At 49.4% G+C, this 70,662-nt stretch overlaps 2 protein-coding genes across 2 annotated transcripts in view; both read right to left on the bottom strand.

The window, feature by feature from the left end:
- FAM107A (family with sequence similarity 107 member A) overlaps window positions 1–6,262 on the bottom strand; it is a 64,838-nt gene extending 58,576 nt beyond the window's left edge. Inside the window, exon 1 of the mRNA XM_023200658.3 lies at window positions 5,630–6,262. Coding sequence (XP_023056426.1) covers window positions 5,630–5,653 — 24 coding nt within the window. The 5' untranslated portion in view covers window positions 5,654–6,262. The remainder of the gene's footprint in view (window positions 1–5,629) is intronic.
- A 6,327-nt stretch (window positions 6,263–12,589) lies between these two features.
- FAM3D (FAM3 metabolism regulating signaling molecule D) lies at window positions 12,590–46,873 on the bottom strand. The gene is made up of 10 exons (XM_023199748.3): window positions 46,601–46,873; window positions 35,238–35,288; window positions 33,356–33,463; window positions 29,450–29,473; window positions 25,655–25,772; window positions 23,816–23,874; window positions 20,259–20,309; window positions 15,773–15,857; window positions 14,928–15,054; window positions 12,590–13,012 (listed from the first exon to the last, which is right to left on the bottom strand). The coding sequence occupies exons 2-10, from the start codon at window positions 35,248–35,250 to the stop codon at window positions 12,923–12,925; spliced, it is 675 nt and encodes a 224-aa protein (XP_023055516.1). The 5' UTR covers window positions 35,251–35,288; window positions 46,601–46,873; the 3' UTR covers window positions 12,590–12,922.
- Window positions 46,874–70,662: the final 23,789 nt, after the last annotated feature.

Here is a 70,662-nt window from a genome sequence, read left to right as displayed (position 1 = left end):
TCTGAGCTCAGAAGGGCCCTGTGTTTGGTTTAATGCTCTGCTATTGCTGTCTTGAGATTCTTAATGATTTTTGAGCAAGGGATCCCACATTTTCATTTTGCACTGAGACTTGCTATGGACAAAGTGACAAGCTCATTTTTACCATGGTTGGGGAGGGCACTGGGAATAATTTAATGCAAACATCTCCATTCCCAGATGGGGACACTGAGACCCAAGGGCAAGAATGCATCCAGGCACTTCGAGAACTTTCTCGTTTAGTTCTCACACTAATAATACTAAAGTGGGTACTATTTTAATCCCCATTTTACAGATGAGGAAAGCAAAGCTTAAACATCACCCAGAGAGTGAGTGCCAGAGGCTTCACTTGACCCCAGACCTCTTCTCCCTGAGTCTGGATGCTTTCCAAACATCTGCATAACGGGGGTTGCAGGGTGGTGGGGAGAACTTGAGCTCAGGATGCAATGTGCCTGGCCTGCCCAGGAGAGTGCTGCCTGGCCAAGCACAGCTCAGTGCAACACTACCCTGCCACTTCTTACTGGTGACCTCTGAGCCTCAGTGTCTTAACCTGCAAAATGGGCGTGAGAATGTTAGCCCTTTCCTGGGGCATTTGTGAAGATTAAATGCCTAGCTCAGTGTCAGGTGGGGCAGAGGTCTTGGGAATTGCACTGAGGCCCAGGCAAGTAATGACTGGAATTGGCATGAAGGGCAGAGCAGCTTTGAGTGGTGCCCATCCATGAAGTGGGTACAGCAACCTCTACTTTGCTAGGCTGTGGACGTGTTGGCCGGACAGCATGCAAAAGCATTTAGGGCTGGGCTCACGCCTGTAATCCCAGCACTTTGGGAGGCCAAGGTGGGTGGATCACTTGAGGTCAGGAGTTCGAGACCAGCCTGGCCAACATGACAAAACCCCATCTCTCCTAAAAATACAAAAAATTAGCTGGGCGTGGTGATGCACACCTGTAATCTCAGTTACTCAAGAGACTGAGGCAGGAGAATCGCTTGAATCCGGGAGGTGGAGGTTGCAGTGAGCTGAGATTGTGCCACTGCACTCCAACCTGGGTGACAGGGTGAGACTCTGTACCCCTCCACCCCCCCCCAAAAAAAAGCATTTAGCATAGTGGCTGCTGTTGGGGTTGGCGCTTTGACAATTGACATTCCTCTTCTTCCTTTCTGTCATCTTCCCTCACACCTTGGGATGGAATATCTGTCAGTGCAATTGGAATTCAATTCACATGCTGTCAGAGACTTAGAAGAGCAGGTGGGGCAAGCCCTGGGGCTGGAATGCACAGAAGTGTTGGCTGTAGATAGAAATCAGGAGGGAGTTCCAGGCAGGCAAATGGAGTGAGCAAAGGTGGAGAGGCTGGAATGATCCCGGAGACCAGGGCCCAGAGGGGAGGCTGCTGGGCAGCACGGGGGCTCTGCCTTTGCTGGGGGGGTACTTTTTCCTCACCCCCATGAGCTCCTGACACATTTCTCCTCTCGTCCTCGAGCCTCCCATTGTGGACCCAGAAGTCCTATGAGAACCCAGCTGTGGAGTCCCCATAGCACCCAGGAGTGAGGTGCGAGGCCCCATTCCCCTCAGAGAAGCTGTCTGAGGCAGTGGGTAGAGTCGGGGTGATAGGATGGCATGGGCTGTGAGGGCCTCCTGATGAGGTCCTCATGCGTCACTGAGCTGGGCGCAACGAGCTGGAATCCTCTTCTGGGCTGGGCAGCCCTGAGACCAGGCAGGCCCATCCATCATCGGTGGGGAAAATTGTTCAGGGAGCCAGCAGGGCCCAGCCAGATGTATGCCGTCTGGGCTCCGTCAGAATGAACACGCCCTTTCAGGCCATTCATCAAATTTAGCCGTAGTGCTTCTATTTTTTTCCCCTTTTGTTTCAGTCAAGACAACTTTCTCTTAATGAAGACGAATGCAAAGCAATGAGTGACTTGGTAAACAACAGGGTCAGAGAACAGGACTCTTTCAGGGCCAAAAAAACCTGGGTGGTGTTGGGTTTGGAGAATGTTTTAGAGAATGAAAGCCAAATGTACGAACCTCTAGGGGCCTATGCTGCTGCCTCCCGCCCTGCAGAAGCTCCACCTGCCACCTCTAGAGCAGCAGCAACAGGACCATGTGCCATTCCCTGAGCACCCACTGAGTGCCGGGCACCTCGCCCAAGCCTACTGTGGAAGGTAAATCATCATGCTGCTTGACAGCTGAGGAAACTGAGGCTCAGAGGGGTTAAATGAGATACCCCAAGAGGGCCTGGAGGTGGGATGTGAGTACTGTTGCGTTTCTACCTTCAGAAGTGCCAGCAGTGGGGTTTGCTGTTTGAGAGGCCAGGCTCTTAGGGCGGCCTGGGTCAAATGTTAACTCCACCCTTACTAGCTGGGTGACCCTGAGCCTCTTGCTTAATCTCTCCATGTCTCTGGATTTCTGAGGGATAAAACTCTCCATGTCCAAGAGCTGTTTGAAGATTGAATGAGCGAATTGGTGCAGAAGTGGCAGTGCATGGGAGCTGTGCTAGGAACATTTTCCTTTTAGTAGCCCCTTTAAGGGTGGCATTACGGTCGCAGCCTGGGGCGCTGGACTTGTGCAGGGGCAGCCTCTGGAAGCTTGTAGTTGTGTCCTCTATCCTGGGCGAGGGCACTGCCCACTGCTGATTGGGGTGGAGGACGGCATGCCCACATTCTGTTGGTGTCTGTGAACTGGCTGGTGTCTGAGGCCCATGGAGGGTGCTTTTTTTGAACCCATTGCTGCCCCAGGACCTGTAGCCTTGCTGTGCAATGCAAGGGCTTAAAATGTGGCTCCCGTCCAGACATCTGGGTTGCACTCACCTCTCTAGTATCAATGCATGCCCAACGGGTCAAATGTTGAAGCTTCTGGAATGTTCCAAACAGTGTTAGAGGGATTGCTTCTGTGTGTTAAAATACCTTCTTGAAAAACCCTGATAGAGGACAGGGAACCCACCTTGGTGCCCTTGATGGGGCAGATTTAAAAAAATGCCAAGTGCAAGGGAAGTTCAGGCCCTGCCTAAGAAGAACAGAAGCAACAATGTCTGTGTTTTGATTCCTGGCCCAGTGGTCTATCTGCCACACCCTCGACCCTTTCAGTGTTCTTCCGCTCTCTCTGCCCACCCCACAGCTGGAGAGAGCACTGTCTCTCCTCCTGGGGGTCCATTACAATGAAATGTCCAGCACCCACTCTCCTGTCCATTGAGTAGCAGTCATGCCATTGGGAGACAGATCTCCAGCTCCAAGGGTGGGCTCTGGTTGGCCTTAACCAACCACGTGATCCCTTCCATCGCCTGCCAGTGTGGATTTAGGATTCTAGGCAAAGCCTATGCCCCTGACATTCCCCAAGGGACAAAGGTGACTTCACCTAAAAGTGAAGTCCAGACCTTGCCTAAGAGGAATAGAAGCAATGAAGTTGTGTTTTGACTCCTGGCCCAGGGGTCATGTGCCCAGTCACCTCTGCTTCAACTGTCACACACACTCCCAACTATTTTTTACCTGCCTGTCAGTCTCCACAACTGACAGGGATGGCCTCAAGGGCAGGGGCTGTGTCTCCTCACCCTTGGCTCCAGCTCCATACAGGCCCTGGCACAGGGCAGCAGGTGCCTGATCAACAGCCTTCTGTGGGAGGTTGGGGTGGGGCTGAGGAAGATGCCATGGACAGAGCTATGGACCAGGAAGGGTGGGATGGGGTGGGTTGTTTGGAGTCAAGCAGAATGGGGTCAAAATCCTACCCAATAAAACTGAGAAATAAAAATAAAACTTTAAACACCCCCCCTACCCGGCAAGTGACTGAACGGACCCCCTCTTGGCCAAGGAGACCCCAGAGAAATCTTGAAAACCGAGTTTCTGGCCATGACGGGATGGGAGGTTGCACGTGCCCCGTAGTGCCCCATCCCTTGATAACCTCCATTAGACTTTCTTCCCTAAGAGCTAAACAGAAACCGGCCTTTTCAAAAGACTCCATACTGATTTCAATCAACTGCGCCTCCCTTTCGTGGTTTTAACACAAAAACCAACCAGCATTTTTTCTTGACAAGAGACCACCGATCACGGAGCGGTTCTAACCAGTCTGCAGAGGATGCACAGTGAGGGTTTTTGTGCCCCCTGCTTCACCTTTGACATCAGAGGGCTGAAAACTCCACCCTCTGATCACACTAAGGCCAACACTTTTTTTGTAGCTGGGGCCCATAAGAGGCATGAAGCTCAACTGTGCATGCAGATGTTTCTCCTTTCATAAATATGCATGACTCCTCCTACAGCTTATTGCATATGTATATTTGGCCATGCGGCTCAGCATAAATTTCTATTCCCTTTGCCTCTTCCTCAAAGTATCAGTTTCTGGATTCTGGCCAGAGGCCATGCTTCCCAGCCTGTCGGAATGGCCACCCTGCAGGCTGCAACCCTTTATGAGAAATAAAGCTCCTCTTTCCCAATTAACAACAGCAACAACAACAGCACCCTGCTCTTTCCCCCACTAGCTGCATGACCCTGGCTAAGAAATTACTTCTTCCTTGAGTTTCTCAACCTTGATGGCACAGGTCATCACTGGTTGTCTGAGGATCAGAGTCCCCCGCTTATTGGGGAGCCTCTGGGCGTGGGGTAGCGCACAAAGCACTTCAAAGGCATCATCTTGTTGAACCTCCCACGAAGCAGGTACCAGCCCCCTTTTATACACAAGAAGCTGAGGTCCAGAGGGGTTCAGGTCATCGCCACAGTAGGTGGGCGGTGGAGCTGGGACCCGGCAGCCTGGCTATGCCACTGGGATGGCAGTGCTGGGTCGCTGTGGGCGGAGAGCAGTGAGCATGTAGGATAATCCCGAGAGCTGGTGAGTAAATGCAGGCCCCTCCCCTCTTTGCTCCTAAAAGGCTGACCCAGGAGGTCTGACCGGCCCTGAGAAAGTGACTGTTTCACAAGCTCCCTCCTACTCCCCACACCACAACGCTGATGCAGGGGGTCCACAGAGCACATTTCCAGAAACACCGCTCAGGCAGTGCTGTCTACGAACCTCTAGCTGAGAGCTCAGGCTTAGAAGGCGAGGGATAATAACATGAACAGAATTCTAATAATAACAGAGCAAAGCCTCTACACAGTGCCAGGCAGTGTTCTAAACACTTTCACTCACTTAATTTTCACAATGATTTTCCAAGGTAGTGATTATTAGTGGCCCTATTTTACAGGTGAGGAAATAAGGTACAGAAAGCTTAAATAACTTGCCCATTGCCCTACAACTGGTAACAGCTGGTTAGTCAACTTTATAATAATAACAATAACAACAATAATTTTAAGATCTTTCCCCTGTATCCACCTGTGTCAGACACTCTCCTGAGGTATGGGGAAGGGGTACCCAGGGAGCTTTTACTCAGGGAAGTAGAGATGTGTGTGGTCAAGACCAGGGAGCCAGAGCGATGTGGCTGTCCCCAAGTCTGTCCTAGAGATGGAGAGATAGGACACTGGTTTTTCCCTGAGCCCCAGCCTGCTTTCTAGATGCAAGTCTTGGCTGTGAGTTCCAGGAGGAGGGCTGGTGGGCAGTGCCAAATGAAGCTTCAGGGTAGGTGGGTTGGGACTCCCACTTGCTAGGTCTAGTCTCCCTTCCCATGTCCAGGGCCCCAACAGGACACTTGGGGGTTCCTACCTTCTTCCCCTGGGCTGCTCCCATGGCACGAAGTGGGCACCAGGCCTGGGTGGGCTTCAGGGGCCAGGCTGGGGTCTTCCCTGATGGCGTTGATCTCAGGAGCCAGGACCCAAGGGGCTCCCGGGGCCAGGGCCCCCTGTCCTCTTGCGGCTCATTCTCCCAGGCACAAAGGCGGCTTTCACAGCTGCTCCTAAGCCTGGAGCGCCTCAGACAGGCTTAGGGCGATTGATCCTGACAGAGGGGCCAGTGTCCCCAGGCGGCTTCCATGCCCTTCTTGGGTCCCTGCAGCTCCTCACCTCCCAGAACCCCGCCTTTCTCAGGAAGGGAAACTGAGGCAGCTGGGAACCGAGGGAAGACGCAGGGCACTTCACACACCGGTGGCTCAGGCGCGGCGGGTGACCTCTGGCTGGCCCAGCGGGCAGGACTTGGTCTTCTCGTCTTGCTGGGCGCCTCTCAGCAGACAGGGCCAGAGAGTGGAGGCCATGGGCTGGCTGAGGTGCAGAGCTCTGGGAGGGCTGCGTGGGGATGTCAGCTTCAGCTGGATGGCCCCATTAATAACAGACCTTTGAAGACGCTTGGGGTCTGGGGCTCTCCCACAGCAGAAACTCTGAGAGCAGACTCCTTCATTCAACTGGGCAGCAGGCTGCCTGGGAGGGCTGGAGGGCGGCTGGTCTGGGCTCAGGCCAAGAAAATATCTGGAGGCCGGATTTCAGGCCTGGGGCCAAGTTCTCAAAGTGCCCTCGGCAGTCACCCTCCTCCTCATTTGCCAGCCTCTTCCTTCTCCGTGATGCCAGCTTGTGGCAGAGGTTAAGGCTGAAGAGACCTTGGGCTTGAACTGTAGCTCTGTCCCTGATAGTTGTGTGGCCTTGGTGGCATGATGTGGTGCGTGCGTGTGTGTGTGTGTGTGTGTGTGTGTGTGTGTGAAGCTCTCACACTGCACAGAGCTATATGGGGTAAGGTGTGTGTGTACAGCTCAAGCCATCGTTTTGTGAAAGCATAAATCAGAGCGTGTCGCTCCGTCTTATCTGTCACTTCACCAAAGGTGGGGTAACAGTTGCCCCCACTGCATGGGGCTGTGGGGATGCACAGAGCATCTGGCAAACAACAGTTCCTCGGAGAAGTTAGGCGCTGCTGCTATCACGCTGCTAAGAACACAAATGATAAGTCCACTGCCCACTGGTAAGTCCCAAATAACCAGTTCACTAAGCACAACACCCTTTCCCAAGAGGCGGGTGGGTCGGGGAGAACTTGCCACCCTTTCCTTCCTCTAGCACGGTGTCTGGCACACAGTAGGTGCCTGCAGCACATACACAGATGACTCACAGAATGGCAGCTGGGGGAGGGTCAAGAATTAGGCATTCTAGATCCAGCCTTGCCCACAGAACAAAATCCCCCATGGTCCACAAGGTCTTGTCAACGGTCTTGCTAGGACCTCGTTTCCCTCTCCTCCCTCTCCCTGGCCGTTTCTGGGTCACAGCACCTCTCCCCTCTTCTCAGGGCCTTTGCACTTGCTATTCTTTCTGCGTGGAATGTTCCCTTCCCTACTTTCCCTCCACTCCCCATATTTTGAGCTTTGCATGATTCTATCCTTTTTGTCCTTCAGGCTCCTTAGAGAAGCTTTCTCCGATGCCTTTTGCAAAGCAGGTCCCAGGCTCTCTGTTTATTACTTTGTCGTAGCACTCATCAGCACCTGAAATGATATGACTTCTGTGTTTATTGTCTGTCTCCTCTGCCTGGAATGGCAGTTCCACAAAGGCCAGGGCTTGGTCTATCCTGCTCCTCAGTTTACCCCAAGTCTAGAGCAATATTAGTAGAAGAATCCATGATGGATTAAATGAAATACTCTAAGTAGGTCGAGTGCTTAATGCAGTCCTGGCTCATCGAAAGTGCTCACTGCATGGCACTGCTTAATACTGTTGTTGTTGTTATTACTGTATTTCCTCCAATATCCATGACCCCTCCAGCCAAGCAAGCATGTGGCTTCTTCCTTCTGCCCCTTCCCTTGGGGTTCAGCCCCTGCCTTCCTCGGCTGCTCCCCACTCCTTTTCTCCCTGTTCCAGTCATGGCCTGATTACAGTTTCGGGTTTCCTGCAGAAAGGAGAGAGTCCACAGAATTGTAAAGGGAAATGACTAAATTGGCTGTCAGACGGAGCAGTAAAAATGCTGTAAGCCAATGCTGAAGATCAAACTCCTTTGGCAGCCATCCCATAATTATCCACCAGTTTGACTCTTGGTGGGGTGGGAGGAGAGAAAACGAATTTTATGCATTTATTAATTTTTTCCATCTGCTTCGAGCCCTTCTGAAATGTAGCTTAGTGCTGCAGTGAAAGCCTGGTTGACGGAGCCTGTGATTGTGCTCTGAAGTCCAGCCCCTGGCAGGATAACGGCCCAAAATGCAACATTCAGGCCACATGGCATGGGCAGGAGGAATGGGGGTGGAGGCCCCAGAGCCCAGGCACAGAGGATATACTTGGAATACATGAACAGATAATTTATGAAGTGACAGCTGGTGGTGGAGGACCAAGGAGCAGGTGTTCTAGATCCATCTTTGCCCTATCTCAATGCGTGTGCTGGGCACATCCCTTAGACTCTCTTTCTCCATCTAAAAAATGAGAGTAAACATCTGCTTCTTCTGGACCCACAACCTTATAGAAGGAAGTAAGGCTTACAAAGTGTGAGGGGGGCTTTGGGCTTTAAAAAGAGGAGCTCTAAATCCCTTGAACCCACTTGCTCTCCATCTCTTCCAAAACAGTGAAGGCAGAGGTTGAGAATTCTAACTCCGAGGTTCTGTGCAATCTTCAAAAGTCTTCAGAGGCATTCAGGAGCAGGGGAAGAGGGGGAGGAGAAAAAGGGGAAGGGAGGAAGAGAGGAGGAGAAGGAGGATGGGAGAAACACTGTTTACCTGAGAGTAAACAGTATGTTTAGGGCAAACATATCTGTTTCATGTAATGTTGGAGACAGACTGGCATTCCAGCCCTTATTCTGAGATTTCTTATCTACGTGACTTTGGACAAGTCACTTGACCTCTCTGAGCCTCATCTTCCTCCTGTGTAAAACAGGATAACAACGGTTCCCACCCCGTGGACAAGGGGGCTATGAGGATGAAATGAGGTAATTCATGTGAAGCTCTGAGCAGAACATCTGGAAAACTGCAATTCTCTGTAGAAGTGAGGAGCTGCAGTTGTTACACTATCAGCAAGGCTGAAGATAAGTTCACTGCCCCTTGGGAAGTCCCAGATAACGAGTTCATTAGCCACAACAGCCTTTCCCAAGGGTTGGGTGTGTGGGGAGAACGTGCCAACCTTCCCTTTCTAGCTTGTGCTGCCACCTACTGGTGAGGACCAGAATTACAGCTTCTGGAAAGCTCTCCCCATGACCCCACCCCTCACAGCTCCATCCTCACTCCTGGGGTGGGTGGGAGGCACATTGGCAGGGAGTGGGGAGGCAAATCCAAGCCCCCGGTTCTGAGGTCATGATTAGCTTGCAGAGATTCCTTAAGGCTTGTCGACCCCAGTGAGAAAATGTGTCCGAAGTCTTATCCATTTCACTTTCTGATGATCCCTGGGACAGGCCCCTGGTCCAGGCCACCACCCTCTCTCCCTGGATGACACGACAGCCTCCTCACCGGCCTCCCTTCCTCCACCCTTCTCACAGCAGCAAGGAATTTTCAAAATATGCAGATCCGGTCACCTTGCCCCCAGCTTAAATCTCCCAGTGTGTCCCCTGCCCTGGGACAAAGTCCAAGCCCTCTGCCCAGCTCACAAGTCCCCTTGGGCTCTTACCTCCCACTCAGCCCTGTCACCCACCCTCTGGCCCTTCCAGGCCTTGTTTGTGCTGTTCCCTGGCCTGACATGCTCTTCCCTCCCTTCTTTGCCTGGCGAGCTCCTACACACTCCTGAGGGCTCAGCGTGGGTGCTGCTTCCTCCAGGATGCCTTCCTGGATCCCCCAAGGCTGGGGCAGGGGTCCTGTAGTCTTTCCCCTTACCAAGCCATGTCGTCTCTGGATTTGTATCCCCTGCTAGACTGAGTGGGAATGGTGCTGGGTTTTCTTCACTGCAGCAGCCCCAAGCTTACTGGATTCTTGATACATAGCAGGTGAGTCTTAACTGCTTGCTGAGTGATGAAAGTGACTCTTTATGGCGATAAAGATCTAACTGTCTACAGCTCAAGCTGACCTGGGGGGTCCCTGTTGTGGCCACAATGTCCTGAAAATGACGTTGAGAGTCTGATGGGTGTTTGCCACTTTTGTGACACCCAGCCCAGGGGGGCCTAGTGTGACTGGCTCAAGAATGCAGTCTCCTTGGTGAGTTATGGGGGTACAACGATGGCCACTTGGGCTTATCTTCTGGCTTATTCTGGGCATCTGAGGATGTGTCCCCTGAGGCCTGCACCTTGTCAAGGAGTGGGAGGCTGGAGGAGGGCATGATCCCTAATCTCTGCCTTGTATTTCCTGGTGTGGAACAGCATGTTGCCTCTTCCATGGGCTCCACATGGCAGTGGCAAGTGCAGCTCCCCCACTCTGAGCTCTTTCTCCTTGAAAACTGACCCCTTTTATGACAACAATTCCTGCAGACCTGGAGGTCTTATCTCCCAGGCCAGGCTGGGGCTCAGTCCCATCCAGCTGGCCATGCCCACTGCCCCTCTTAGGATGGGTCCCCCAGGATCCCACTTGGGATAGGTGATTGATTTGTTGAGGACTGGCCCCTGGGGGCACTGGTAAGGGAGTGGAGGAGCAGGATGGGAAAGGGGAAGGAGGTAAGCTAAGGGACACTTTCAGGCAAAGTCCCAGTTCCCGCCTGATCCCTCTGGGAATCCCGGAGTGTAAATCGCACCTTGTGGTCATCATGCCCCAGGATTAGGAGCTGGCCTTTCACATTTCCACACCCGCCAGTCATTAGCTAAGGAGCTTCCTGGTCTGTCTTCTTTGCACTTGTGCTCAAAGAAGGTATGAATAGCCAAAGGCAGTTCTTCAAAGAAGAGTTCAGACTAACCATTAACAATAAAATCTGGGAAAGGGGAACTGGGACTCTTCCTTGCATTCTCTGATTGAGCCAGTTGACATATTCTCTGTCTTCTTTGAAGTGCGGTGCACTTTCTGGAAAAGTCCATGGGTCTTCTCTTCAACCAGGCAGCTACCCCATGTCTTAAAATGGTGGCCACTGCCAAGAACCCTCTGCCTAGCCCTGTCCCTGCTCATAAGCTCACTTTAGAGGTCTTTATACATTCTTCAAAAATTTTATAAGGTACTCTTGCTTATTGTAAAGCGAAATTTCCAAGCTCTCAAAGGTGTTTATGGTCATGATGAAAATTTCCTGCCACCTTCATTCCCAGAGCAGGTTTCTGGGAAGATGTTTTTCCAGGTAGTCTACTGATGTGGTTGGAAGTGGTTATTCAGGTCTGCCAGCATGCTCCCCCTTTCATCCCTGAGGGTGAGCTGAGGTGGGTTGGGCAGGGAGTGATGGAATTGACAGGATGTCTGGATGGGCACCTTCTGGCTTCCTCAGCCAACCCTGAGCATGGCTCTCCCCAGGGCTCTTTGAATTTTTTTTTGATGGAGTCTCACTCTGTCACCCAGGCTGGAGTGCAGTGGTGCAATCTCAGCTCACTGCAGCCCCCGCCTCCCAGGTTCAAATGATTCTCCTGCCTCAGCCTCCCAAGTAGCTGGGATTACAGGTGAGTGCCATCATGCCTGGCTAACTTATGTTGGCCAGGCTGGTCTTAAACTCTTGGCCTCAGGTGATCTGCCCATCTTGGCCTCCCAAAGTGCTGGGATTATAGGCATGAGCCACTGCACCTGGCCTGGACCTTGATTTTGATATCACTGCAACAGTAGCCCATGTCCCACCTGCTGTGGCCCCTGGTGGAAGGTTCACACACACTATTGCCTCTACCCTAGGCTATCTTGGCACATTTGATGTGCTCCCAGGCCCCAGGTCTTGGGAGCTGTGAGTCCCAGGCCACTGGTGGGCATCTGTGCTTGGGCAGAGGGCTTCTTCTTCATGAAGGGTGGTGTCCCAAGCATATACTCTGGGAGGCTGAGTAGCAATGCTTTCTGCCCCCACGACCCCCTTTCAAGACTTAGTCTAGAGCCTGGGAACTGGGCCCTTCTCAGAAACCTCAGGCAGGTCTTGGCACCGTATCCTTTGGGCCTTCCCATTTCAATGTTCTCCTGTGGTCTGCCAGCAGCTGGCATTGCCCTCTCTTGGCTGGGGGCTTGCTGTGAAGCCACAGAGGGCCACTCTTCCCTGGGCAGGGCAGACAAGAAGCACCTAGGAATTCATATCATCCCCAACACCAGAAGCCCTCAACAAACCACTGATGGAAGTCGGTGTGTAAATACCCCAGCTCCCTCACTGCCGGGTGGAGTATCTCCAAGGTGCGTGTTTTACCCTGATTCCTAGAGCTTTGGGTGGGAATCAGCTCCAGTCCCCACAGGGGAAGCTGGGTTGAAACCACACCCTTTACTGGCTGCCTTCCCCTCCTTCCCCTCGCCATCTCACTTCCCTACTTCTCTACTGGTGTTTCCCACAATCACCTCCCAAATATACTGCCTGCCCTTGTGTCCTTGTTGCAGGGTCCACTCCTGGGGCAGAGACAGCCCGGCTGCCTTCCCTGAAGCCAGCAGCACAGCCTGGCTGCTCCTTCCAGCCGGGTTCAGATCCACCCCTCCTCACCCTCTCCTGCTCTGGACTTGCTCCAGTTCTCCTTCAGACAGCGGGTGATGACAGTATTCCTTGCGTCCTGTCCCCGGCTCCCTCTGTTCCTGTCCATCCCACACTTTACGCAGGAACCGAGGATTCTTTCAGGCCCTTGGGAAATCCCAGAAACACAGCTCCCTCACAGCCGCCTAAGGGGGAGCCTGAAGCTGTCACCAACCTGTCTGAACCCGTGGCCCACGCTGAGTCTGGAGCAGTTCAATCCCAGCGAGAAACGTGGCCGCTGGAGTGGTCAGAAAGTCCATTCAAAACCAGCAAAAATAAAATTTAATTGGACTCAAGTCAGGACAGTCGGTCCTTCCTCAGGACTGGCTGCCAGCAGTCCCTGACGAAAGCACCCTGTTCTCTCCACAGACAGCTGGGTTCAGAAGGACCCCCTGAGGCTGGTCTCCCGGGTAGGATGCACTGTGGGAGCGTTCTGTTTCCGAGGAGGGGAAGCGCAACACAGCATGCAAGGACCGGCAGTGACTTCCACGCGGCACCTCCTGCTCTTCCTCCTCAGTCCCTGCTGGGCTCCGACTCCTGAGTCAGGCAGGAGCTTCTTCAGGCCCCTGGCTCAGGAAGAGCCACAGCCACCCTAAAATGGCTTCCGGGGCAAGCAGCCCTCCATCTCCAGCAGCTCTGGCCATCCCTCATATTTGTTTGTGTCTGGGTTGTTCTTTAAGAACTAGAGAGAGAGAAGACAGAGAAATATAGGCATGGAGTGAGGACGTTTAGAACTCATGCCCGCATGGGCACTGTGCTCTAAACCTAAATGGGGGTGCGGGATGTTATTAACCCACTTCACAGATGGGGAAACTGAGGCTCAGAGAGGGGATGCAACTTGCTCAAGGTCTCAGAGATGGGATCAGAGCCCAGTTACTGCTCTCACACCCTGAAGGGTAACCAGTTGTTGGCGAGATCTAGCCCCTCCCCTCAAATTCTCTATGTCCGTCTAGGATACGTCAAATAACAATAATGATAGCAACAATAAAAAGAAGACTCCTAGCTCATCTTGAGCGCTTGCTGTATGCCAGGTGCTGTTCTGCAGTGCCTTATGTATTTAATGTGCACAGTGGCCCTAGGGAGTGTGCGCTGTTTACATCCCATTCCACAGATGGGGAAGCTGAGGCACAGAGGGTCACTGCCCATAGTCACTCTCTGGTAAGTGGCAGAACCACCACATAATATTAATTAATACTAATAATAAGGGGTGGGGCGCAGTGGCTCACACCTATCATCCCAGTACTTTGGGAGGGTAAGGAAGGAGGGTCACTTGAGGCTAGGAGTTCAAGACCAGCCTGGGCAACATGGGAAACCCTGTCTCCAGAAAACATAAAAAAATTAGCTGGGTGTGGTGGCACATGCCTGTGGTCCCAGCTACTCGGGAGGCGGAGGTGGGAGGATCGCTTCAGCCCAGGAGGTCGAGGCTGCAGTGAGCCGAGATTGTGCCAGTGTACTCCAGCCTGAGTGACAGAGTGAGACCCTGTCTCAAAAAATATACATATACTAGTAATAAGTATGTAAGAAGAATAAAATCACTTAGGATTGTGTCTAAAATGCTCAGGTTTAGTTTATGAAAGAAAAAAATGTAAATGGCAAAATCTGCTGTTGGAATCATTGTGGCTGACTCTCAGGAATCAAAAAAGAGATTCTAGATGCTACCTGTCTAAAACCCAGTTTCCCAAGCGTGGGAACAAAGAACAGACTGGCTTAGTCCCATCAGGGTGCTTGGTTCATTTTTGGGTGTCAGGTCCCAGCCAGCTGGTTGCAGGTGGGTGAAGCTGGTGCTGGGCTTCCTGTACTCCCATGCTTCCTCTGTCTTGCCGATTCCTCTGGGTCTGGAGCCCATGCTTCAGGGCAGAACAGCGCCACCTGCCCATGCAGCCTCAGGCCTCTTGCTAGGGCCCTGCTGCAGCACCCCCACAGGACATTCGGGAACCACACCACCCCCTGCCCCTGCCCACTGGCCTCCTGAGTTCTTCACTGTGTTCAGGCAATTTCTAGTTACCCGAATACATCCTCTTAGAAACACATGCATACAGACCAAGGCCACATTTTCAAGCTTAAGAAAAAAATCACAATCGTGGTGCCCTTCCTAGAGCTCAGCACACGGTTCCCTGCACCTGCCCGCTCTGGCGTCTCTCGTCTGATGATGGCATTGGCCTCTTCCCTGCCTTCTGACTTCCCTCTCCGTATTCTCCATGCCCAGCCAGGGAGGCTGAAGGGATGAGGACAGGCATCCTGCTCCTTTCCCCAGGCTCCCCTTCCCTGTCACACAGCTTCATATTTCCATTTCTTTCTCCTTCTTTCATGTCTCACTTCCCCATCATCCTTCTTTTCTCCTTTTCCCTCTTCCTTTTCTGGTACTTACCTGTATACTTGCGTATTTATATATGACCCAGCTTTTGCGAAATGGCCAAGGCGGCTTCCTGGCCAATCAGACCACCCTGCCCTTTGGAGTGAATGACAACCAAGGGCCTCTCCCCACACAATCCTCCCAATTTTAAGGCCCTTGGGAGGTGACTGGGTGACTGTCCTTCCTACCACCACCCAGCTCCTCGTCCATCCTTCGTAGGGCCGGGTTGTGGCCCAGAACCCACCTGCTCAAAGGGGCTTTTACCCCTGAAGTCTTTGGTTCCTATGAAGACCCAGCTGTCCCGGAAGCCCAGTTGTTTTGCGTAGGAACTCCCCAAGTCAGAGAAGAGTTTCCTGCTTTCATCCTCCATTCTGCAGAGGACCAGAGAGGATGGTCAGGATGCAGGGGTGGGTCAAAGGGGCATCAGATGGTGGGATTCCCATGGGGCAAGGTTCCTACCCTTCTCCCCATTCAGCATCTGCCCTGGGGGTGCCCAGAGAACGTGGCTGCACTCAGGAAGGACAGGGTAAAGGGCTTCAAGACTTCCTCTCTAGAAGGGCCTCAGATGGGGCTGGAGATGTGTTAAAACAGTACTGCTCTGTTTACAAACACAATACACATTCATTTGGAAAATATGGACGATCACAAAGAAGTAACTAAGAAATACAGTCTCACCCGTCCTCCCCTTGGTGTGATCAGTGTATATATTTCCACATAGTGTTTTCTGCCCCTTACTTAGCACTGGAGGGTGGGCAATTTTCCATGTCCTTAAATACTTTCTGCAGCATCATTTTTGATGCAGTCTATCTTCATTTGTGCATATATCATATCCTATGTCACCGTATGTCACAGTTTCTGTGGCCGGTCAGCTGTTACTATTGGACAGGGAGAGGGTTTCCAGTTTTCCACTGTGGTAATGAAGGCTGTGATCAACCTCCTAGAACATCGCTTTGCATACTTGTCTGATAATTTCCTCAAGATAAGTTGCCAGAAAATGGAGCTGGCAAAACAGCAGAAAAGGGTGTGCGGTGTTTGAAGGTATTCAGCTGGCATCACTGGGTGGCCTGGCAGGTAGAGTTTTCTACTTACTTGGTCCCTGGGTCGTCGTAGGAGGCCACCAGCACAAGTGCACCCTCCGGAATTTCTTTAAGGAATTTCACTAGGCGCTTAACATCTGGGGGAGGAAGGAAAAGGTGCTGGTGATTTAGGGGAAATGAGCCCTGGTCATTCTCATGTTTCTCTGCTGCCCTATGATGCAGGAGCCAGCTAGGCCCGGTGGACACTGGGCTGAGCTCAGAAGCCAGGAGGAGGAGCGTCCCAGGTGGAGCTCCCTGTAGCCCTTGTCCTAGGGGAGGGCAGAGTGAGCAGAGTGAGGGGGACTCATCCAGGTGATGTGGGGTGGCTTCTGGACACTGGAGTTTAGAAATTCCCCATGTGACTCTGACTTGCAGCTGAGGATGAGCACCACTGGTAGAAGGGCCCTTATGTGCCTACCCCTCAGGGGACCAAGTGTCATCATCTCTCAGATGCTCCAGGCCCTTTGCATACCCCAGACCCCATTCTATACTGGACAATGCCCAGATTATCTGTGCTGACTTTAGATGGTATAGCACGTGGCCTCAGACAGCTGAGACCCCTGGGAGAGAACTTGAGTCTACTATTAATACAACTCTCCTGCTGTGTCAAGGAGCAAGTCTCTGCGTGTGTCTTTAATGCCTTCCTAACTTGCCAAGCTCTCTAACAGAGAGCAGCTCTAGGCTTAGCACCTGGGGGAGGCATCAGCATCCAGCTCACTGTGAAGAGGCTGATTTGTTTCCATTGTGATTATTACCATTATTATTATTATTTTGACACAGAATTTCTCTCTTGTTGCCCAGGCTGGAGTGCAAAGGCGTGCTCTCTGCTCACCGCAACCTCTGCCTCCTGGGTTCAAGTGATTCTCCTGCCTCAGCCTGCCGAGTAGCTGGAATTACAGGTATGTGCCACCATGCCCAGCTAATTATGTGTTTTTAGTAGAACTGGAGTTTCTCCATGTTGGTCAGGCTGGTCTCGAACTCCCAACCTCAGGTGATCTGCCCGTCTCAGCCTCCCAAAGTGCTGGGATTACAGGCGTGAGCCACCGTCGCAGGGCCCTCCACTGTGATTATTTTTATGGTCACCTTTCCTGCATAACAAGTAATAATAGCTTTCTACTTCAGGCAGTAATATAGTTTCCTTTTAAGATATATTTACTTAGGTAAAAAAAAAGTGATCCAATTTAAAGGAAAGTACTAATAATGCAGATGTTATTCTAGATATGGTGCAACTCGAGGGGGCTCAAGTTTGGCAACAAGCAGCCTAGTGGTTAAAGCAGAGACTATATCTGTCAAATGAGGATGTGTAATAGCCCTGCTCATAGCATCTTTATAAAGTGCAAATGTGACAATAACTTTGGGCATACAGTAAGCGTACTCTAATGGAACCAGAAATTATTAGCAGGATTGGCTGCATAATTTGCAGGATCCAGTGCAGAATGAAAATGCAGGGCCTTTTAATAAAAAATTATTCAGTATTTCAAGACCACGATGGCAGGCATCAAGCCAAGTGTGAGATTCTTCCAAGCACGGGCCCCGTGTGACTGCCCTGTCCCCAGGTCACAGGCCCACAAAGCTGGCCTTGATTGTTAGTATTCCAGTGCAGACCCCTAGGACCTTGGGGAAGAAGCCATTCTCCCAACTAAGGCCAGCTGCCAGCCAGCTCAGTGACAGGTTTCCGGTCAACCACCACAGTCGTTCTTCTAAAGAAATGGCCCTTGAGCTTTTATGGCAAAAGGAGGGAACTCTTAAAGCACCATTAATCTGTGTTGTTGCAGATGTATGGTCTGGTGCTTGTCGGGATGGAGGTGGGTATTTGGAAAACATAAAGCATGCCTTCTGCTAATGATCACCTCACTTTAAAAAGCCTTCATCCCCTTTTGTTTCCTGAAGGGAAGGGCTACTTGCTCACAATGCCTCTGTTTCTGGGTCCCCATCAGTCATGGCTACATTCAAGTTTATAATAAGGCATTTTAAAGCTTAGTTTCGTCTTTAAACTTTTTTTCCTTTTCATTCTGACAGATGATCTCCTTGCTTCTGAGTCATCTGGATGGAATGAGGGAAGAGGGGAGGGAAGGGGAAGAGGAGGGAAGGGAGAAGACTAAACCAGCTTGCCTGGACCCCTCCACCAGTCAGGCTGGACACCCTTCCACCAATTATTTCAGGTTATCATCTAATCCTCACCTCAGTTTTATGGAGTGGGAACTATAGCTGCCTCTCTGTTACAGATGAAGAAACTGGGGCTCAAGAGGCGCCACTTGCTTCAGGTCATGCCTCCGGAAGTCTCTGACTCCGGAGACTGGACCTTTTCCATAAACCTGGCCCCAGGCCATGCTGAACATCAGTAGGACTCCAGGCAGGATGTCTGGTCCTCAGCCCCTGGCCTGTCCCCATCTCCTGTTGCCCCTGTCCTCAGCTCTATCCTGTACCGGGAGGGACCTTGCACACTGCATGTGGGCACTTTAGTGTGGCCATCCAAGCTCCATCCACACCACCCTCCCGTCAAGCAACAGCCAGCCCCTGGTCACCCCTCCATCCTGGGGGAGTGTCTGAAGCCTGGGGGTGGGGCACACCTGGTAAGAGACCTGCGTGGGCCCTGATGCAGACTCCAGGAGGCCTGTGTGGGCCCTGATGCAGACTCCAGGTCAGCACACCCCTAGCTCTGCAGACTCCTCACCCATGAGTTGGGACGGAGATGGAGGAGGGCGGGGTGGGGTCTTACGAAGCCCTGGGCCCAGGACAGGGTCCCAGCTGCCCATCTCTAAGAGTTGTCCTGCACATCACATCCCCAGCATTCCCCACCTCCCAAATTTCAGCCTCTTCCTTTGTTTGCGAAGCTAAGAGGGCTCCCTGCCTTCTGCTGCCTGGTAACTTTCTCCCCTCCTGGGCTCACATGTGTGGGTGGGTGTAGACAAAGTGGGCTTTCCCTAGAGGTTGAGACAAAGACAGGGGAATTCAGGAGAGGGGAATCCCAGCTGTTTGGCAGCAGCTTGGCTCCTTCTGCTCTGTGATGGGCTTTCCCGGGCCCATGGTCACACATGCTGTATACCCCAGGATGGCCGAGCACAGAGATGCCCTGGGGTCTCAGGGATACAGAAGGGAAATTGCATTCACCTGGGCTCTGACACCCCCTCTGATGAAAACCAGTCCCTGCAGGGCACAGGTCTCTGCTGCCTGCTGCTTTCTCACTCCTCATTGAGCCTCCTGTGTTGGAGCAAGGCTGGGTTAGCAGCTGGGCGGCACGGGTGGCAGACGGCCTGAAACTGATTCTGCCGCGTTTTGAAAGCTTTTGAGAATGTGGGGTCAGGGTTCCACCCCTGCCCATTGGTGGCTGGTTGGCGAGGAGGCTGCTGGTGGGGACTTAGATGCCTGGGATTTCAGCACAGCTAGGTCAGTACCCTGTCTCGCCCGGCCATGCTAAGAGCAAGGAGGGCAGTGAGTTCCTATAAGGGGCAGCCAGGTACACAGAAAAACCTGCAAAGCACGTGGGTGCAGAGAGAAGACAAGCATCTGCTGAAAGATGTGTAGAGCTCGGAGCCTCAGGTCCAGAAAGGAGCCCTGTCCTGTCCTTGGGTCCCCAAGAGATCCCTGTAACCTTGAAATAAAATACATTTACCCAGCAGAGCTTTAGTGGATGTGGCCGACGGGTCACACGGCCTTGTCCATAGCACTTCAGTGACATCAACATTGACATTGCTGCCGGGCGCGGTGGCTCAAGCCTGTAATCCCGGCACTTTGGGAGGCCGAGGCGGGCGGATCACAAGGTCAGGAGATCGAGACCACGGTGAAACCCCGTCTCTACTAAAAATACAAAAAAAAAATTAGCTGGGCGCGGTTGCGGGCGCCTGTAGTCCCAGCTACTCGGGAGGCTGAGGCAGGAGAATGGCGGGAACCCGGGAGGCGGAGCTTGTAGTGAGCCAAGATCGCGCCACTGCACTCCAGCCAGGGAGACAGAGACAGACTCCGTCTCAAAAAAAAAAAAAAAAAAAAAACATTGACATTGCTTTGCCTTAAGGTCTTCTCTGGCCTCCAGAGTTCACTTTGCCCCAAGGGCAGGCCAGAATTGCATGCCAAGGAATTAGAGGCATGGGCACCTCAGTCCCCTCGATTCTCTGGGAGATCTCTGGGGCATGTATTCCACACTGGCTCCAGGGTTCCAACTTTGGTTAAAGGCTCAGTGACACATTCTTCACAGGCTTCCTTCCTGTCGCTGTCTGCTCCCTACTCCCCTACTGACGTTTCCTGAGCTCACTTCTTCAATAAAGCATTGCAACTGAATCCCTGTCTCAGGATCTGAGTCTGGGACATCTCAACTGAGATGGCCAGAAGGAGTTTCAAAAGCAGCAGGACACCCTCAACCTCCCACCGCACCTCTTCCTGGGTGCCTCCTGTGGAAAGAAGCACCAGGTACCTCGAGCCACCAGGTCCCTTGCCACACGAAGAGGCTCAGCCGTCTGCACCACATCCCCCACTGTGACTTCAGTGTCAGCAGAGGCACCTACCTCCAGAGTACATGTCAAATGCCCTCTGTCCCAGCACAGCTCCCGTGGTTCCTAGGGGTTAAGAGGAGAACAATTATCCCCTGTAACGCGTGTCGTTCTGCCTGTCGTTCTGCTGAAAATGGCTAATCTGTAGTCTAAGATCTAAAAACAGAATAAGAATATAATGAAATCAGGTCCTATAAAGAGCATGTAGGACTAAAGTAGGTGTCCAGGGATGGCTGGGCTCATCTGAGAGGTTCAAGAATGTAATGGCTGAGGGTGTCTCTGGAATTGAACTGAGTCTACTCAGTCTGAGGCTGTGTTCTGTCCTACCACTTTCTAACTCAGGACTTAGCATGTTGACCTCAATTTTTGCATCTGTACAGTGGGTTGTGGGAACTACAGGAGATACATTTAAAATATTAATAGTAGTCATACAAGATGAATTTTAGCTGCAAAATCAAAATCAAAATGATAATCGTCATCATTATTTCCACCTATATAGAAAACCTACAACTGGAGTCCTCCACCTCTCGAAGGCAAAGAGATTTGTGTTGGGCTAAGCGGTACTCAGTTTCCCAGGGTCCAGTAACCTGGATTGCGTTAGTGGGTTCTGTGGCAGGAGGCGGCCGAAGGCCAAACCCTCCAGGGAACCGGGTCTTCGGGAGGAACGTTACAGTTCGCACTCTCTGCCACTAGATGGAGGTGTTGCAGAGGGGATGGCAGCTCCAAGGCTTACGGAGGAGGGTGGGGACCGGGTCTAGGGAGAGGCGCAGTCCAGGCGGCGCGAGCAGGCTCGCTTAGCAGCCCCTCCAGGATTCTCCAGGAGCCACGTAGGGTCCATGGAATGATTTACCTGGGGCCCTTAGAAGGAGTCTATGAACCCATGGAGCTGCTTTTGTGATCGCGTGCGCTCGTGAATGTTTCTGCAATGGCAGAGTGGTGGGGGTGGAGGCTGAGGCTGGCCAGCATAGCTTGAAGATCCTGAGGAATCTCTGCGCCACTGAAAGTTAAAGACTACTGGATCTTCAGCAATCCTTGTGTTGTTCTTGGTCATATAGATGAGGATGATCTGTTGGGCTTCCCCACATGTGGCATACACAGCGTGCACGTATACAGTAGGTGCTGTATACATGGTTGACACATGTATAGGGAGGGTTAGTCTAGGGAGGTCGTTCAGGTGAATAATTAAGACCTGGAATTAACTCGATCCAGGTTCAAATGTAGGTGGTTTTATAGGCTGTGTGACCTTGGACAAGTTGCTTAACCTCTTTTTTTTTTTTGACAGGCTCTCTCTCTGTTGCCCAGGCTGGAGTGCAGTGGTGTGAGCTTGGCTGACTGCAGCCTCTACCTCCCAGGCTCAAGCAATCCTCCCACCTCAGCCTCCTGAGTAGCTGGGACTACAGGTGTGTGCCACCACACCCAGCTAATTTTTTACTTTTTGTAGAGATGGGGCGGATTGGTGGGGAGGGGGGGTTCGCTGTTACTCAGACTGGTCTTGAACTCCTGAGCTCGAGAGATCCACCCACCTCAGCCTCTCAAAGTACTGGGATTATAGGCATGAGCCACTGCACCCAGCCTACTTAACCTCTTTGAGCCTCGGTTTCTTACCTGGGAAATGGGGATATTGAGCATAGCTCCAGCCTAGCACAGTGATGGGGTTAAATGAAAAAGCACAGTGAGTGCCCAATAAATGCTGGTTCTTATTGCCATCGATGGTTATTTTCATCCTTTCGGCTTTGTGAGACGCAGGGAAAGAGGCCTAGTCTGGGGCTATCTCATTGGAGAATATTCAAAAGGCTTTTCTCAGGTGGGACCCATTTAGGGGAGAAAGTCAGCAGGTTTCAGCCAGGTCAGCTGCAGCCTGCGCCATTTCCTGCCCGCCCCCACTGTGGGGTGAGGGCAGATGGATGGGAGTGTTGATGTAAGCTGAGGCTCCTACAGCCTTCTGGGGTCTGGCGTGCACGAAAGAGGGCTCTGAGACCAGCCTGGGCACACCCTTCCTGCAGGAGGGAGCCACCGTCCCTGCAGCCGCTTCACTGAGGCTGGAGTGGAACAGGCCTGGGCCCTCCTCAAACCTGCAGAGGAACCGCTCCACTCAGCCTCCTGCCTCTCCCTGCCCTGGCCCTTCCCGGGCTCCTAGGAAGTTGGCCAGGGCTGTCCTCTGACTCCCGTCTGTCCAGGAACAGCCCCGTCACTGCTCCAGGCCTCGACTTCTCCCCTGACGCAGCAGGGTTTCTTGGCAGAGTGAGAAAAAGCTTTCTCTGGAGTAAAGTGCAGGGACTTGGAGCTGGCAAGGCTGGGGCTCCCATCTTACCCTGTTCATTCCTAAGTGTGCTCATGTGATCCTGCCACCCACAAGCTCGACAAGTTCCTTCCTCAGCATCCCTTACAGCTTTTCCCCATCCTGCTCTGACCTTTGTCCCAGAAGTGGCCCTTACAGCCAGGGAATGGCCCTCGTTTTATAAGAACAGAGGCAGAGAGGAGGTCTTGGCTGGGGCCAGACCACCTGGTCCTTACCTGACCCTGTAAGTCCAATCCCTCCTGAAACGTGTCCCTACTTCAGGCTTGGTGGCCCTCTGGCCTCCTGTTTAAGTGTGTGTCCTGCAGGAGGTGCAGGGTTATCAAGGCCATGGATTCCCTTGTGGTCTCCCTGCCTCCAGCCCCCCAACTCCAAGCTGGAGGGAGGTTTCTGGAATGCAGGCCCGGCCCCTCCCACCCTGCTCAAAGCCTTTCTGTGGCTCCCTACTGCTCTCGGCTTCCAATCACACTTCTTAGCAGGCTTGCTAGCTCTTCATCCTCTGGCCTTGCTTCACTCCCCAGCCTTGCCCCTCCATGTTGCCCTGCAAACCTCTCTCCTTCCCTTTCCCTCCGCCTCCCTGGACTGTGTTGCCCCTGCGTGGAAGGAGCCTTCCCCAATTTTCTCCTGGCCAGTGCCCACAATCCTTCAGACCTCAGCTGGCTCTCACCTCCAGCTGGAAGGCTCCCCTGAACCACCCTGGGTCTGTCCCCTGCTCTGCATCCTAGCTCCCATAGCTGTGCTTCCTGCCCCTCCAGAGAGGCTCACCACATTGAGATTGTTTGTGAGCTTCACAGATATCTATGGAGGCTGTGAAGCCAGGGCCTTTCTAGTTCTTGGCTGACTCCCAGTGTCCTGTACAGGGCCTGGCCCACGGTAGCTACTGCCTGTGTTTGTTGAAAGAATGAATGAATGAAGGTGTATACTCAGCACGTGATCTTGCACTGTCATTGGTTGTCCCCACATCCTCATTTGTGTTGGTTTAAGCAGAGTGGCTTTGAGGATGGGGTCGTGTTTCACCTATGTTCCATAGGAGAAGTGTGTCCTCCTAAGATAGGAGCATGTGGCAGGGGCCTGACTAGCTCTGTGGTTCTACGGCTCTGTGGGTCTTTGAGAACTTCTGTTCCCCCAGGCCAGCCACGCTTCCCCTCCTGAGCTCTACGGGTGTTCCTGCTATGAGGTAGGAGCTGAGCCAATGTTGGTTGAATGAATATGCCGCTACCCACTACCCGCCCTGGTGCTGGGTGAGAACTGTCTGGGGGATGGATCTGCAACTCACCATTCACCAGGGCGATGTTTAGGCCTCTGCCCACGTTGTTTTTCACAGGACTCATGATCCTGAAGACAATGAAGAAGAAATATGACAGTCGGTCCCGAGTGTGGAATGAATACTCTGCTCTCCCAGCTGGGGAACTCTGCAAGGACCCACATAAGCAATGCGGAAGTGTTGGGAAACACATGGAATAACTGGGACCATCTGTTTTCTCCTGAAAACTAGTGGTAGGCTGGATTCTCTAAAGAGTTTCTCAAGGCATGTTGGACCAGAACAACCCGCTCAGAGAAGAGGCAAGTTCCCTGCCTGGGTCTCTGAGGTGTTGGAGGCGGGGCCAGCCCACCTGTAGGCTGTGAGGCCAGGCTGCTGGGAGGAGGCAGACACCAGAAGGCTGCCACCATCCTGGGGTGTCTGAGTCCCCACGTGGCCCAGCTGTGTTCCTGCTGGCCGAGCATCCACACCCTTGTCTCCAGATGTGTGGTGGGAGAACTGTCTTTCTCCACGCACAGGCCAGGTGGTTCCGGGGATTGACCTCTCTCTCCCAGGCTTGGACAAGCAGAGCATCCTACATCCCCAGCTACAGTTACTGGCTGATACAGTTTGGCTGTGTCCCCACCCAAATCTCATCTTGAATTCCCATGTGTTGTGGGAGGGACCCAGTGGGAGGTTACTGAATCATGAGGGCAGGTCTTTCCCATGCTGTTCTTGCGATAGTGAGTAAGTCTCACGAGATCTGATGGTTTTATAGAAAGGAGTTCCCCTGCACAAGCTCTTTCTCTTGCGTGCTGCCATCCTTGTAAGATGTCATTGCTCCTCCTTTGCCTTCTACCCTGATTGTAGGGCTTCTCCTGCCACATGGAACTGTGAGTCCATTAAACTCTTTTTCCTGTATAAATTACTGAGTCTCGGGTATACCTTTATCAGCAGCCTGAAAACGGACAAATACACTGGGCTAGGCTTGGTCATGTGACCCAGGCCAGTCAATGAAACACAGGCTTGGGACTTTTGCAGGGATAATTTAGACAGGAAGGCTCTTTTCCCATTAGGGTGCCAAGTTGGGCTAATATGTCAAACCAGCTGGCAGTCTCTCTCTTTAACCACATGGAGGAATCCCTTGTAAGTAGAAAAAAAGAAAAGCAAAGCTATTAGACAGAGGAGGGTAGAGCTGAAGATGGGATGAGAGACAGTGCTGATGGCATTGTTTGAATCCCTGGATCCAGCTGGTCCTGAAGCTTGCCTACCACCCCTGGTCTTTTAGGTATTTGAACCCATCAGTTCCTTGTTTTGCCTAAACAGACTGTGGTTAGGTTCAGAATACTGGTTTAAACACCCATCCCTGAGTTCTTTCGTAGGATGCACTTGCCGTCCCAGGGCCTTTACTGTCTAAGTTGGATGATGGGTAAACAGCCTTTCTCCTGTACTTGGGCGGAAGCCCTGGTGCCTGCTGTATCTGGGCTTTGATGCCTGAGTCAGGATCTTGAACCTTCTCTGCAGGCATCTCCTTTCACGGGAAGCCCAGCAACTTGGCTGTTAGACTTGAGGTCAAATCCTGACCCTCCCACCGGGCAGGTGACCCTGTCTGCACCCTACTGTCCTCATCTTTACAACAGGGGTAATAGCTCCACCTCCCAGGATGTCGGGGGAATGAATGAGAGATGCTCTGAAGCACCAGGCAAGGTGCTGGCAGATGTGGGAACTGTTTCAATTATTGTATTTGTGCCTCACACACCCAGAGTGAAAGGGAAGCTGGGGGTGGTCTCACAGGCCAGCCCCTGCAGCCTCTGCAGTTTTTAATCAATGAATGAAATAAAATAAAAGAAACATAGTTGCCCCTTAGGTACTTACACGTGGTCTTCAAAGCACATAGAAGGGCCCACGACGTTGGCGGCCCCGCTGCAGATTTTAAACGCAAAGTAGTTGGCTGGGCAGGGCTTGGTGAGGCCACACTTGAACTTTACAACCTCTGGGGAGAAAAGAGACCAGTTTTGGTGGACAGCAGCTCGGGAGGTGCTTGGGGAGGGGAGGGCCAGGGCTAGGGCCAGGGTGCAGCTTGGGACGAAGCTCAGAGCCTCTTTCTGGGGGAGCCTTCGCTGACAGCAAGTCTGGGAGATACGCCCTTCTGTGCTCCATGGTGCCTCCAACGTGGCCCCCACCAGAGCACACAGGACCAGCCCAGAATTAATTTTTGGGCTTTCCATCACAGCTCCAGCCCTAGCAGGACACCCTCAGTAAACATAACTAGAGTAAACCTGAGTCACCATGATGAAGGGACTCTCCTGAGAACCTCTCATCTGGGCCACGGCAGCCTTCTGAGTTCCCAGAGGCCCCTGCTGAGAACTCCCAGGGACTCTGGTGGGATGCGTGCGAGCACCTCTCTCCAGCCAGGTTCCCTTGGGCAAGTCCTCAGCCTCCTCACACCCCACTTTATCTGCAAAATGGGATATCTGTGGTGCCTCCTCACTGGGTTCCTGTGAGGAATACATGAGTGTGGTTTAATGCTCAGTACACACTGGCTATTCTTCTTCTCATCATTCATTCATTTATCACTCATTTCCTGAGCATCTACTAAGTGCCTGACTCTGGGATACAACAGAGAACAGGCAGAGGGTTCCAATTCTCCCACTGGGAGCTCAACACGGTGTTGGGAGCCCACTGGGTACTCACTAAGTGGCACCTCTGGTGATGTTGGCTGTTCCTAAGACCTGCATCTTCTCCATGCAGCCTTCACAGGGTAAACTGGGGAGGTCCATGCCTGAGGAGAGATGCTGGTGGTACCTAGAGATGTGGCTGAGTGGCTGAGCCCTCAATGTGCTCTTTGAGAGCTGGGATGACATCCGCCCTTGCAGCCTGGCATGTTCTAATTCATTCTAATGTGTGCTTTTTAGCACCAGCTGACAGTTTGGAAGGCAGCATTAGGGAGGATTAGGTAAACATGGATTTGGAGAATGCTGACCTGCTAAGGGAAAGAGAGGGTTGGGCAGCCTTTCCCTCCCCAGCCCCTGTGCCAGGCGTCTGGCCAAGGTCTGCCAGTGTGTGTTTTGGAGCAAAGCTGCAGGCTCCTTAAGGAAGCTTGCAGATGCCAAGACCTTGCTACACGCAAGGCACTGGGGCTAGGACTTTATGTTTATGATCTTATTGACTCACCCTGAAAACTCCTGTGCCTGGCACATAGTAGGCACTGGATAGTCTTCATTGCATAACACATACAACATTTGGGTCAGGCTGCACCTGAGGCTGGAAGGGACCATGTGGTTTCCAGGGCTTTCCCTGGTCTGTAAGGAGCTTTTAGGTAAATCAGGAAAATGCACCCCTCTGGAGGGGCACAACCCACTGGTGCCAGGCTTGTAGGTAAAGGTGCCCCTTCTAGGAGCAAATGCAGCCCACACCAGGGAACCCTGCTGGCTTGGTTTCCCTCCACTGAGCAGGCAACCCTGAGAATCTGCGAGGAAATGCTTGTTTGGGGTTTCCCCTCTCCTGGTTTCAGCACACACACCTGATGGGTGGGACTGAACTCAAACCATGACATTGTCACCCAGAGAGTGGGTAGGGGGCAGAGGCATCTGTGAAGGGCTATTCAAGAAAGAGTGGGCATCCAAGCCTGTGGCTTAGGGGAGAGAGGGCCGGACTGGGGGTGGACCAACTCCCCTTCTCCTCCTTCTTCGCAGGATCCCTATGAAAGGGGCCCAGCCCCCACCTTTGGGATTGGCCGAGGAGCGATGCTGGGGAGGGAAGCCAGGGCATGGCTCCTGGTCTCCTACAGCCTTGGGGTCCCACCTCCAGCCACGTTCACCCCTCACCCAGAGAGTCTCACCTATGCAGGGAGATCATTCCCAGCCCTGGGGACCACTTCTGGAGTTTGCCCAGAGCCTAATCAATTGCAGCTAAGTCTGATAAACCTGATGTCAACAGGCTGGCTTAAGCAGGCTTTTCCAGCATTGATTTTCTGACCATCCAGCCTTCACGGTCATGCTGCTGGATGAAGGGAGATGAGGCCAAGGGGGCCTCAGCCTCTGGGAGGCAGGAGATTTGCTCTCTGGGTTCTGGCATAGAAGGCCGCTCCCATCAGCTGCCTCAATCCCTGAGACCCCTGGGAACCCTTGTGCTGTTGCTCAGGGCATGGAGCTGGTGTGCTACCAAGAGCACCAGGGCAGGGGTGCATTCAGGAAATAGGCTGTTCTTTCATTAATCTGCTCTGTGGCTTGCCAGAAATTGCTCCCTTTGTCTTTGCCAACTGTGAAATCAGGGAGTTGGTTTAGATCAGGGTTGTCAAACAGGTTTCCTCTTAAATGTCAATGTGGACCTCCTGTTAAAGGCTTAATGGTAAAGTTCTCAAGTCTGCCTATGGACTTGGAGGGAAAGAATGCTGGGATCGACTGGAGATGTCTGCTATGGGAACAGGCAGGGTGGAAAGCAGCATGTGTGCTTGAATTTGCCACCCCCCCAGCAGGTGATGTCTAAGCATTTGATAGCAACAAGATGCTGTGACACTCTGTTCACTTCAGAATATGACTGAGGAGGCTTCAGGGAGCTAGGGTTAAGGGTGTAGGGTGAATGATTTGTGTTGCTTCATATTGTCTTTGCCTTCTGTAACCTTGCAGTGTACTGGGGCATCCATGTCCTTCTTAGTCAGGTAAAAATCCTATTTTAGGAGCCACAGCCCTCTTCAGAGTCACCACCATGTTGAGAAGGAAATGGAGAGGGCCTGGAGGTATTGCCTCTTGCAAAGAGGGGTTGAGGGGTGGACTTGGGACCAGATGGTGGAGGGGGTTTGACTCTTGCCTCACCACTTACAGCTATGTGACCTTGGCCAAGAGATTTCACTTCTCAGTGTCTTAGTTTCCTTACCTACAAAAGGGGCTAATTATAGCACCAGCATAGGTTGTATGTAGGATTGCATGAGATGCCTGTGAAGTTCTGAATCCAGTGTCTGGCACATAATAGGCACTCAATCAACGTTACTACTGCCATAATCACCGCTCTCCCTTCCCTTCCTTCTCCTGACTCTCTAGCCAAGGCCTCCACTGGAGCATTCTTGCCTCTAGGCCTTTGCAGAGAGGACACCTCCTCCCAGAAGCCTTCCCTGATCCTCCCATTGGAAGGGGGTGCCCCTCCTGGAACCTAGAGCACTTTCTCCACTTCTCTTGGCAGGTCTAACATTTCCACCCCAACAGACAATCAGTGCCCCTTCTGTTTGTCTCTGGGGCCCCTGTAGTGCCTGACATGGTCTCTGGCACTTTGCAGCAGGAACCCTGAGCCAAGCCTGGGGTCACTGCAATAGGTTTAAGGAGCTCATCCCTGGCCCTTGGGCTCCCAGCTGTGTGGGGTTGTTGGGGCGGGGGATGGGCAGGGGCAGGCTGCGGTCCAGACTGCAGCAGGGGAACTGGAGAAGGGGCAGAGTTGAACTGTGTCCCTACCGTCTGAATGGCTGAGAGGAGGCCACCCGTACCACAGGGCTTAGGGACTTTAGAAGGCACCACTGGGCCATGGGAGGAGAGGACCGGGAAGAATCTGGAAGCCCAGGTTTCTTGGGAACCTGCAGGGTTAGTAGCAGGGGCCCTGGGCCTTCTTGCCCTAGGGCAAATGGGAGCAGGGGGTGAGTGGATGAGGTTGGGGGAGGTGTGGAACTGCACAGATACTCACGGGTCTCCTTGGTGGATGATGCTGCTGGAGAGAAGACAGAATCTGGTTAGAGGAAAAGCACTTCGGACCCTCCTGCAGGAGGAAGGTTGGGGGCTGGGGGCTGGGGAGTGGGAAGAAGGGGCTTTAAATTGGCACTATTGAAATGAACTAAAAATCCCTTGCCAGTGTCACCCCTTCACACACATACATACACACACAGCACACATATACACAGATACACATGTGTACACACATGCGCACATGCACACACATGCATGCAGATATATGTGACACTCATGTATGCATACAGACACAGACATACACACATATACAGACACACATGTGTGCACACACATGCAGACATACATACGCATGTGTGTGCATATACACATGTACAAGATACACACACGACTCTCCCTTGGTTCAAAAGAAGCTGGGCTGTTTGAGACCCACTGGAATTTGTGCCCTAGTTCCTAGTATATGACTGCATGAGATATTTAACCTCCCTGGGCCTCAGTTTCCTTGACAGCACATGAAGATGGCACATGTGATGACAGCCACCCTCAAGGGGCTGTGGAGGGGGCCCAGTGAGATCACTCTGTGAGGGTTGAGCCCAGTGCCTGGCCCCTGGGCCCCAGTGAAGGGTACAGTTGTGTTGCTGTGGGTGTTTGGCCCATATTGGGGTGTCTCTTTCCTGACTGTCCGCACTGCATACTGTCTGCACTCGCTCTAGGGCCCTTGGCCACTTCCTGACATCTTATACCACGTCCTAGTTGTTTCGGTGGTTCTACATCGTGTCTCCCACCATGCCCGCAGTGACGTCTGGAGGACAGGACCTCCAGAGGAAGCAGAAATGCTAGGGGAAGAAGCTCTCCTTTTTTGGGGGAACCCCCCGGCACTTACACACTTTCCATTTGGTTCTCAGGGGCTGTCCATCTGGAAATGTCCCTACCCCTTGCCTCCAAGGCCCCAGGAATGGCATGAGACCCAAGCTGGGTCAATCATAGTATTACATTCCTCTGGAGACAGAGCCCTTCTCTACTTCCCTATGTTGATATATAGCTGTGTGGGGGAGAGAGAGGAGAGAGAGAGAGAGAGAGAGAAAGAGAGAGAGAGAGAGAGAAAGTGCTTTTTCAGCCAGGCGAGAAGATGAGCATCAGGAGAGAAACCATCATGCCTGCCTTAGAGAGAAAACTGCCCATGGAATGAGTCCCTAACCTGTTGAGGTCAAGTAGCAACAAGCAGAGCCCAGGGATGTAGAAAGAAGAGAGACCGGTTCTGGGACCTTCATGGGAGACTCCTGGATTCAGCCACACCTGAAGTCACAAGATGCCCGTAGTGGACCATCAAGACATGTTTTGTTGAAACCAGTTAGAGCTGAGTTGGTCACTCTCATCTGAAATAACTGTGTCTAACTTTCCAGGCACAGGGGTTCTTAATCTGGTTTCTGTGCCATGATTCCCTTTGGTGGTTTGGAAAAGCCGTGGACTCCCCTCAGAATAAAGTTATTCTCACTTCCCTTGAGACACTTATCACTTTATACTCCAACAGACTGTGTTATTAAATGCATAAAGTAAAACAAATTGGAAGCCAATTATATATCAATATAATATATTTTGTAAAAACAAAAACCAAATTTGTGCTATAGTAATATATGTGCTTCTATATCAGTGCATTGAATAATAAAATGAGGGTATGTGCACCCAGGTTAGGAACCTCTGAAGTAAATGAAAATTACCCCCTTCAGTGCTGAAACACAAATGGTTTTTACTGGCCATGTTTCCCACTGGTTACATTTCCTGCTACTGTAAACATTTCTTGAGACTCTGTATCATGTTAATGCACTTTCACTTTTCTACATGCTGTAATCAAGTCTGTTTCTCTGACTCAGACCATGAGCAGGGCCATGTGTTCCTCATTCAGGGTCTCTGGGGCCGAACACAGAGTTCAAAACCCAGCAGTCACTTGATGACGGTTGGTTGGAGGTATTGACTTGTCAAACCCAAAGTAGTTGGGTACTGAGAGACAAATAATTACTGGGTCTCTTTTCAGTTACTACCCCTTTCCCACCTCGGGCTGGGGCTCTCTCCTCTAGAGGACACCCCTGAGCCTCCTACACTGACATGGGCCCCTCACCTTTGAGGCCATTAATGCAGCCACATCACTGTCTAGTTTGTAAAAACAGGGATCCTGGGGAGGTGGTAGGGACATGGTGGCCACCAAGCATCTATATAAACTTATAAATCATCTCAACATGGGCTGTGGAACATGCTTGACAAGAAGCAAACAAGGTAAGGGATCACAGACACTCCACTGTGGGGTCATGTTCAAGATGGAGTGACTGGTTTACTTGCTGCCTTAGGAAGCTGGGAGAGGCCTGGGTCACTGATGTTTGTGAAGATGTCGGTGTAGGTGGTTCTTGGTCTTCAAGTGGGACGAATCCAGAGATATAAATCCCTTCCCTTCACTTCTTCCTTTGATCAGAAAGGATTTGAATCTGGAAGACCTGGGTTCCTGTTCTTGTTCTAATATCTCCAAGAGGAACTTGGGTGAGTTTTTAAATCTCCTCAAGCTTCTGTTTTCTCAGAACACATGTGAAACCACATCAAGGATTGTGCTTGAGTCCATTCCACAACCATGCCATAGATCACTCTGTGGGACATTTGTGCAGGTTAAATGAGACTATGCATGTAAAGCAGCTAGCATCCAGCATCCTTCCACCTGTCCATGCATTCATTCATTCACCTGTCCACCCACCCATCATCCACCAACCCACCAACCCACCATCTACCTATGTTGCCATCCACCCATCCATCTACTCACTCATCCCTTCTCCACCCGCTCGTCCATCCATCCACCCTTCCCTCCATCTACCCATCTACCCATCCACCCATCCATCTACCCACTCATCCCTTCTTCCTCCACCCATCCATCTACTTATCTTTCCATCTATCCATCCAGCCATTCACACATGCACCCACCCACTCATCCATTCTCCACCCACCCATTCATTCACCCATCTCCCCATTTGCCCATTCATCTATCCATCTACTCATCCCTCCATCTACCCATCCAACCATCTATTTATCTATCCACCCACCACTCAGTCATTCTTCACTCATCTATCCATCTATCCATCCATCCATCCATCCATCCATCTCTCCATCTACCATCCATCTACTCATTCTTCCATCTACCCATCCATCCACCCACCCATTTATCCATCCATCCATCCACCTGTTTTTTTTTTCACTCATCAAATGTTTACTAGGCATCTGCTCTGTGCCAGGCACTTAGAGAGGTGAATGCACACAACATAAAATCCTTGTCTTCAGGAAGCTCACATTCTAGGGTGTGGAGATAGGCAACAAACAACAAAACACAAAAACCATAATGACAGATAATGATGGTGTTCTGATGGAAAAAGCCTGACATGTGAGAAGCTAAACTAGAAGGAAGGGGTGCAACCTTAGCTGAGACTGGAAGGCAGAGAAGGAACCAGGTGGGAGGGTGGGTGGCAGGTGGGGGGGACCTGCATGAAGAGATACAGGAAGAGGGAGCAGCAGGTGCAGGTGAAGACACTCAATACATGATTTTCTTTCTTCCCTTCCTCCCACCTCCCTTCCTTCTGTTCTTCCTCCCTCTGTTCTTCTTCCCTTCTTTCCTTCCTTCTTGGGGTCACCTTTTCTAAGTGGTCCTTGATGTGGGCACATGTGTTGCCCAGGGCCTTGCAATGCACCTCTGTTCCCCATGGACTCCACCCTTCCTGGCAGCCTGGGGGTGCCCCCTCTCCCTCCAATGGCTGGGGTCCCAAAGGCGGCACAGCTTGTCATGTCTCCAGGGGCACCTAGGGATGGAGGGAAGAATATGTCTTCATCCTCCAGGCATGGTCTGCAGTTCCTGCCCCCAGCATTGAGCCCCACTCACCCAGCCAGCGTGGCAGACGGATGGTTTTCATGCTGGCGCTCATGTAACTTCGAACAAAGATCCATGTCGTGATTATGGCAAAGATGAGGGCCAGGAGGCGAAGCACACCTGCCGAGCAAAGGGATGTTGCCAGGAGACCACAGAGCCAAGACCACATCGCAAGACCTCGTGTGAGTTCTTCCCGAACTGCACAGACCCCATGCTATAGGCTCAGACCACATCCATGCTGGGGACCAGACCATGGGACCATGTGGTAAGACCATGTGTGAATTTGTCCAGTGGCCAGATGGTGAGATTGTGCTGCCAGGTCCTGTGGCAACATTTACCCAAGTGGGTCCCCTGGGAGAAAAAGTTAAAAATGTACCTGCCTGGGCTCCACTTAGCCCTCCAGAGAGAGAGAGTCTCTAGCAATGAGGCCAGCATTCTGGACCTTTCTATAGCCCCTTAAAGGGAGGCCTGAGAACTGCAGTGGGAGGGCAGGACTCTGGGAGGGGAGCTCTGGAACAGGAGTAAAGAAGGCTGTGGCCAGTGCTCAGGGCAGCCAGCAGTGCTGTGTGACTCTGGGCAAGAGCTCAGCCTCTCTGAGCTGGAGTCCCTCAGGCACAGAGCAGACATGGTAACACCCTTGCCCCTGAGCTTGTTGGCAGGGATATTGTAGTTGTCAAAAGTAGGCAGCCTCCAGGTGGCTTGGGGTTGGGGCTGCCCCCCACAGTTTCCATCAATTCTCCCTCAAGGCCTCCACAAATAACTGCACACTGGACTTGCTGTGCAGCTTCCAGACAAGCCACAGCTCCCTGGTCCCTGCCTCATGGCCAGATAGCTTTCTGATTCCCCCATGTGACTGGGGAACAACCCCACACATGGGGATGAGCCACCTGGAGTTCTCTTTCTTTACAGGGACCAGAAAGCAGGCTCCATTTCACATCCCTGCTACCTTCTGAATCAGACCCACCCATTCTGCTGTGACCCTCGAGGCGCAGGTCCAGCTGTGGCACCCCTCCCTCTGACCTCCCTGTCGGCATCTCCCCTGCTCCTCAGCCCTGAATTCAGCTCTAGAGCCTTGAACTAGTCTCTGACTACTCAGGCTGGGGAGAAGGCCTGCTGGGTCCTGTGGGGCAGGATGCAGGTCTGTGGGGACGTGGTCTTCAATGGCACAGCATGGCTCTAGGCACCCAGAATTCCTCTTGGGTATCAGCTCATGTTCACAGAAAACTCACTTTTGTGCCAGGCACCATGTGAGCAACTTTTGAATACGTTATCTCAGTTCATTCTCTGAGTAACCCTGTGTGCCGGATACTATTGATTATTCCCATTTTACTTAGGAGGAAACTGAGAGGCGGTCACTTCCCCACTGTCACTTGGCTGGTAAGTGTCAAAAGTGGGGTTTAAACCCAGAGAAGTAAGCTGACTTCAAAAACCTGTGCTGCTGACTCCTTACAGCTGTTCTGGAATGCAAATGAGGCAGGTGCATTTTCTGTTTGCTGCCTCAGTTTCCCTCTCTGTACAGAAGGGGGTACAGTATGAAGGTGTGGACTAGAAGGCCTTTGCCTCCCTTGTGCCCAGCCCTATGGTGTAAAAATTCTAGAATAGCCCTCCTCGAGGTAAATATTTTTGTCTCTAATTTCCAACCAGGCCAAGTGTTTCCAACATGGGCACTGTCAATGACCCCAGCCGGGTGGGGCCTCTGTGCAGAAGTTCCTCCTGCCCTTCAGCCTCGAGACAGGAAGCCACCTCTTCTACTCTTCCAGGCTCCCCTGGATTGCTTTCCTCCTGGAACTTGGGCCTGACCATTTGAGAACAGATGCAGCCAAATCACTGTGAGCCCAGAATGGGTGGACACGGCTGACAGAAAAATGCCTCCAAAACCAATTTCAGAGCCTACCTGACACTCTCATCCTGTCCAGATGAAGGGTGGCTTGGGGTCAGCTTCCACCTATGGAGAGAAGAAAATCCAGTTGGAAACTGGCATCAGGTCTGCAAGTGACTAGGCCTGAAGATGAGGGACAGGGACCTCTACCTGGGGAGATCATCATTCTTTCAGCTGGGTTCCTCACCACCTGCCATATGAACAAGAGGGCAATTTTCCTCTTTTCCTGTCTGCCTCCACCTCTCCTTCACTCTTGTCCCTGGAATTTTATATTCAATTCGCCATGTTTTTTTGAAGTGCAGAAAATAGAGGAAGGTGTAGTCTGGTAAGCCACTGTCTTTTGGAATATTTGATTTATTCACTTATCCATCTATCCATTTGTTCATCCATCTGTTCACCCATCCATCTGGCAATCCATCAGTTGATTTATCCATCCATCCATCCATCCATCCATCCATCCATCCATCCATGCTCTATCCATTCATTTTTCCATCCATCTATCTATCCTCTATCTACCTGTCCATCTATCCTTTCATCCATCTGTTTGACCCTCCTTCCCTTCCTTCCTTCCTACCAGCCAACCAGCGAGGTTTAGCTAGCTAGCTGCAGTGAAATCATCAGGGAGCAGAAGCCCAAGCGATCTTTGTTTATTGTACCTAAATAAACAGTAATCACAGCTCACATATTACAGGTGGCTTTGTGCCAGGTGCCATCTATGCATTATCTCTTTAATCCTCACAACCCCCATGTTAGGAATGAGTAAGCAAGACTCACCGTGGCTAAGCCCAGGGTTATTCCGCTTGCAAGGGTGACAGCCAGAATGTGGATGCAGGTTTCCAGCTGCTGAACACTCCCTGACACCCCCTTCCTCCGCCCTACTGGGGTCTCACTGCCAAGAATTTTTATCTCAGAGGAGGGTTGAAACCAAAGTTTCCTCCCTTATTCAGTTCTGAGCAGAGCAGGGTCATCCTTCTCTCCACCTCCCCCTGTGTCACCCTCCAGGTGCTGGGCAGTTACCAGTGATTTGCAGCTTTGAAACCCCCAGGAGGTCTGTGGAGACTTAGAGGACAGGAGGTCTTTGGTCCCAGACTTCGCACACCAGCTCCAAGGCAGCAGGTAACCTTCTCTGACTGTGATGACCTCTCCCACAGCTCTTCCTGCCCCTCCCACCCCAGAATCTTTATCCTAAAAATCCATCTCAACAGACATGGTCTCCAAAGTTCAACTGCCAAAGGCTGAGACCTGAGACAGGAGACTGGGCTCACGCCTGGCACAGCCCCCAACACCCTCTTCAACCTTGGGCAAGTCTGTTCACCTCCTTGGCCCTCCTGTATGTACACTGAGAGGTGCTCTGTCTGGACCAGTCATTAATGTTTAAGCAACAATAACAACAACAGCAACTACAAAACCACACCTCCTTTTGTGAATTGTAACAGTCCTCCTACCGCCCTGATCCTACTCCTCTAGGGCCTTTCAGGTTAGAAAAACGGGCTGCCACTTGGCTCTACTTACAGACAAATTGTGGAACTTTAACTTCCTGAAATTCGGATCATCAGCTTTTTTTTTTTTTCCAGATAAAAAATATATTATGATCATGACTGCGCTTCAGATGTGACCTACAGTCCAGGAACCTAGGTTCCTGGATGAGACTCAAAAGATTTGGGAGGAACCCCATGTTAGAGGAGCCAGGAGAGTCAGTGGCTGGACAGGATGGAAGGACAGGGACAGGGTCAGACAGATGGGGTTGGATGGACAGACAGACATGAATATTCACAGAGGGTGTGCACAGAGACATTCCAGTCTGGGACAGAGGTGAAGGGGGAGAGGGAGAGCAGGGGGAGAGGGGAAAAGAGAGAGAGAGAGAATGAGAAGAGGGAGACAGAACAAATACTTTTAATATGCGCACGCAGATTCAGAGAGAAACACTCAGAGACAGACAAGAGAGATAGGGACAGAGACAGAGGGTAGGGGACACACCTGGGCAGAAGGCTAGCCTCTTGATGTCTTGTCCATGCTGAGCAGGAAATCTGGCTTCAGGGCAGTGGGGTGGAGAGGGGCAGGGGCCAAGGGCCAGTCCCTGTTGGGCTGTGAGAGCTCCTGAGCCTGCTCTTCCTCTGGGCTGAGTTGCCCACCCAGCACCTGCAGGGCTATCTGGTGTCCTGAGTTTCTAGCCTGCTCACCCTGGCAGCCCGTGAGAGCTCTGGAGCTGGGGCCCAGGACTGGCCTGCTGGGGTGGGGAGGGAGAAAGAGCAGGTACGTAGGTACAGGAACAGGTACGCAGGGTGGAGCAAGAATCCCTCTGTAGCCACCCAAACCCCAAAGAGTGTGTTTTCTCCTTCTTCCTGTTGGAGATTGTCCCAACCTGTTATTCAGGTTACAAAGTTGCCCAGCAAAGGAACGAGGAGAAAAGTTCTATTGCCCTGGGTGCTTACCTAGCCAGCCTAGAATGGCTAAGTTGGCTGCGGGGTGGTGTGTGTGCAAGTGGCAGTGGAAGGTGAGGGGGAAGGGCTGGGGACAAGGTGGGGTTGGTGAAGGCATGAATCACTGCAAGCCACCCCATTCCTCCTGTTGTCCATCCTCACTGTCCTTGGACGTCTCCCTCTGTCCTGCCCTTCCCCATAGCTCCCTTCTCATTTCTGGCTGCAGGTCAGCCTTGTGTGTAAGCCCCAAGCTTCTCTTTTCAATGGCAGGCCTAGGCTGCGGGGCATTGAGGAAGTGCTGGATGAATATTTGGAAACTGAATGAATTGAGTTCTTGCATCGTCCTGGAAGGTTAGAATGATTAAACTACCAGATAGAGAAGGAAGTTGAAGTTCAGAAAGGGGAAGTCACTTGTCTAAGGCCACACAGTCAGTTGTAGGGCTCATTTCTAAAGCATTCTCTGAGCATCCCTGGGAAGACTGGGGAAAATATGGCCGTGAGCAAGAAAAGTTCTGGAGCAGTCCCAGGCCTTTGCACTTCCGACTCCCTCTGTCTGAACACCGTTTTCCTATTTCTTTGTCTGGAATACTCCTACTCATCTTTCAGGTCTCAGTGGAGAAATCACTTCAGGGAAGCCTTCCCTGACCCTCTGAGTCAAGGTTCAACACCTACCTGTGGTCCTGGATGCGAGCACATCCATTATGGCAGCCTGCCCTGTCATAAGCGTCTGGCCAATCAGAGCTTCGTAATTTCCCTGCGATTGGTTCAGGAGTGAGTATGTGACCCAAGCAAGGCCAACCAGACTTTGCCCTGCGATAGACGTATGGGAAACTGGGGAGAGAGAGGCTCTCTTCTCCCTGGAGATGCTAAGCCAGATGCAGTAAGTCTGGGGCTACTGAGGTCCCATCCTCAACCTCTATGGTGCCTCCCTCCTGTGGTAGACGTGTCCTGCCAGCAGATGCAAATACCAGGGCAGAGCAGCTGGGGCAGTGCATGTGATCTCAGTCTTTTTTTTTTTTTTTTTTTTTTTGAGACGGAGTCTCGATCTGCCGCCCGGGCTGGAGTGCAGTGGCCGGATCTCAGCTCACTGCAAGCTCCGCCTCCCGGGTTCACGCCATTCTCCTGCCTCAGCCTCCGGGGTAGCTGGGACTACAGGCGCCCACCACCACGCCCGGCTAGTTTTTTGTATTTTTTAGTAGAGACGGGGTTTCACCTTCTTAGCCAGGATGGTCTCGATCTCCTGACCTCGTGATCCGCCCGTCTCGGCCTCCCAAAGTGCTGGGATTACAGGCTTGAGCCACCGCGCCCGGCCGTGATCTCAGTCTTAAAAGAATCAGGCAGTGAAAGTCTGTGATATTGGGAAAAGAGGACGAATTTTTGGATCAGACAGACCTGGGTTTGCCACTTACTAGTTGTTGTGTTTTTCCGCACATCTCTTCAGGCTTTGATTTCTTTCCTTTGTGGAAAGAAGGTGATGCTATCTACCTGTCCTGGAAGGGGTGTTGGGCAGTGAGACCACCTGTCTGGAAGGGGTTCGCCAGCCTGGCAGGGTCCACTTGTCTCTTCCGTGTTGATAGGCCCCATTCACTGTGCTGCCTCTCGCCAGTGCACCTCCAGGGCATGATTCCTATTCGGATGTTTGTTCTTTCTACAGACCCAAAATGCCATCACAGCATCTTTCTGCCTGCCGGTCTGTGACATTTCTTAAAGGCCCTACAGGAACTAGGATGTCAGCGTTCCTGCTGACTGTGGCCTTCTGAACACAGGGCCTTTCATCTCAACCATGACCTGTCCCAGAGCCACGATGGATAGAGAAAGAGATGCCCTCTCTCCAGGATGAGAGTGTGGAGCAGTGCACCCTGGTGGAGAAATAAGTGGCTGTTTTCCCTGCTTAAATCCTGGCTCCTGGCCCTTCCCCGGCATTCTGTGAATCTCTCCATGAAGGCACCTTGTCAGCTTTCACAGTCAGCCCTGATTTTCAGGCCAGCTTCCACTCCAGGGAGTGGCTCTCAAAGGCCTCCTTCATCCGCTGCTGGATGCTAGCACCAAGGCACACAGTAGGTGTGCAGTAAATGTTGTTGGAAGGAAGAAAGTGGGTTACCATTTGGGAAAGGAAACTGGGAGGTAAAAAGCTAGGAGCTGCTCCCTCCATCTAAATGACTTCTTTTTTTTCACTTCATTCCTAACATTTTTCTCCGAAGTAAAAGTCTGCCCAGAAGACATGCTCAGACTCTAGAACCTGACTAGTCTCTTCTGGAAATTCAAGTCCGGCTATGTTTCTCATTATTCTGGGAAATTCTGCAGACAGAGGGTGGTCACTAGGGGCAGAGGGGTTCTATCAGTTCTTCCTCTTCAGGCTTCTTTCTGCTCCACTTGTCTCTACCAGCAATGCTGCTTGAGCAAGGATTCACTGCAGGGGGTGAATTCTGTGCGCATGAGTGTGGAAGATAGAAACTCTACAGAAATAGTGACAGGCCTGAGGGAGACAGACTCCAGAAGAAAGAGACAAGACCAAGGTAGAGAGACAAGCAGACAAGAGAACAAGCACAAAAAGAAACAGAGACACTCAGAGACTGGAAGTGACTGGCATATCATCAGACACACAGGTGCACATGTAGGCATGCATGCACATGAGTCAGAGCACTGCCATGGGTCCTGCCCTGAACCAGGAGGTGTGCAACCCTGCCCAGCCCCAGTTGTCCCTTGCTATGAGTCTCCCATCACCCCCAAAAGCCATCCTGAACACCCGCAATTGTGGCCCAGGTCTGTGTGAAGTAATCAAAGTAACCAGAGGCCCCTTTTCGTTCTCTAAATGGTCCTTCTTATAAACACCCAATATTTATGGGCAATTATTGATCATGTCACCAATACAGGGGGGAGATAAACAGCGAATAAATCCATAAACAATAAGACTGGTGGTTTGAACAATTTGTTCCAGTGACATTTATTTTGGAAGGAAATAAGCCCATTATTCCCATTATGCCCTGTTTTAATTTTATTTATTGGTGTAAATGGTTTTCTCCAGCTGTGGCCAATGGTAGAATTATTGGGCCAGTCAGAGCTGCATGGCAGGAAATGCAAGAAGACACAAAAAGGTGCAGGATTCTGAGGGATTTTGCTCCTCAAGTTCCTGGGGTGCTTCCCAGAATAAGACAACAAATGCCACATGCCAGATACTACCCTGAGACTCTGACTTATTTTAACTAATTTAATCTTACAACAGCTCAATGAAGAAGTAAGGGAAACTGAGGCACAGCAGTCTAGTCATATAGCTGTTGAGAGTCAAAGATAGAAAAGATCCCAGAAATAAACCCAGGCGATGTGTGTCAGGAGACCACATTCTTAACCACTTTGCCCAACTCAAGTACAAGTTGTAAAGGACCAGATAGCAAATATTTTGGGCTTGGCAGGCCATATGTTCTTTTACAACTACTCAACTCTGCCTTTGTAGGAGGAAAGCAGCCACAGACAATAGGTAAATGAATAAATGTAACTGTGTTCCAATAAAACTTTATTTATAAAAACATGTGGCTGACTGCATTTGACCTGTGGGCTGTTGTTTGCCCACCTCTGCCCTAGGTGTGGCCTCTTTTAGCTCCAGGTGGACCCGGGCCTCAGGTGTTCCTTTTGCTGAGCTTCAGCTTGCCTGGGTTTGGCTCAGCCAAGGTGAGGGAGAAAGGAGGCTCCCATGGGATAAGACTGAGTTTCTAAGATTCTGTTCTCGCACCCCCATGTCTCTCACCAGCCAGTACCCTCCTCAGGGGGGTGGCTCCATAAGCTCTGCTCACTTGGCAGGGGTCAGCCACCTCTCCCCTCTCCCCTCTCCTCAGATAGGTTTTAGGGAGACTTTCCTCCAATTCACCTGACAGATCATCCTCTGAAGGTGCCATACTCAGTACCTGGTCCCCAGGTCACCCTCAGTAAGTGGCATCTCCAGTCATATTTGCACCCTTCCACTTTGCAGAGACCTTGTGTGGCCTGGGAATTGGGAGTCTGTATAACATGGTGGCTAAGACTGGGGGCTTTGGTGCCCATCTAGGTCCTGCCGTGGGAGTGTGGACACAGTCCTCTCCCAGCCTCAGCTTCCTTTCACATGGCCATCATGATCTCTGATTTAGTGAAGATTAAAGGCAAGAATGCACCCAAAACCCAGCACCCGGCACAGAGGAAGTGCTCTGCAAGTAACAGTTGTTAATCAAGCAGGCCTTCTTGCCCTCTCCCTTGGAGATGCTCCTCGAACCCTCCATCCCCCTTCTCAAGGAGGCAGAAATAGGCTGAAGAAGAGGGTGTGCTCCACATGGAAAATGGGTTCCTCCAGGTCTCAGCAGAGCAGCTAGAGAGAGAGGAAGCCATCTGGACAGACACACAGCCCTTTCCCTTCCCTCCAGTGTCTGAGGGCATGGGGGAAATCTCAGGATACTGGACATCATCAGGTCCATTAACCCCAGAGGCCAGTGTGCGCCCCAGAATTTCTCTCTGCTGAAAGCTGGGCATGCATCTCCAGAGAGGACTAACTGGATCAGGGTGGGGCTGCATGGAGTATCCGGGTTCACCCTCTGGCCCTGCAGGCCTGCTGCTGGCCTGTCAGAATCACTTCAGCAGGTCAAGCATGAAGCACGAAGAGATTCACCTCCCGCCCAGTGGGTAATTCATTCATTTCCGTCTGAGACAGCTGGGTATTGACCTCTTTAATTAGCCAACGTGGCAGCCTCCACAATGAAGTCAACAGTGGCTTGGGAAGCCATTAGGAGATAAGTCTTACCTGGGAAGGCACGGGATCAGGAGATCTCACTGAAGAAGCAATAATCTTAATAACAATCACAGTAATAATTCTAATAAGTATTATTAGTATTCTGCCAATATTAAGCCCTGTGTCTTTTCATTTAAATCTCCCAACAATCTTACTGGCAGGTTCTTTTTCTTAACTGCATTTACCAGTGAGGAAAGAGCTTTAGAAAGAGTAAGTGGCTGGTCCAGAGTCACATAGGTAGAATGACTTATGTGTTACTGCCATCCGTGACTTGGCTAACAGTAGTTTAATAAAGTAGGGGCAGTTGGAGTCGGGGTGGACATCTGTTTCCCCTTCTTCTGCTGACCACCCTAATTTTCCTTTGGGAATCAACCCCTCCCTCTCAGGCAGCTACTCCCTTCTCTGGCTCCAGGGCTGATTCTGTGGTCCTGGCCTAGCAGATGAGTGTGATCTATCGCTGGGTTTCAGAGATGAGGTCAGACATGGGCAGGTGGCCCAAGCCAAGAAGACCAGAACCTTCCTAGAACTTTTTGTTTGTTTGTTTTTGGAATGGAATCTCACTCTGTTGCCCAGGCTGGAGTGCAGCGGCGATCTCAGCTCACTGCAACTTCTGCCTCCCAGGTTCAAGCGATTCTCCTGCCTCAGCCTCCGCAGTAGCTGGGACTACAGGCATCTGCCCCCATGCCCAGCTAATTATTGTGTTTTTAGTAGAGACAAGGTTTCACCCTGTTGGCCAGGCTGGTCTCAAACTCTTGACCTCAAATGATCCACCTGCCTCAGCCTCCTGAAGTGCTGGGATTACAGGCGTGAGCCACCATGCCTCATCTCCTCCTAGCACTTTTGAAGGACTTTCCAGGAGGGTGGAGCTGCCTTTCTGCTGGAGAGGCTAAGTTGGGATGACTCCGAACTGGAGATGTTATACATGTCTTTGCCACCACATGAGTACAGGCTGTCTGAGCATAGAACAACATGGAGAAAAGGCTCCCAGACATAGACACAGAGTGCTGGGGGTGTCATTTTAGCCCCCAGATCTGCCTTCTTGAAGTCAGAATTATCTCTGGACTTTCCACATACACACTCTGTTGTGTATGTCGATACACGTCCTTCATTTGTTGGGCTGGTTGGAGTTGGTTTCTGTCACTTGACCTAGAAGATTCCTACCTGATGCACGATATTCCCATTTCAAACTACAGTTACATCTGCAAGAAAGACTCGGATTACATTCCCACCCTACTCCTTCCCTCCTGAGGTTTGAACACTTCAGTCCTCATGGGACCTAAAGAATCAGGCCAACTCTTGGCTTTTTCTCTGTGTCTTCAGCAACAGCCTCCTTCCTGATGGCTTCCATACCAGAAGCCACACTGCTCCTGACATTTTCACCAGAATATTCCTCCAACACAGAACCAATTGTACCTGCAGAAAGGTCCAAGGTCTTGGCTTCGTGCCTGGCTCCCAGCCTCTCCCTGGCCCTGCTGTGTGATTCCCAGCTCCCAGCTCCATGCCTCTGCTCATGGGGCTTTCTCCACCAGGGCTGCCCTCACCTCTCCTCGCCAGAGGAATCCCATACTTTGTGGAATGTGACCTCCTTTGTGAGGTCCCCCTTCTGCGGCCTGTGCAGGCCTGGATCACTGTCTCTGTGATGTGTGTGCGTGTGGGAAGGAGAGAAGAGTGTGGTGGCCAACAGCCTGGATCCTGGAGCTGGACTGCCTGGCCATAAAGCTTCTCTCTACCGTTCATAGCCTTGCTGCCTTGGGCAGGTTACCTCACCTCCTTAGGCCTCAGTAGTTCATCTGCAAAATGGGGATGATAAGACCTCCCATGCAAAGATACTGTATTTACACCAGCTAATCCGTGTACAGTACTCGGCACCATTCTATAGACACAATCAACCCTCCATATGCATTGCCCATTATGGGGACTGCTGTTTATACTGATCATATAGAACTTGTTCACATCTCTTGTACAGTGCAGTCCCTCACTCCCTTTACTCTCAATCACTGATGTGACTAATTTATCTGAGAGGCTGTGAACTTTCTGAGATAGCGTCTGATCATTTCTGAATGTCCAGTTCCATGCAGACTGCTTGGTGCATAGGAGGTGCACAGCTTGGACAACAGCACTGTCCTATATTGTGCACCTACTACATGGCAAGCGTCATGGTAGGTGCTTTGCACACATTGTCTTTTTCAAAATGCACATTGTCAAATCCCAAGGAGTTTTCTACAGTCCTCATTCTTTTGAGATAAGGGAGGCTCAGACAAGCCCGTAAGATAGGCAACTTGCCTAAGGTCACATGGCTGGGAAAAGGGCAGAACTGGGATTCAAATGCCAAAGGCAGGGTTGCTTTCCCCACAACCTCAAAGACAAATGTCTTTGTCTCCCCAGGCCCCTCCTTGGGGAAGCAAACCTCTGAGCCTCCAGAAGCAAGGGATTGGCACCAACTGTAGGAAACTTCTGCCCGTCTCCAGCGTACCTGCCCTCTGGGACTGCAGGCTGGGTGGGGGCTGCCAGTTCCCCAGGCAGGCTTGTGGGCTGCCCACCTGAAGTCTCACCAGGCCTGCCAGTAGTAGACAGGTAGGTCTCCTCCAAGGAGGAGCAACTGCCCCAGCACCAGGAAATGTTGGCAAATGGTGACTTTGAACATCCCCCACCCCAGGTGCCAATGAGGAAGTTAGGCCCCAGGGTTCTGGAGGCTTCAACATTCCTATGGGAAGCAGCAGGGTCTGTGTGTGAAGATGGAGTTGAGCTCAGGAAGAGGTATGCACATGATGACCATGAGACAGAAGCCCCTAAACCCTCAACCCTAAACCCGAGGACAGACAGGTAGATGCGCAGATTTGGGCAGTTGCTGAGCAATGGCAAACTCCTCCCTAGCCCGTGCAGACCTGGCGCGACCACCTCACTGACCTCACCTCCCACCACCAGCTACTACCCCCTCCTGCCTGAGCCACTCTGCCCTCCTCTTTCTTTCCTCCTAGTCCCCCTTCTCAGAGATTCTCCACTGACCCAATCTTTTCCTCCCCTGCCCTTCACTCCTGAAGGACCCAGCATTCTCTTGGGAGAAGTCTGCCCTGACTCCCAGGCTATCTCCATGGCGTATGTCAAAACTGTTTTGAAAATGACTATCTGTGCAAGTTTTCCCTTTCTGATTAGAACCATGTGTGATACCTCGTCTTGTTAATCATTGCGTCTTGTTTACCTGACATGCAGGAACTGCCCAATTAATGCTCAGTGGATGAATCATCTAGAAGGACACTCTTGTACCCAGGCAGCCCACTTCCAGCCATGGACTTAGAATCCACTGCAGCGTAGAGTCAGTGTGCCACAGTGGGCAGGAGCGCAAGCTTTGCAGCCAGATTGCCTGGGCAAGTTATTAAATCTCTCAGTACCTTGGCTCCCCATCTACGGTGTGGGAATAATCATGGTGCTTTCCTTGTAGAGGTGATAGGAAGATTAAATGTGTTATTATATGGAGAGCACTTAGCACATCATACATGTTATTTTATGTACTTTAGTGATGATTATCATAGTTGTGTAGACAATGAGAACTTCAGGGATTGATAGGGGATATTCAGACTCTCCCATTTTACAGATGAGGAAACCGAGTCTTAGTGAAAGGGACTAGCTCAACATTACATAGCTAGAAAATCTCTCAAGTCCATGCACCTCATGACTTTTCGGATCATTACCTTATGAGAAAAATGAGATTTGGGGCCAAAGAACAACATTCCTTTCATTTTTATTCATTTTTCAAATATTTGTGTGGCTCACTGTTGATCATCGGAATATGTTTTTTTGAATAAATAGATGAGTGAATGAAAGAATAAATGTTGGGGGCCCCTATAGTTAAGGAAAAAACCCTGCAGTATGGGTTGTCAAATCCCTGGCTGGCATGCCCTACAGTTCCCTCTTGTGCCCAGGGCAGACACAGCTAATCAATCATAGCATGCTTTTGCCTGAGCCCGAACCCAGCCCCAGAATCCTTCTTATCACAGTCTAATTTCATTGATCAGGCATGGTGCCTCAGATGAAATCCTGAGTCTGATCTCAGGACTCTCTTCGATTATGTGGTTTCCTTCCTTTTTCCCTTTCATCATTCCATCTCAGGCTCTTTCACTCCTATTTCCCACCCTCCCCACCTCCATTTTCCCCTCTCTCAATCTTGTGTACCTGGAGGCATAGCCCTTTCCATTCTGGGAGGGACGTACCCGAGGGCTCGAGGCTCCCACTTCCCTGCTTCGATGGAGAAGGCGAGGTGGTCCAGCAGGTGCCGTGGGTCCCTGACCCAGCTGACCGCCACCCTGGGCCAGCTTCTGAGAGTCCCGCCTCCCAGTTGCTGGAGGGGTAGTGGCTTCACAGGCGGCCCTCCTCTAGATGCAGCGGGCACAGAGGGTGAGATGGAGTGGTGTGGGCCGCCAGTGGGCCAGCTGCTCCTGCCCTGCGCAGGCTCTGCCCCTCCTTCGAGGAAGTTTGCTATCTACTCTCCCTGCCCTGTTAAACAATCTCATAAGGAAGGAGGAAGTTTAATCTAAGTGCTCATGGGGGAGGAAATGAGTCTAAAGTCTTGCCTGGCTGAGGAGTGGCTTATAGCCTGCCTGGGGCCTGAGGAGAAGGGCCATGCCTGTTCGCTTCCTGTAGAGCTATCCTGGCCTTGACAAGGGAGGTTTGGGTGGGAATTCAAGCAACTTAATCAGGAACGAGATACCACAATCTGCCTTTGAAAACAGCCAAAAAACCTTACAAAAAACCCGACCCTGGGCTAAAACAACCTCCCCAGGCTCTGGGGGGTGTAGGGCCGGTAAAGCGAGTAACTGCAGCTGATGATCACGTGCTCTGAGGTTCTGGACTGGAGTCGGGGGATGCTGGAGGGGTTGGCTGGGAAGAGGGGAACCCAGGCAAGAAACTTGGGACAGGAAAGACGGAGGAGGTCAAAGGCGACTGCAAGATAGTAAGCTTGGATGATGGAAAAGGGAGGCAGGCTCCTTGGTCAAGAACGAGGAAGATGGGGGAGAGGAAGTGGTTTGGGGAAAGGTTCTGGATTTGGGTTGGGGCACACTGAATTAGAGGTTAAAGCTGGAGGGTGTGGGGTGTGGATAAACAGAAAGAGGGAGAAAGAAAAGAAGGGCTGGTCAGTGGTAGACTTTTAGTGAAATGGTAAATGCAGCCTTTGTCTCCCTTCTCTCTTCTTAGGACCCAAGGTACAATGAGAGGGGCTCAGCTTCCCCCTCCCCTGATCCAGCACCCCCAGGCTTTGTCACAAATCATGGTCTCTTTCCCAAATGCTTTCCTCGTAGGAGGAGTTCTTGCCTCGGTCCTTGGCACACAGGCTCCTGGCGACTTCCTCCCTTGTTTGCTGACTCTGAATGTTTCCGTAGGCTATGTAGTCCACTTGGAAGGAATATTCAGGGGCATGAAGTCCAGCAGCTGGTCAGGAAATAAAGATGTGTGCCCAGGGAGCTGGTGCAAGGGAAGAGCAGGGAGCAGACCCTGTGTGATGAGGTGCCTGGAGGTGCCTTCTGCTGTTCCAGCTGCCCATCCCCAGGTAGGCACGTGGGCCCCACTCAGGGTGTACCCCAGGGCCAGACAATGCTTTCCTGCACCCTGACTGGCTTTAGGACTGGCCCTGTCCTCTGTCCCACCTCCTCGCCTCTTGTTCTCCCTTCTTTTGCTAGGACAGCTCTGCCCATGACTAGTGCCTGGGTCTCGTTCAGACCTGACCTGCAGTGTCACCTCCTCAGGGGGGCCCTCCTGACCCTCACTTCCAATGTATTTAAATAAGCACACAAGTGTAGGGGAGTAAAAATGACTTTCTCTACCCTTCTAGCTTCCTTACTGGTCAGGAATTAAACTGACAGCAGGGAGAATAACAGGAGAAAAGGTACAGACATTTATCACATGCATGGGGGCATCCCAGGAAAGAAAAGGAACTCCTACACCCAGTGAGATTTAGAAGCTTGTATACCCTCTTCACAGGGGAGACAGGGGTGGGGTGTCAGCACCGTAGGGGAGAGTAAATGATTTCTGGGGAAGACGAGTGGCCCTCAGCAGGACAGGTGATGACAGCCTGTGACAAAGGCTATCTGGACGTGGTGTGGACCTTCAGACTCCTGTGAAATGAGCCAGTCTTTCTGGCGGATAAGATTCCCTGAGTGGAGATTCATGGCCACTGTGTTACCTCTGGAGAATCTGTCTTTAGACAGAAAAGGAAAACTCGGAAAGCCCCTCCCTGCGGTTGCTGTTCCCCAAGTGACCTCAGTTCAAAGTCTCAAAGTGGCATATTTTGGGGTGTTATTTCGAAACTCCTTCACAAGCAAATCATTTAAAATTGAGACATTCTGTGAAAGAACCCATGAAGGTGATTCCAGAACTTTTCTCAGCGGGTCATCAGGGAAGGCCTCTCTGAGGAGGGGTGCTTTGAGATGCTGTGGTAACAAACGAACATAGACCAGCGACTTAACAACACAGCTGTGTATCTAACAGCTCTGGAGGGCAGGAGCTTGATATCGGTCTCACTGGGTTGGAATCAGGGTGCTGGCAGGCTTGCATTCCCTTCTGGAGACTCCAGAGGAAACGTTTTTTGTCTTTTCTAGTGTCTAGAGGCCACCTGCATTCCTTGGCTCATGGCCCCTTCCTCCATCTTCAAAACCATCTTCAAAACATTGCTATGTTGGGTCTCCATGACAATTCTTCCTTCCTTACATCTCCCTCTACCCTTTTCTGCTTTCATCTTCCACTTTTAAGGACCCGGTGACAACACTGGGTCCACTTGGATAATCCAGGTTACTCTCCCTATCCTAAGGTCAGCTGATGGGCAACTCTAATTCCATTTGAGACCTTAATTCCCCTTCGCTCGGTTATGTTATATATTCCCATGCTCCGGGGATCAGGATGTAGACATAATCCCATTAGGGCGCCAAGAGTCTGCTAATCACAGGTGCAATTGTGTTTCATTTTCTTTATCGAACTTAACAGCCTGAAATGATATTTCCTGACTATTGTTTACTTGTCACCTGTCTTGCTCTACTGGAAAGCAAAACCCAAGAGGGCAGGGACCTTGCAGGTGCTGCTCATTAGAACAAAGACTTACTGAATGAATGGATCGGAACTTGAGCTAATTTCTGCATCAGAGTTAACACAGACAGCACTGGTCTGAGAGCCAGGAGCTGTGACCCCCATTGCACCCTCTGAAGTTGTGTGACCTGGAGCCTTCCTTTCCCTTCTCTGAGTCTCAGATATTCTCACCGCAGCCCTGGGAGGAAGGAAAGGCACAGGGCAGCCACCCTGAGGTCTTCAGATCTTGAAGGAGTTAATTGCTGTCATGAAATCATCGCTTATTTCCTCGCAATGGCAAAGGCCTTGCTGAAGCAGCAGCCTGAGCAGGTATCTGAGGAACAGTCTCCCCAGTGTACACTCGGGAGCAGTCAGTGGGGTCTGGTATTGGTGCTGGTTCCTGGGCATGCCACCCCCCTGCCCCACCGCCCCCTGCCCTACCACCTCCCACCACCACCCAACCCATGACACAGGTGGAGAACATGGGTCCTGGGTCAGACAGGCCTGCTTGCATGTCCTAACTCTGTTTGCGACCAGTGGGGTTACCTTGGTGAGAAATTTCCCCTTCCTAAGCTTCATTTTCTCTTCTATTAAGAAGGATAATCTCTGTATTACAGGGTGGTCAAGAGAATAAAGGAAGAGAGTACATTGGAAGGGCCTGGCCCATAGTAGATGCTCAGTAAATGCTGCCTGTCATCATCATTACTTCTTATTGGTGTAATATCACCTGTGAATCAGAATTTCCTGGTGAAAGAGATCAGAATGCCTTCTCTTCTGTCTCAGAGGGCAACATTGACAGAGTGGGTATCAGTGTCAAGTCTAGATACAGGGCTTGGCAGGAGGTCTTGAAAATACAATAATTGGTGATTCATCCTTTCCCTGGGGTGTTGGTGCCAAAGGTTGCCGTGGTGGCAGGGAGGAGGTGGGAAGTGTCAACAGCCCTTTCATTGCCAATGAACTTGGACACTGCCTCTGCTGCCAGACAAGCTATATATATACTTAGGGAAATTATTGTAACACAAAAGTGTTCCTGGGAACAGACAACTCTCTGGCCCAGTGGGGCAGGGGTAAAAGAATTTACCAAGACAGTTGTAGGTAAAGAAAGGCAGGTTTGTTGCAAGGAGGCAGAGGGCAGCCTGCATGAGAGAAGCCGACTGCAAAGAAACAAAGGCTGGCTGGAGATCTTATAGGACGGTGCTGACGCTGTGTGCTGAAGAGGGCTGTGCGCAGCACCATGACGCCAAGCTTGCAGTGAGCTCGTCTGCAGGTGTCTGGTGATAGCTGGGCGCAGGAAGATGGTGACTTATTTGTGCAGGAGGGCTGTGTCCTGGACCATGAAGAAAGGCAGACTTGTAGCTCATCTGCTTTCTCCTTTTGCTTTCCCCTGGTGCCACCAGCCTGACTCCCTTTCCCTAATTAGGACTCCACAGAAAGCTTATTTCTCTTATTTAGTTATAAAAATAATACAGTTCCATCATGAAAACTTTGGAAGGAAACGAAAGTGTGAAGGAAACAAATCAGGCGAGTACAGTCTCCCTTGGGGTTGGCTGTTGGCGTCTTGGGCTATTCCTTTCCCGGTTGTGTTGTGTGGCTCTTCCCGTGCATCCAGCTCGGTATCCTCCTCTCTTCAATTGTTGTTACAGCTGGGGCATCTCCCTGGGTCATTAAAAACTTGTAAATGTGATTTCTTAATGACTGCAGATGATCACATGTCACAAAGCACTGTTTTCACCTCCCCTCCTCAACTCCGGGGCGCTTAGTTTCTGCGTGTGTGTGTATTAAAATACACTACAATGAATCTTTACAGGCATATCTTGTGACTTTTGTGCACCTCTGTTTCCTTCTTTTTAAAAATAGCCCCTAAATCTATAACAATTTTAAAATGGGACTGACAATTCCAGTCTTCCCACTCCACAAGGTTTTATGAGGCTTAAAGGAGGAAACAGATATCCAGGTGCTTTGAAAACCATGGAGAAAAGAGCCACCCAAATGCAAGGCCAGATTTTGAGCATTACCTGTTTAAGATAGGAGGTGTGTGTGGGTGTGGGTGTGTGTTCCTCAACAGTTGAGAGATAGATGAGGATGGAACTAGGAATAACAGCTACCACAGCATTCAACATTTATAGAGCACCTGCTGGGCACTCTATTAAACAAGATACATTCATGATCTGAATTCGTTCTAACAACCACATCGAGGGGAAGTACTAGTTTTACCTAGAGCTTACAAATGGGGAAACTGAGGCACAGAACAGTTAAGCAATTTGCTTGTGGAGACCCAGCTTTCAAATGGGAAGTTGAGGAAGGACACATACACACCCTTTCCCTGACAGCTGCAGGCATCAGCAATGAGGGCCTCACAGCACTGCAATAGTGGATTCCCTGGGGCTTCAGAGCACCCAAGACCCCCAGCATTTCCTGAAATGATGTACTGTTCTTTATTGAGCATAGTCCAGTGTTCCTGGCAGGCTGACAAACTAATCTGAAGATTATTTCCCCAGAGCTGGGGTAGTTTCTGAATGAGAATGCTTCATCCAAAGGGAAAAACCCAGAGGAGAAAAACCCACCCTCAGCACGTCTGAGACAAAATGGCAGAGCGGAGTTACCATATGTGTACGTGAGTGCGTGTGCCTGTGGGTGTGTACCAAGTGTGAGTACCCAGAGATGTGTGTGTGTGTGTGTGTGCTTGTGTATGCACAGGAGTACTCAGATGTGAGTGGCTATATAGGCTGTATTTGACCTTCTGGGTAACCAAAGACAGAAGAGTTGGCTCACCGATGGGATAAATGACCATTGCATCGATTTTTCTAGTTCTAATCTTTGAGAAGAAACTAGACCAGGCAGTAATTTATTTACATTCCCTTCAGCATTTTTCACAGCAGCCACAAGCCTTGATAACAAAAGGAAGCCAGGTGCGCTTTGAAGCCACAGCAGAAAGGCACAGAGCATGACTACGCCAAGTGTGTCAGCAAGAAACTACCAGCAATTTAGTTTCCCTCACCTCGGTAATTGACCACATCCAACGTGGCCATGTGTGCCTCATGGCCTGATCAGCTTTGTAATAAAATCAGTGCCTCGGCTTGAGAGACGAAATTGAGGTTATCATACTAACTGAGTTATAAATTTCCCTTGCGAGCATTAATAATTCATTCTTCCATTCATTTCTTTAATGCTACTGCTGTTCCTTTGAACAACAGCAATGACAAGCCATGAAGTAGAAGCCTTTCCATTGGTGCTGAGGACTGGAGTGGGCGGTGGGCAAAGGAGCTCCTGCACTCAGAGGCGTTGCTCGCTGGTCACCAGCCACTCTGTCCACAGTGTGTCTCCAACTGTGGGTGGGCGGAGGGGTAGGGTGGTTGAGTCAGGTCCCAGTTTGATGGGTCTCACTGAGATAAAATCAAGGTGTCACAGGGCTACATTCCTTTCTGGGGGCTCCTGGGAAAACTCATTTCCTTGCCTTTTCCGATATCTAGAGGCTACCCACTCTCCTTGACTCATGGCTTCCATCTTCAAAGCCAGTGAGGTTGCATCTTTATGGCCCTTCTTCCATTGTACCATCTCCCTGATGCTCATTCTTTTGCCTCCCTCCCTCTTTCCCCTTATTTTTATTTTTAGAGATGGGATCCTGCTGTGTGGCCCAGGTTGGTCTTGAACTCTTGAACTCAAGCAATCCTCCTGACTCAGCCTCCTGAGTACCTCGGACTACTGGCGTGAACCTCATGCCTGGCCCTTCTTTCACTTTAAAGGAACTTTGTGACTACATTGGGGTTCCCCAATAGTCCAGGAAATTCTCCCAATTTTTTAAAAATCATACTTTAAGTTCTGGGATACATGTGCAGAACGTGCAGATTTATTACATAGGTATACAGGTGCCATGGTGGTTTGCTGCACTCATCAACCCATCATCTACATTAGGTATTTCTCCTAATGCTATCCCTGCCCTAGCTCCTCATCCCCTGACAGGCCCCGGTGTGTGTTGTTCCCCCACCATGTCCATGTGTTCTCATTGTTCATCTCCCACTTGTGAGTGAGAACATGCAGTGTTTGGTTTTCTGTTCCTGTGTTAGTTTGCTGAGAATGATGGTTTCCAGCTTCATCCATGTCCCTGCAAAGGACATGAACTCGTCTCTTTTTATGGCTGTGTAGTATATGTGCCACATTTTCTTTATCCAGTCTATCATTGATGGGCATTTGGGTTGGTTCCAAGTCTTTGCTATTGTGAACAGTGCTGCAACAAACATACGTGTACATGTGTCTTTCTAGTAGAATAATTTATAATCCTTCGGGTATACACCCAGTAATGGGATTGCTGGGTCAAATGGTATTTCTGGTTCTAGATCCTTGAGGAATCACCACACTGCCCTCCACATGGTTGAACTAATTTACACTCCCACCAGCAGTGTAAAAGTGTTCCTATTTCTCCACATCCTCTCTAATCTCCAGCATCTGTTGTTGCCTGACTTTTTAGTGATCGCCATTCTAACTGGCATGAGATGGTATCTCATTATGGTTTTGATTTGCATTTCTCTAGTGATCAGTGATGATGAGCTTTTATTCATATGTCTGTTGGCCACATAAATGTCTTCTTTTGAGAAGTGTCTGTTTATATCCTTTGCCCACTTTTTGATGGGGTTTTTTTTTCTTGTAAATTTGTTTAAGTTCCTTGTAGATTCTGGCTAATAGCCCTTTGTCAGATGGATAAATTGCAAATATTTTCTCCCATTCTGTAGGTTGCCTGTTCACTCTGATGATAGTTTCTTTTGCTCTGCAGAAGCTCTTTAGTTTAATTAGATCCCATTTGTCAATTCTGCTTTTGTTGCAATTGCTTTTGGTGTTTTAGTCATGAAGTCTTTGCCCATGCCTATGTCCTGAATGGTATTGCTTAGGGTTTTTATGGTTTTAAAAGGTCTTACATTTAAGTCTTTAATCCATCTTGAGTTAATTTTTATATAAGGTGTAAGGAAGGAGTCCAGTTTCAGTTTTCTGCATATGGCTACCCAATTTTCCCAACACCATTTATTAAATAGGGAATCCTTTCCCCATTGCTTGTTTTTGTCAGGTTTGTCAAAAGTCAGATGGTTGTAGATATGTGGCGTAATTTCTGAGGCCTCTGTTCTGTTCCATTGGTCTATATATCTGTTTTGGTACCAGTACCATACTGTTTTGGTTACTGTAGCCTTGTAGTATAGTTTGAAGTCAGGCAGTGTGATGCCTCTAGCTTTGTTTTTTTGCTTAGGATTGTCTTGGCTATACAAGCTCCTTTTTGGTTCCATATGAAATTTAAAGTAGTTTTTTCTAATTCTGTGAAGAAAGTCAATGGTAGCTTGATGGGGATAGTATTGAATCTATAAATTACTTTGGGCAGTATGGCCGTTTTCACGATATTGATTCTTCCTATCCTGAGCATGGAATGTTTTTCCATTTGCTTGTGTCCTCTGTTATTTCCTTGAGTAGTGGTTTGTAGTTCTCCTTGAAGAGGTCCTTCACCTCCCTTGTAACTTGGATTCTTAGGTATTTTACTCTCTTTGTAGTAATTGTGAATGGGAGTTCACTCATGATTTGGCTCTCTGTTTGTCTGTTATTGGTGTATAAGAGTGCTTGTGATTTTTGCACATTGATTTCGTATCCTGAGACTTTGCTGAAGTTGCTTAACAACTTAAGGAGATTTTGAGCTGAGATGACGGGGTTTTCTAAATATACAATCATGTCATCTGCAAACAGAGACAATTTGACTTCCTCTCTCTCTATTTGAGTACCCTTTATTTCTTCCTCTTGCCTGTTAGCCCTGGCCAGAATTTCCAATACTATGTTGAATAGGAGTGGTGAGAGAGGGCATCCTTGTCTTGTGCTGGTTTTCAAAAGGAGTGCTTCCAGTTTTTGCCCATTCAGTATGATACTGACTCTGGGTGTGTCATAAATAGGCTCTTATTATTTTGAGATACATTCCATCAATACCGAGTTTATAGAGAGTTTTTAGCATGAAGCGGTGTTGAATTTTATCAAAGGCCTTTTCTGCATCTATTGAGATAATCATGTGGTTTTTGTCACTGTTTATGTGATGGATTATGTTTATTGATTTGCATATGTTGAACCAGCCTTGCATCCCATGGATGAAGCTGACTTGATCGTGGTGGATAAGCTCTTTGATGTGCTGATGGATTTGGTTTGTCAGTATTTTATTGAGGATTTTTGCATCAATGTTCATCACGGATATTGCTCTGAAATGTTCTTTTTTTGTTGTGTCTCTGGTAGGTTTTGGTATCAGGATGATGCTGGCCTCATAAAATGAGTTAGGAAGGAGTCCCTCCTTTTCTATTGTTTGGAATGGTTTCAGAAGGAATGATACCAGCTTCTCTTTGTACCTCTAGTAGAATTTGGCTGTGGATTCATCTGGTCCTGGGCTTTTTTTGGTTGGTAGGCTATTAATTACTGCCTCAATTTCAGAACTTGCTATTGCTCTATTCAGGGATTCGACTTCTTCCCGGTTTAGTGTTGGGAGGGTGTATGTGTCCAGCAATTTATTCATTTCTTCTAGATTTTCTAGTTTATTTGCATAGAGGTGTTTATATTATTCTCTGACAGTAGTTTGTATTTCTGTGGGATTAGTGGTGATATATGTTTTATCATTTTTTATTGTGTCTATTTGATTCTTCTCTCTTTTCTTCTTTATTAGTCTGGCTAGCAGTCTATCTATTTTGTTAATCTTTTTTTTAAAAAACCCAGCTCCTGGATTCATTGATTTTTTGAAGGGTTTTTCATGTCTCTATCCCCTTCAGTTCTGCTCTGATCTTAGTTATTTCTTGTCTTCTGCTAGCTTTTGAATTTGTTTGCTCTTGCTTCTCTAGTTCTTTTAATTGTGATGTTAGGGTGTCAGTTTTAGATCTTTCGCAGTTTCTCCTGTGGGCATTTAGTGCTATAAATTTCCCTCTAAACACTGTGTTAGCTGTGTCCTAGAGATTCTGGCACATTCTATCTTTGTTCTCATTGGTTTCAAATAACTTATTCATTTCTGCCTTAATTTCATTATTTACCCAGTAGTCATTCAGGAGCAGGTTGTTCAGTTTCCATGTAGTTGTGGGGTTTTGAGTGAATTTCTTAATCCTGAGTTCTAATTTGATTGCACTGTGGTCTGAGAGACTGTTTGTTATGATTTCTGTTCTGCATTTGCTGAGGAGTGTTTTACTTCCAATTATGTGGTCAATTTTAGAATAAGTGCAATGCAGTGCTGAGAAGAATGTATATTCTGTTGATTTGGGATGGAAAGTTCTGTAGATGTCTATTAGGTCTGCTTGCTTCAGAGCTGAGTTCAAGTCCTGTATATCCTTGTTAATTTTCTGTCTTATTGATCTGTCTAATACTGACAGTGGGATGTTAAAGTCTCCTACTATTATTGTGTGGGAGTCTAAGTCTCTTTGTAGGTCTCTAAGAACCTGCTTTATGAATCTGGGTGCTCCTGTGTTGGGTGTATATATATTTGGGGTAGTTAGCTCTTCTTATTGTGTTGATCCCTTTACCATTATGTAATGCCCTTCTTTGTCTTTTTTGATCTTTGTGGTTTAAAGTCTGTTTTATCAGAGACTAGGATTGCAACCTCTAATTTTTTTTTGCCTTCCATTTGCTTGGTAAATCTTCCTCCACCCTTTAATTTTGAGCCTATGTGTGTCTTTGCACATGAGATGGGTCTCCTGAATATAGCACACCAATGGGTCTTGACTCTTTATCCAATTTGCCAGTCTGTATCTTTTAATTAAGGCATTTAACCCATATTGACTCTTTATCTAATTTACCAGTCTGTGTCTTTTAATTGGGGCATTGAGCCCTTATTATTTAAGGTTAATATTGTTATGTGTGAATTTGATCCTATCATTATGATGCTAGCTGGTTATTTTGCTTGTTAGTTTATGCAGCTTCTTCATAGTGTTGATGGTCTTTACAATTTGGTATGTTTTTGCAGTGGCTGGTACCAGTTTTTTGTTTTCCATATTTAGTGCTTCTTTCAGGAGCTCTTGTAAGACAGGCCTGGTGGTAACAAAATCTCTCAGCATTTGCTTGTCTGTAAAGGATTTTATTTCTCCTTTGCTTATGAAGCTTAGTTTGGCTGGATATGAAATTCTGGATTGAAAATTCTTTTCTTTAAACATGTCGAATATTGGCCCCCACTCTCTTCTGGCTTGTAGGGTTTCTGCAGAGAGATCCCCTGTTAGTCTGATGGGCTTCCTTTTGTGGGTAACCCAACCTTTCTCTCTGGCTGCCCGTATCAGTTTTTCTTTCATTTCAACCTTGGTGAATCTAATGATTATGAGTCTTGGGGTTGCTCTTCTTGAGGAGCATCTTTGTGGTGTTCTCTGTATTTCCTGAATTTGAATGTTGACCTGTCTTGATAGGTTGGGGAAGTTCTCCTGGATAATATCCTAAAGAGTGTTTCCCAACTTGGTTCCATTCTCCCCATCACTTTCAGGTACACCAATCAATCAGGTTTGTTCTTTTCACATAGTCCCATATTTTTTGAAGGCTTTGTTTGTTCCTTTTCGTTCTTTTTTCTCTAACCTTGTCTTCACGTTTTATTTCATTAAGATGATTTTCAATCTCTGATATCCTTTTTTTCTGCTTGATCAATTCGGCTATTGATACTTGTGTATGCTTCATGAAGTTCTCGTGCTGTGTTTTTCAGCTCCATCAGGTCATTATGTTCTTCTCTAAACTGGTTATTCTAGTTAGCCTTTCCTCTAACCTTTCTTCAAGGTTCTTAGCTTCCCTTGCTTTGGGTTAGAACATGCTCCTCTAGCTCAGAATAGTTTGTTATTACCCACCTTCTCAAGCCTACTTCTGTCAATTTGTCAAACTCCTTCTCCCTCCAGTTTTGTTTCCTTGCTGGAGAGGAGTTGTGATCCTTTGGAGGAGAAGAGGTGTTCTGGTTTATGGAATTTTCAGACTTTTGTGCTGGTTTTTCTTCATCTTCATGGATTTATCTACCTTTGGTCTTTAATGTTGGTGACCTTCGGATAGGGTTTTTGTGTGGACGTCCTTTTTGTTGATGTTGATGCTATTCCTTTCTGTTTGTTAGTTTTCCTTTTAACAGTCAGGCCCTTCTGCTACGTGTCTGCAGAAGTTTGCTGGAGGTCCACTCCAGACCCTGTTTGCCTGGGTATCACCAGTGGAGGCTGCAGAACAGCAAAGATTGCTGCCTGTTCCTTCCACTGGAAGCTTTGTCCCAGACGGGCACCTGCCAAATGCCAGCTGGATCTCTCCTGCATGAGGTGTCTGTCGACCCCTGCTGGGAGGTGTCTCCCAGTCAGGAGGTACAGGGGTCAGGGAACCATTAGAGGAGGCAGTCTGTCCCTTAGCAGAGTTCGAGCACTGTGCTGGGAGATCCGCTGCTCTCTTCAGAGCTGGCAGGCAGGAACATTTAAGTCTGCCGACGCTGTGCCCACAGCTACCTGTTCCCCCAGGTGTTCTGTCCCAGGGAGATGGGAGTTTTATCTATAAGCCCCTGACTGGGGCTGCTGCCTTTCTTTCGGAGATGCCCTGCCACCAGAGGAGGAATCTAGACAGGAAGTCTGACTACAGCAGCTTTGCCGAGTTGTGGTGGGCTCCGCCCAGTTTGAACTTCCCCTTTGTTTACACTGTGAGGGGAAAACTGTCTACTCAAGTCTCAATAATGGCAGATGCCCCTCCCCCTACCAAGCTCAAGCATCCCAGGTCAACTTCAGACTGCTGTGCTGGCAGTGAGAATATCAAACCAGTGGATCTTAGCTTGCTGGCCTCCATGGATGTGGGATCCACTGAGCTAGACCACTTGGCTCCCTGGCTTCATCCCCCTTTCCAGGGGAGTGAATGGTAATGTCTCGCTGGCATTCTGGGCACCATTGGGGTATGGAAAAAGAAAACTCCTGCATGTAGCTCAGTGTCTGCCTAAATGGCCACCCAGTTTTTTCTTGCTTGAAACCCAGGGCCCTGGTGGCATAGGCATCCAAGGGAATCTCCTGGTCTGCAGGTTTTGAAGACCATGGGAAAAGCATAGTATCTGGGCCAGAGTGCACCCTTCCTCATGGCATAGTCCCTCATGGCTTTCACTTGGCTAGAGGAGGGAGTTCCCTGACCCCTTGTGCTTCCCAGGTGCGGTGACACCTCACCCTGCTTCAGCTCACCCTCTGTGGGCTGCACCCACTGTGTAACCAGTCCCAATGAGATGAGCCAAGTACCTCAGCTGGAAATGCAGAAATCACCTGCCTTCTGTGTTGATCTTGCTGGGAGCTGCAGACTGGAGCTGTCCTACTCCGCCATCTTGCCCAGGTTCCCCCCATTCTGCCAATTTTAAGGTGAGCTGATTAGCAACCGTAATTTTACCTGCAATCTTAATTCTCCTTTGCCATGTAACCTATTCGTAATATTTGAAGTGGGAAAATCACTTCAATTTTTTTTTTTTTTTTTTTTTTTTATCTGAGATGGAGTCTTGCTCTGTCAGCCAGGCTGGAGTGCAATGGTGCAATCTTGGCTCATTGCAAGCTCTGCCTCCCAGGTTCACACCATTCTCCTGCCTCAGCCTCCCGAGTAGCTGGGACTACAGGTGCCTGCAACCACGCCCAGCTAATTTTTGTATTTTTAGTAGAGATGGAGTTTCACCATGTTAGCCAGAATGGTCTCGATCTCCTGATCTCGTGATCTGACCATTTTGGCCTCCCAAAGTGCTGGGATTACAGGCGTGAACCACTGCACCCAGCCCAACTGTTTTAAGAATTATGAAAATAACACTTGTTCATGGTAAAATATTCAGAAAAGTGCAGAGCTATATGAAATATCTATTTAAATGCTCATCTTTACTCACTCTTGAAGATGAACCACTCTTCATAATTTCTAAGTATTTTTCTAGAACTTTCTATGCATTCACAAGCATATATATCTCCTTCTCTCTGGTTCTTTGCCTTTCCTTTCTGTTTTTCTCTGTTTCTCTCTCCCTTTTTTCTTGCTAGCCGAGCAACAATCCATCAGCAGGCATGATTTTTACTCTCTGCCGTGGGTATAAGAAACATCATATTTCTTTATTTTTCTAAATCAGGTTAAATTTCACTCCAACAATCCACTTTCCAGGGTGGTGAGAACTTCAGTATCTACCATAATTTAACTTCAGTGCCAACCATAAATTCTGGAGTTTCTCTCATCCTTCTTAAGGCTGCCAAAAAAATGGGGGTGGGGGGGTTAGTGATGTTGTAGAAACAGGATCGGATGTCTCCTTTTCTTTCCACATAGTCACACATTTTAAACTAGTATCCCTAGAATGGTTCTGATGAAAGCAATGTAAATAAACAAACCCACATAGAGATGAAAGACTGCAAGAGATGCAACAAACTGTCAAATGGCCGTTTCCTGGAGGAGGGATTATGGCGATTTTAACTTTCTCCTTGATACTACTCTCTGTTCTACAGGTAACAGGTGTCACTTTGGAATCATCACAATAAAGTTCAGGATAAGTATTCTATGTGGCTTCTCCACCTGCCTTTCCTTTCGGCTGAGTGTTTGCCCAGCTTCCCAGGGGTAAGCCCTCCTCGGGCAGGGGCACAGGTTTAGCAATGCTGGAAAATCCTCAGGATGTGAACCAGAGGCAGCTCCTACTGCATCATCACTGACTTCCTAGGTTTAAGGAGGTGTCTGGGTGGGGCAGGGATTTAGAGATCCTGGAAGGAAGGCTTTATGGATACCTCATAGCTTTTTTTATTGGGGCTCACAGCTGTTGTCCTTTTATTCAAACAGGGAGTACTCACCCTCCCTGGCTTCCAGGCAGCTGGGCTGGCTGGAATTTGCCCTCTTGCCCCGGCTTCTCCAGTGACTTAGGGGAGGCAGAGGCCCAATCAAGGTGGGTGACCTGTAATTTCCCTCCTAGGAGCCAGGCTCTGAGTGGGTGGGCCAGCCAGGCATGTGGGCTGGTGGGTCTTCTCCCAGGGACAGCCTGAGGGTGGGAGCAGCTCAGAGAACGCAGACATTGAGCACATCTGGGGATTTCCTTTTGCAGGTTGTGTCCAGGCACCTTTGGAGTGGGGGCAGGGAAGGCCGCTGCTCTGGTATAACCGAGCCTTATGGCATTCCTCTGTCTAGCTGTTCATCAACAAATGCTTAATGAATACCTTCTCTGGGCCAGAAAGCAGGCTGGAGTCTGTGGATATGGTAAAAAGCAAGAGTAGACCCACTTCCTGGTACAATCTGGGGTGGACACCATAAGAGGGATACTGCCATTTGTTTCCTTTTGCCTGTCTTGCTTTTTTTTTTTTTTTTGACTGTGTCTCCCAAGCCTAGAATATAGTAGGAGCTCAATAAAAATGTGTGAAAAGAATGAAAAATGTGTTTCCTCCTTGTTGGAGTAATCAGTCCATCTCTAAAGAAATCCAAAAATCAAATGAAATGAAAGGATTTTATTTCTGATTCTCATAGATCATCATCATCATCATCATCTCATCTTCATTGTCATCTCCATCATCATCATGGCCATGGGTGAGGCTCTTTTTTTCTTCATGCTTCCCTGTCATGCTCACATTTCATCATCACTAAGATGCCTGGGAGGAAGCCAGCCTCACCCATCACTTTAGCATGCATGTTGTCTGGTTGCCTGTGTTCAAATCTCCTACACTGAGCAGCACTGTGAGCTTGCTTGGGCAAGTCATTTTGTTTTTCTGAGCCCCGATATCCTCTGTAAAATGAGGCTGTTAAGAGAGATGCCCCATCGGGTTGTTGTGAGGATGAAATGAGAAGATGCAGATCCAGTGTGCAGCAGGGAACCTGGCTCAGTGGAGGCTACTTCCGCCCTTTCAGCCACTCTCTTTCCCTGTGCTCCCCTTGACTTCACTGCCCTCCTTCTTTGCAAGAGGTCCTGACACTGCAGGAGGGCTTGCTGCCTCAGGGGTGGGGCCCACATCTCTAGGGCTGTGAACCCTAGAGATGGTGCTGGAACCAGGACTCAGACAGGGAGCAGCAAAGGGAACACTGTGACTGAAGCTGTTCTCCAAATGCCTTCCTCCTCATACAGATCCAAGGAGGCCCAGCGTGGGCCTGGCTGGTGACCAGACCAGGGACAGGGTGATGTCGAGGACCAGTGCCTTATCACACCCTCCCAATGTCACTGAGAGGAAAACCCAGGTCAGAAATCACCCCTTCAGACCATTTCAGTGTGAGCAAGAAACCATGCCCCTCCGCTCCCCCCAGACTCTGTGGGTACCCTGAGGCTTGCTGTTAACTCACTGATTGTCCTCTGTCTCCACCGGTGGTGGGCTGATGATAAATGTTTGTCAATGAACTCTCCAGAAAAAAAAAATGTATACGTGTCTGTATATACATAAATGGGTTATGTTTTACTGGTATTGAGGTTGTGTAGCAAATACACATCTTAAAATTTAAATAATAATAAGATATACAATACCCATTGTAAATTCCACACAGACAATTGTCCTACAGCATACTTTCACTCATTTTTGCCAGCTTCTTGAATTAGCCAATCTGTAGTTGCAATTTAACCATGATTTGACAAAAGTAGACTGTGAATATATGGTTGCTTAGTTTCCCATTTAGTGAAGAGGTCTCTCAGGTCATCAAATGAATGAGTGTAGTTCTGTCATGAACATTGGTTGATGTTTTCATTTATATTAATGAATAAGATGAAAGTGAAACAATGAAGACACAGTCAAAACTCCACTCCATCGCAGTGACATGAATGACTCCTTTGCTAAATCAGGTATCAGTTTTTGAATACTGAAAGAATATTTCCTTTTTTTTCCATTCACAATGTAATGGCCACAGACAGGACATACCTTAATGTTTAATCTGCATTATTAACATTTTCTCCATCCCTTTCTTAAGCCTAGGGTTTCGACAATCAACAAAACAAAAAATCAAGCTCCAATTTATAGTGTTTTTCAATTTCCATGATGTAAATGCACATGCTATGACTAATTTCAAGCTACTATGGTGAAATCACTAATGTGGAGCTGGAAAGACATGCATAGTAGCACACCACTATGTGATATTTCTACCATACAGATACACTATATGTAAATAACTTCAAGAGCATAGATAATAGTAAGAGGTAGAAAAATAATTGGGAACTGATGAGTTTTGAGTATTTCTTTGTTTTTTTTTTTTTTTTTTTTTCTTGAGACCAGGTCTCACTCTGGCACCCAGGCTGGAGTGCAGTGGTACAATCACAACTTGGCTTCCCAGGCACAAGAGATCCTCCCACCTCAGCTGGAACCACAGGCATGCACCACCACACCCAGAAAAAATTTTTAAATTTTTTTTAGAGGTGGGGTCTCCATATGTTGCTCAGACTGGTCTCAAACTCCTGAGCTCAAGCGATCCTCCCACATTGGCCTCCCAAAGTGCTGGGATTACAGGTATGAGCCACGATACCTGGCTGACCTTTGTTTTTAATATAATGTGTTTACTTGTAAATTAAAATAATTTAACTTTTAATAATGACTGTTTGGCCACTGAATCACAAGATTCCCAGAAATTTAACAACTGATTCTTGCAAGCTGGTATGAACTGGCTCCAGCATACCACTGAGGCTCTCCCCAGTCTGACTGATTCCTCCAGCTGGGCAGGTCTTTATCTTTCTCTGGTCACATGCTTAGTGCATTGTCTGCCACTCTGGTAGCCTTCCATAAATACGTGCTAATGAAAGAATGACTTGCATTATTTGTGTGCCATCTGTCCTAGTCCGTAAGCTCCTAGAAAGAAGGACCAGGTTACAGTCATCTTTAAATTCTCAGGACACCCAGGGCTTGGCACATAGTAGGTATTCAATAAATTGATGAATGACTGAGTTTACACCCTAGGGAGTATCTTAAATGCTTTGTCTGGGAGCAGAAATGAACTGCAAGTGCCACAAGTAGGATGTTACAAAGGGTGGGACATGATGAATCAAAGGGTGGGCAAGTCATGCGTCTCTGGTTGCTATTTCTGTCCCAGTCTTTCCTGGGATCAGCTCATATCACTGCCTGCATTAGTTTTCTATTGCTGCCTAACAAATCACCACACTCTTAAATGGTTTAAAACAACACATATTTGGCCCGGTGCAGTGGCTCACGCCTGTAATCCCAGCACTTTGGGAGGCCGAGGTGGGTGGATCACAAGGTCAGGAGATCGAGACCATCCTGGCTAACATGGTGAAACCTCATCTCTACTAAAAACACACACAAAAAAATTAGCTGGGTGTGGTGGCGGGTGCCTGTTGTCTCAGCTGCTCGGGAGGCTGAGCCAGGAGAATGGTGTGAACCCAGAAGGTGGAGCTTGCAGTGAACAGAGATCGTGCCACTGCACTCCAGCTTGGGTGACAGAGCAAGACTCCGTCTCAAACAAAGAAACAAAAACAACAACACATACTTATTCTCTCACAGCCTCTGTGAGCCAGGAGTCCAGGTCCATCTTCACTAGGCTTTCTGCTTGGTGCCTCACAAGGCTGTGATCAAGGCATTCATTTGGCAGCATTCTTATCTGGAGACTCGACTGGGGAATAATTCACTCTCAAGTTTATTTGTTTGTGGTGTGACTGAGGCTGTCATGCATTCCTGTGGTTGTGTGACTGAGGCCCTCAGATGTCTGCTGGCTGTTGGCTGGAGGCTGCCCCCAGGTCCTGGAGGCTGTGACCCTAGTTCCTTGCCATGGAGACTTCCTTAGCATGGCTGCTTACTTCATCAGGCCAGCAAGGACAATCTCTTTCCCTTCAGGGAGGGCATAGTCTCTCTTCTAAGATTCACTAGATTCACTAGATTAAGTAGATTAAGTAATTATGATTCACTAGGTTAAGTCAGGCCCACTGAAGATAATCTCTCTGTTGAGGAACTCCACATAAACTGATATGGGCCATTAAATCAGCAATATCTCTTCATGTTTCCTATATTCTATTGGTTAGAAGCAAGTCACAGTTTCCACCCACACTCAGGGGAAGGGATTATACTGGATGTGAACACCAAGTGGCAGAGATCCCTGGAGGTCACCTGAGGGTCTTCTGGTCACACTGCTTTGTATCCCTGTCCCCACCCTGCCACAGAGTATATGTAGCTTTAACTCTTGTGTAGAGTCAGCCAGTGACCCTGGCGTTCCCTCACTTCAGGACATTTTGCCTTCCCCTTGTTGAGTGGTTGATATCTATAATTTTGGTATTTAGCCAAGTGGTTCTCTTAGTGCCAAGATGTCTGGTAAATCCAAGTTCTTTTGTACTTATGGAGCAGGTGCTGAGTGTCCTAAGACATCAAGAGGCCTCAGAGAAAAAGAAGAAATCTCCAAAACAAACACCCCAGGCTTAGAAAAAATTAAGGTCAGAGTGGCAGGTAGACTCCTCCCCTTGATTTTATCTGGAGTGCCATGGTGATGAGAGGGGGTTTTGGAATGATGTAAAGCAATGGAAAAGTGGGCTCAATGACTTGAATGGATCTTTGAAATGCACTCTGATATCAGGAAGGCAGGGGATGTCCATCATCTTATTTCCATGGGGCCACCAGAAAGTCCTCCTGGTATCGGTGAAATTGTCCATACTGTGAATTCAATTTGTTTGAATTTTTTAAATAGCAAAACCCTCCAACCTTAAGGAAGTACAAACCTGAAAAGCGGGATCCTGGTGTCACTCACAACTACAAAATTGAGGAGTTTGCCTCTTCATCCGTTTCCACAGTTCTTGATCCCCAACTATGTGCCAGGACTCATGGGAGGTATCAGCAATAGAATAGAAAACAAACTGACCTCCTGGAGTTCCCAGTCCGGGAGGAAGCCAACAAGGGACTTATGCAACAAAAGTATTACCCAATGTGAAAAGAGCTTTGAAGAAGACAAAGTGAAAAAAGAAGAATCCCAGCACTTTGGGAGGCTGAGTCAGGCGGATCACCTGAGGCTGGGAGTTCAAGACCAACCTGACCAACATGGAGAAATTCTGTCTCTGTTAATAATACAAAAAATCAGCTGGGCGTGGTGGCATGCGCCTGTAATTCCAGCTACTCAGGAGGTTGAGGTAGGAGAATTGCTGGAACCTAGGAGGCAGAGGTTGTGGTGAGCTGAGATCGCGCCACTACACTCCAGCCTGGACAACAAGAGAAAAACTCCATCTCAAAAAAAAAAAAAAAAGAAGAAAATAATATAGGGGGTGTTACTTTATATGGTATAGCCTGGGGAAGTCTTTAAGATAAGAGACATTGAAGTTGAGACCTGAACAATGAGAAGACACCAACCCTTCTAGGAGGAGGGACTCTAGGAGTATGCAAGTCTCAGAGCAGGAGAGCACTTGGTATGGTTGGGGTCCCATGAGTGAGGGGAGCAGGACCACACAATGTCGATATATTTGAAACATAGGACAGAGAGCATGTGATGGATTGGAATTGGAAGATGAGAGGAAGGTGAGTATCATGAATGACTCTTAGATTTTCACTTGAGGACTGAGTGGAGCCAGAGACTGAGACCCCGCGCATTCCCCCACAACCTTCCTTTGGTGTGAACCCTTGGCGCGCTGGTATACAGGCTCCCCTCTTCTTCCACGAAAAGCCCTGGTTTACAGCGTTTGTTGATTCTGTGCTGTAAATACTCTCACCACAGCCAACTTCAAACCATAAGCCCGTCCTCAAGAATCCTGAAGAGGTCGCAATCAGGTCTTGCGAGGTGGCAGCAGTCAGCCCCAGCAAAACAAACCAGCGCAGGGTCTCAGCATATCCTCTCTTGGGAACGATTCACCAGGCGGTGGTTTTGAGTCCCAGAGAGCTCCTTCTCTTCCTTGTCACCTCTCTGCCTCCGTTTCTTCCTATTTTCTTGCAGTCATCTCAGGTGGCAGCCTCAATGAAAAACATACCATCTCACTGCTGATTGCTGTCAGGGAGCTGTTGCCTAGGTTTAACGACAATTATCTAATTACTTCTTAGGAGCCCATTCCAGAAAAAGCTGATAGATAAAGTAGTGCAATTAACTGGTCTTTGTAAAGCATTTAGGAAAACTCATTCTGTCATAGAAGCCTTAATCTAGAGGGCAGTCTAGGGGAATCTGTTGTAAATGAAAAGAAGTGTGGAGGAATTGCCTCCCAGGACTAGGGAGAGCCTGCACCACCCAATCCTGTTCATGTGAATTCCCTTGAACAATGCTCCTTTAGAACCTCGGCCTCAATGTGTTTCATGTTAGACCCACCCACATTTCCCTCAAAACAGTTTCTCTTAGGATTTTTGCATTCCCATGGAGGACACTGTCATTATCCTGGGCTCTGAAGCTCACAACCTGGGAGGCAAATGTGACCCAGCCCTCTCTCTTGTTCCCTGCATTCCAATCTGTAGATTCGAGTAGATTCCAAGTTGTGGCATTTCTCACACCTGCTTCTTTATAGTCGTCCTCATCGTCATTCTCAGGTCTTGGAGTCTCCAGCATCTGTTGTCTGGTCTATCTCCCCATCTAACCCATTCTCTGAGACAGAGCAGCCCAGACTCCCTTCCTGGCCTGCAGGGCCCTGGCAGGCACCCACCCTTCTGACATTATCTCATACCACCGGCTACTGATGCTCTTGCTCCAGCCAGGAGAGGTATCCCCCTCCTCCAAGGTGCTGTGTTCTCTTTTGCTTTTGTATTGTTGTTTTTTTCCTGAAAGAAACATGCTTTCCTATTGGATTAGTTAGGATCAGGTAGATTATCTGGTGGTAACAAATTAACACCCAAATCTCAGTGACTTAACAAAGGATGGTTTGTGTCTCATTCTTGTGAGGTGCAATGTGGGTCGAGTGGTCCTTCTTCAAGTGACTACTTCTCCAGCCATGGTCACTGCTGCAAAGGAAGAAGGGATGGAGGAGGCATCTGGACCTTAATGGGATCAGCCCGGGAGTGGCCCCTGTCTCTTTCTATCAGCCAGAATTGGTCATGTGGCCTTATGCTAACTGCATGGGGAGGCTGGGTAATGTAGAGGAGCATGTGGAATGCTGCGTGGGCACTGCTGCTCAGTGCCACATAGTTCTCTTCTGACCCATTCTTCAGGTCTCTGTGAGAAGTCACTTCCTCCAGGAAGTCCTCCCAGCCCCCAGCACTGGGTTCAAGTTTCCTCCTATGTGCGTTCTATGCACACCCTCACCCTGAATGATCTGGCTGGCTGCTGGTCCCCTCCTCATCCCGGGGCTCTGTGAAAGCAGAGACTGGGTCTGTCTCCTGCTTGGGGCTGCCTCCCCTCAGTACTCAGCATGGTGCCTGCCACACCACAGGGCCCAGTGACTCCTCCTTGAGTGGATGGTCATTTCCTACCTAGCCTTCAGAATTCTCTAGAATCTGGACTAATTCCATTACTTCTCCCCGCCCCTCTGCACCCAGTTGCTCTGGATTTTAGGCATTTTATGTATAGTATGATGGGAAGTTTTTGGACTTTTGGTGGGGCAGCTCCAAATCTGATCACCAGTTTCAGTGTTTACTTGTTACAGGACCCTAGGCATCTTGCTTCATTGCATTGTGCCTCAGTTTCTTCATCTGTCAAATGGATTCCATTAGACCTATTAATTGTGCAAGTTCAATAAAAATGCTCTTAAAATGCATTATTATAGAACATGGCAAATATCATACTTCACTGATTCTCAAGTGCATTTTCTTTTTTTCACCTTTTAACATATCTGAAATTGGGATTCATCTTACCATAAATATTAAAAGAGCACGGTGTCATTGTTCAATTAGTAGTATTTATTTTTTCTCATTGGGACATAATTGTGTGTTTTATATTCCATGACATATGAATTAACAAGTGATCATTAATTACTATCATTTTGCCTCTGTAAATGACTTCCACCTCTGATAAATTTTAATTTGCAGACACTTCTCCTACCCTTCCAAGCTTTTTGACTGAAACGAATGTGAAAATTCAAGACCAGGATGGCTTCCCCATCACATGTTATAAGGGAACAGGTCTTGTAAGTTTTGCCTGTTTCCTCATCCAAGAGGCCCCCTACTCCTGTCTCATACACATTTCTCTCTTTCTTTTGAATTTCTCCCAGTGTGAGAACTAACCAGTGTCTACCTGGGATATCATTAAAAAGTACTTTACTAAAATTAACCTCATCTAATTTTTGAGTGCTGACGATGTGCTGTGCACTATGCTATGCCCTTACTTGTACATCTCATGCAATCCCCACAACCTATGAGAAAAGCATTATTTCTAAGATGAGGAAACTGAGGCACAGAGAGGTTTGGTAGCAGATGAAAAGACACACAGCCAGCAAATGGAGGACCCGGGATTAATTGGGCTCTTTATAATGAGAGATCGCACTAAGCAGCCTCTGGTATCCGTTTTGCTTTGTCTTTGTGGTGTTTATAACACAAGGACCACCACACAGCAGGTGCTCAAAATATCCTTGCTAGTGAATGGAAGAGGCCACTTGGTTAGGCACTTGGGTACTGTTAGCAATGTAAATCCTCAGTTCTCATTCTCCTACTGAATGCCCTGTTACATTCTTCTGATCTTTGCCCAGAGAGAAAGATTCTATTGCTTTATTTACAGCCCCTGCCTTTCCCAAAGCCATCCTGCTCTAACATTCCCACTGTTATCTTTTGAATAAGTTCCTGCCCACCGCTTATGTATGATCACATCATATCTCAGCCACTCGGCTCTGTGCAACCTACCAGCTGTCTCAGAAGCATATCCATGACGGCATCTGGTGTTGTTGGAGGTTTGCCCAATAGCATAACAAGGGAAGAGTACACGTTGAGTTTCTGAAAACACTGAAACATACTCTTCACTGCTCCCTGCCCCAACACATGCCAGTTGCTGCCTGTGAAAGTCAGACTGATGCAACCCCCAGTCTGCTGAGAAGGTGGATTTTCTTATCTGTGGCCTCTGGACATGCACTTGTGAGTGAGCCATGAGCAGGGAGAGCATGCTTACAGAGCTGGGGAGATGGTGCCAGATTCTTTCCTTGGGTGGCAAGAGGACCATGTGAGGGTGTTGGTGCATTTATTAAAATGTGGCTTCCAATGCCAAGTCCACTGGGGGCTCAGATGAAGCCCACTCTGCTGCAAGTGACTTTGGATTAGTACAGATGAGGTCTTGGGGAGGAAGGAAATAGAGGGGATAAGCATTAAAAAATACCTTTGCCGTGAATGGCGGGAGCAAGTTGATGAAGGTACCAAAGGTGACAGTCCCAGGGCTTTAGGTCACACTGGAGCTGGAGCCCTGGATGACCCATTGCCTGAACATGCTGTGGGATTGAGCCTGTGCCTCCACTGGCCAAATCTCTGGGCCCGAGCAG

Source organism: Piliocolobus tephrosceles, chromosome 2 (assembly GCF_002776525.5).
Source record: "Piliocolobus tephrosceles isolate RC106 chromosome 2, ASM277652v3, whole genome shotgun sequence".
NCBI classification, from domain to species: domain Eukaryota; kingdom Metazoa; phylum Chordata; class Mammalia; order Primates; family Cercopithecidae; genus Piliocolobus; species Piliocolobus tephrosceles.
Note: the sequence above shows the minus strand (reverse complement) of the source record. Positions and strands in the feature narration are given on the sequence as shown.

What these genes read in the sequence shown, in the direction of transcription:
- FAM3D (XM_023199748.3), bottom strand. An exon ending in ATGTGCTTTGAAGACCACGT is followed by an intron (nt 23,875 to 25,654) that starts GTAAGTACCTAA and finishes CATTGTCTTCAG; the next exon opens with GATCATGAGTCCTGTGAAAA. An exon ending in AAACATCGCCCTGGTGAATG is followed by an intron (nt 20,310 to 23,815) that starts GTGAGTTGCAGA and finishes CTTAACCCCTAG; the next exon opens with GAACCACGGGAGCTGTGCTG.